This window comes from Dermacentor albipictus, chromosome 3, assembly GCF_038994185.2.
Source record: "Dermacentor albipictus isolate Rhodes 1998 colony chromosome 3, USDA_Dalb.pri_finalv2, whole genome shotgun sequence".
NCBI lineage: Eukaryota > Metazoa > Arthropoda > Arachnida > Ixodida > Ixodidae > Dermacentor > Dermacentor albipictus.
This window is the reverse complement of record NC_091823.1, coordinates 184693177-184764701: the sequence shown is the minus strand read 5'-3', so window position 1 is coordinate 184764701 and position 71525 is coordinate 184693177. Positions and strand designations below refer to the sequence as shown.

Here is a 71525-nt window from a genome sequence, read left to right as displayed (position 1 = left end):
CTCATACAGTTAGCCAATGTGACAGCACACCTGACACAACAAGCCATGTCGTACACTTACTATGTACATATTCACAGCCCAAGCAAGCTTGTGCTGAAAACTTGTTGCTGCTTGCACAGGTAAACATTTCACTTGACTGTTGTAATGATCTTGCTGGCTATGTGATAGAATAAACAGTTACTCCAGAATAAAACATAGTATCAGGCCATTTTGTAAACATGAGTTTGAAGTAAAACTGTGCCATGCATCGTCGAAAAAGGAAAGCAACATTACAGGGATGAGCAGTTATCGTGGGCTTGTCTCTGTAGCTTTTGTCTTGCTTTGTCCACATTATGCTGCACATCTTTAGTTGAAGCAGTTATTGGCTGACAGACGTCTTCCCATCATATTACTACGAGTTTTGATGAAAGCAGTCTTGGCCAGCCTCTCTACCCCTGGTTCTCTGGCTTAGGTGCCGGTGCCTCCAGTAGTTCAGATTTGAATGGGTGCGAATTCATTTTCCCTCTCAGTAAAATCATACCAACTTTCCCAGGTTACCGGGCTTCTACAATTCCTCCTAAGTTGGACTTGTTCAACAGCTTTACCGAGTACTTTAAGTAGGCAGTGTATACTATGTCGTAGGGCAAACAAAATTAGCATCAGCACTCTTGCTTTCAGGCTGCCATAGACTTCGAGTTGAAAGTGCACTCTAGATCAACATGTCCGACCTTGATCCCTTCAGCCTGTGTGCCAGCCTTCCCTATGAGCCACTACTTGTGCAGGTGAACATACCTTCTTTGTTCCATGCAAAACTTTTTGTTAACTGTTTTCAGGTAAAAGTAGTTCAAGCATAAATGGCTAACACATGCTTTTCATATCAGGGTGCCATGGATAATGGAGAAGATAAGAAAGTACAGGCTAGCGTCACTGTCCAAGATCCATCCGGCAGCTTCTCTGTTACATGTACATGTGTCTTAACTGCTGGTCTTCAATGGGAGTTGACACTAGGAGGTAAACGCACCTCGTCTGTAAAAGAAGACTGTGCAAACATACCCAGGACTTTCTATTTATGTCTGTGGTTTCAATGTTGTGATCAGAAGTCATGTATGAAGCGAACCCAGCTTACAGTATTCTAGCCACAATACAATGGTTTAGTAACATTGAAGTTGTTCTGTCATTTTTTCAGCTTGGTCAGAATCACAACAGAACTGAAGGCAGCAGAATTGTGCACCAAAGGCTCAAGTAATTTCTGATAAATTCAATGCTTAAGGTGACCATGAGCTTACAACCTAAGTTCCTAACGTCAACTTAACATGTCACAAGATGTTAGTGGAAATGAAAAGACCGCCATTTTTAGTGATAGAACCAAGCATGCTATTTGTACTTCAAGTAGGAAAGATAGTTTTGAATTGCCTCAAAAAGTTGCAAAAAACGATAAGTGGCACAAACTGGCCATTGTTACGTTTCGCCTACGACGCGCGCTGTAGCCGGCGCGGATTCAACGGACGCCGGGGCTTCGTTCAAAGCGGCGGACATTTTGGCCCGTTCGGAGGGGCCGCGACGCATCCCCGCCGAGCGCGTCCCGGCATGTTTCAGTGCCACGTGTCTTCGTGTGTGCGTGTGTGTGTGTGTGCCCATGCTTGTCAAAGCGCGGCAGCTGGGGAGAGGAGCTCCCCCAGTGTGAAGCGAGGAGGTCTGACCGGCGCCGGCCCGGCTGATGCGTCACCTCCTTGTCCCAACGTGTCTCTCAATCCGTCCGTCGCCGCTGTCACGTGGTGTCATCTCGTGACCTTCCTTCTTGCCCGCGACGCCAAGAGTATAAGAGCAGCTGCCCCCGGACGCCAGGAGAGAGGCTCCGATTTCTTCTGTTGAGTAACGTGCTCTCCCGTCTCTCTACTTCGGTCGACCTGACCGCCCGCTCTTTGCGATGCTAGAATAAACAAGTTGTTCTGTTAGCAGTCGACTCATGCTTTGCTGGGACCTTCGGATGCTTCCAGTGTGCCCCAGGCCGCCAGGCCAACGCTACCCTTGGGGCTTGCGACCCATTTGCAACAACGGGCGCCAACGGTCCGGTTGCAACAACGGATGTCAGCACTGAGGATCCAACAGCTGGTGGCATCGCTGAGATTCCAACAGCCGGTGCCATCGGCGGGTCCAAATACCATGGAAGCTTTTTACTTGAGATTTAGTCCATGAGGTCACTGTGTATGTCACCTGTTATGAAGAGCAGCATACTTATGGCTTAATATTGCAGCCTTTATATTACATATATGTTCCTGCTTTAATGTATGCATATTAGGAAGTAAATAAAAAGTTCATACTAACAAGCGGCGCTGCCTTCAGGGCAGCGAGTGGAAGGGCACAGTGCTGATGTTCCTCACTGCATGGTGGCGAACGTGAGTGTTTTTGTATGAGCAGGAGTTTGCAGCTGAATGCCCCGGGTACTGTGCCACAGAGCTAGAGTAATAGTTGCAGCACTAGAGTAATAGCACCAGGCACGTACCCAGGATTTCTTTCCGGGGGGGGGGGGCACCACCTCCATCAGCATCATCAGCATCATCACAATCATCATCATCATCCTGTTTTATGTCCACTGCAGGACGAAGGCCTCTCCCTGCGATCTCCAATTACCCTTGTCCTGCGCCAACCGATTCCAACTAGCGCCCGCGAATTTCCTAATTTCATCGCTCCACCTAGTGTTTTGTCGTCCTCGATTGCGTTTCCCTTCTCTTGGTACCCATTCTGTAACCCTAATGGTGCAACGGTTATCTAACCGGCGCATTAAATTACCTGCCCAGCTACATTTTTTCCTCTTGATGTCAATTAGAATATCGTCTATACCCGTTCACTCTCTGATCCAAACTACTCTCTTTCTCTCTTAACGTTATGCCTAGCAATCTTCGTTTGATCGCTCTTTGCGTGGTCCTTAACTTGCTCTCAAGTCTCTGCCCCATATGTACTGGCAAAATGCATTGGCACTGGACATATTGCACTGGCAAAATGCACTGATTGCACACCTTACTTTTCAATAATAATGGTAAGCTTCCAGTCAGGAGCTGGCAATGTCTGCCGTATGCGATCCAACCTATTTTTATTCTGTGAATTTCCTTCTCATGATCAGGGTTCCCTTTGATTAATTGACCTAGGTACTCCTTCACAGACTCTAGTGGCCGACTGGCCATCCTGATCTCTTGTTCTTTTGCCCGGCCATTTATCATTATCTTCATCTTCTGCGTAATAATATTCAACTCCACTCTTACACTCTCTCTCTGTTAAGGTCTCCAATCATTTGTTGTAACTCGTCTGCATTGTTGTTGAATAGAACAATGTCATCGGCAAACCGAAGGTTGCTGAGATATTTGCCGTCGATCTTAACTCCTAAGCCTACCCAGTTTAATAGCTTGAATTCTGCTAAGCACGCAGAAAATAGCTTAGGAGAAATTGTGTCTCCCTGTCTGACCCCTTCCTCTATAGGCATCTCCCTGCTTTTCTTGTGTAGAATTAAGGCAGGTGTAGAACCTCTGTAGATATTCTAACTCGAAAGACGAGTCAGTAAGACGAGAAATTATTTACAGATTATATTTACAACAACGGTTGCAGCGCTGACCGGTTAGATTCACAGCGCGAGCCCAGTTCGTTCTCCCTCCTCTTTTCTGGAGTGATGGCGCCTGCGCGCCTCGTTCAAACAAACAAATACCTCACGCATGTAGCAATATTTTCCAAGCTTTTTACGTAAGCGTTCTGCACTCCTTGATTACGTAGTGCCTCTACGATTGCTGGTATCTCTACTGAATCAAATGCCTTTGCGTAATCTATATAAGCCACATAGAGAGGCTTTTTGTACTCTGCAGATTTCGCGATAACCTGATTGATGACATGGATGTGATCCATGGTAAAGTATCTCTTCCTGAAGCCAGCCTTTTCCCTTGGTTGACAAAATCCAGTGTTAACCTTATTCTATTGGAGATTATTTTGGTAAATATTTTATATAATACTGGGAGCAAGCTAATGGTCCCATAATTGTTCAATTCTTTAACGTGTCCTTTTTGTGGATTAGTATAATGACTGCATTCTTCCAGTTATCTGGAACCTTTGCAGTCGATAGACACTTCGTATAAAGAGCCGCCAGTTTTCCAAGCACTCTGTCTCCTCCATCTTTGATTAAATCGACTGTTATTCCACCTTATCCTCCTGCTCTTCATCGTTGCATGTCTTGCAGGGCCCTTCTGACCTCATCGCTAGTTATAGGAGAGTTTCTGTATCCTGTTCATTACTGTTTCTAAGTGAACTATCGTGACTCCTCTGGGTACTGTATACAGGTCAGCTTAGAATTTTTCCGCTGCTTTTACTATATCTTTGAGATTGCTGATGATATTATCCTTCTTATCTTTTAGTGCATGCATCATGGTTTGTCCTATGCCAGGTTTCGTTTTTTACTGATTTCAGGCTGCGTTCATTTTTTACGGCTTCTTCAGTCTTTCTCATGTTATAGTTTCGAATATCAGTTATTTTCGCCTTGTTGATCAGTTTTGACAGTTACGCGAATTGCGTGACGCTGTGCGGCCGCCAGTCCCATACAACCGCGTAGAGCGCAGGACTCTGCGAACACCCACATAAGCACAGCAGAGAAGTGGCTACGTGAGGCGGTTCGACCGATAACTGTAGAAGCGTCATTCAAAACAAGTAATTGTTCTCCACTTCCGGCGGCGTTTTCTCTACTTCCTTTTTAAATAAAAAGATGTTGATCCATAAATATTCTCATAAACAACGCTTAGCTTTTTTATTATTCGCTTTTGCTTGCAGTTTGGTTGTTGCCTTGGCTCTCTCCCTTAGTAGATCGCTTAATTTCTCAACTCCTTGCGATTTTTGTTTCCAGTTGCCAATTTTGCACGAAAAGCGCTATACAGTAAGGGAAAAAACAGACGAGGTAACGGGCGACAGTCATCTTGCTTATGGGTTTAAGGTTATTGTAGGGTTTCATGATGGACGCTTTTTCACATTATTTTATTTCCCACCTTATCTAACCCATATCACGTGTATATGGTTCCGGGCATCTGCCAGCGTCGCGGCGAGCCGTAACTCAAGGAAACAATGAAGCAGAGGGCTAAGTTAAACGCAATTGGCATTTTCTCCGGCCGCAACTCGTTCCATGAGAGTACAGACCAGCTGAGTAACAGCCGCATCCCTCTCCTGGTCCCAGGATCAGCCTAAACAAAGAAGGTTGAACTAAAAAAAGCAACAGCTATGCGCGTGACGTTTGAATAGATGGTGACAACTGAACGCATCTCGAGTTAATCGCGCGGGTGCGGAATCTACGAGAAAACTTTCCTTCACCTTACAAGAGATGCCGATAACTACCGCCATCTAAAAGGAGTGAAAAAGGCAGCATAATGCTGACCGATGAACAGCTGCGAAATCTCAACATTGATCTGGCGGCGCTTTAGGAATCAGTGAGGAGTGGTGGCGTGGGTGGGGAGGGGGGGGGGGGGTATGCCACTTGATTTCGGGGAGGGGGGGGGGGGCCTGGGTACGTGCCTGAATAGCACTACTCGCATACTACTCAGGTTAGCTTGATTACATAAAAAAAGCTTTCAGTTGTACATGATGAAAGCAGTTGGATGGGAAACCACAAAAGGATGTACCTATTATTGTAGAAATATTTCAACACTTCTGAAAACATGAACAGCAAGAACATTGGCTCTACACAAAGATTACTTTCTTACAGCTATAAACACTATAAATAGGTAAGGGCCCATTTCCTCCCAGCACAATGCTCGCTAAGTAGACGGCAAGCAACGGCATGGCACCTTTTAAAAACAGATACATATCCAAACCCAATGGCCTACCACCGATACTACCCGGACCTTTACACAAATAGATGTAGATTCTGTCAAGAAAGGGCAGACCTACACCATATGGTTTAGGCTTACACTCAGATGACCACGCAGAATAATATACACAAGACCAGAAAGCAGTGGGAGATCGCATAGCTCAGTTGTGCACCAGAAGACCAACTTATTTATTTATTTATTTATTTATTTATTTATTTACAAATACTGCTATTTCATTTTAGAGACATAGCAGAGGTGGGTTACATAACTTATGAACATAACATGTCAACCAACGTGGTTAGCTAGGCAGTTCTTTCTGAAATTGATTAGTTGGCAATGAACGCAGAGAACAAGTTATTCCATACTTCAACAGTGTGTGGAAAAAAAGAAAACTTGTAGCAATCTATTTTTAGAACGAAGGGATCTATGTTTAATGGGTGAGTACGTCGGGTTACTCGCGCAGTAGGTGTGGTTAGCGAGATAGGCGCTTCAACGTTAGATGATACCTGAACGATTTTGTGCAGCAGGATTAGGCGGTCACACGTGCGACCGCAAACGGGATAGCCGAAAGTGGACGTGGAGGGGCCCGAACGGTGAGACTAGAAATGAAATAGACTTCATACTCTGCGCTAACCCTGGCATCATAAAAGATGTGGACGTGCTCGGCAAGGTGCGCTGCAGTGACCACAGGATGGTAAGAACTCGAATTAGCCTAGACCTGAGAAGGGAACGGAAGAAACTGGTACATAAGAAGCCGATCAATGAGTTAGCGGTAAGAGGGAAAATAGAGCAATTCCAGATCAAGCTACAGAACAGGTATTCGGCTTTAACTCAGGAAAAGGACCTTAGTGTTGAAGCAATGAACGACAATCTTGTGGACATCATTAAGGAGTGTGCAATGGAAGTCGGTGGTAACTCCGTTAGGCAGGATACCAGTAAACTATCGCAGGAGACGAAAGATCTGATCAAGAAACGCCAATGTATGAAAGCCTCTAACCCTACAGCTAGAATAGAACTGGCAGAACTTTCGAAGTTAATCAACAAGCGTAAGACAGCTGACATAAGGAAGTATAATATGGATAGAATTGAACATGCTCTCAGGAACGGAGGAAGCCTAAAAACAGTGAAGAAGAAACTAGGAATTGGCAAGAATCAGATGTATGCGTTAAGAAACAAAGCCGGCAATATCATTACTAATATGGATGAGATAGTACAAGTGGCTGAAGAGTTCTATAGAGATTTGTACAGTACCAGTGCCACCCACGACGATAATGGAAGAGAAAGTAGTCTAGAGGAATTCGAAATCCCACAGGTAACGCCGGAAGAAGTAAAGAAAGCCTTGGGAGATATGCAAAGGGGGAAGGCAGCTGGGGAGGATCAGGTAACAGCAGATTTGTTGAAGGATGGTGGGCAGATTGTTCTAGAGAAACTGGCCACCCTGTATACGCAATGCCTCATAACGTCGAGCGTACCGGAATCTTGGAAAAACGCTAACATAATCCTAATCCATAAGAAAGGGGACGCTAAAGACTTGAAAAATTATAGACCAATCAGCTTACTGTCCGTTGCCTACAAACTATTTACTAAGGTAATCGCAAATAGAATCAGGAACACCTTAGACTTCTGTCAAGCAAAGGACCAGGCAGGATTCCGTAAAGGCTACTCAACAATAGATCATATTCACACTATAAATCAGGTGATAGAGAAATGTGCGGAATATAACCAACCCTTATATATAGCTTTCATTGATTACGAGAAAGCATTTGATTCTGTCGAAACCTCAGCAGTCATGGAGGCATTGCGGAATCAGGGTTAGACGAGCCATATGTAAAAATACTGAAAAATATCTATAGCGGCTCCACAGCCACCGTAGTCCTCCATAAAGAAAGCAACAAAATCCCAATAAAGAAAGGCGTCAGGCAGGGAGATACTATCTCTCCAATGCTATTCACAGCGTGTTTACAGGAGGTATTCAGAGACCTGGATTGGGAAGAAATGGGGATAAAAGTTAATGGAGAATACCTTAGTAACTTGCGATTCGCTGATGATATTGCCTTGCTTAGTAACTCAGGGGACCAACTGCAATGCATGCTCACTGACCTGGAGAGGCAAAGTAGAAGAGTGGGTCTAAAAATTAATCTGCAGAAAACTAAAGTAATGTTTAACAGTCTCGGAAGAGAACAGCAATTTACAATAGGCGGCGAGGCACTGGAAGTCGTAAGGGAATACATCTACTTAGGGCAGGTAGTGACTGCGGATCCGGATCATGAGATGGAAATAATCAGAAGAATAAGAATGGGCTGGGGTGCGTTTGGCAGGCATTCTCAGATCATGAACAGCAGGTTGCCATTATCCCTCAAGAGAAAAGTGTATAATAGCTGTGTCTTACCAGTACTCACCTACGGGGCAGAAACCTGGAGGCTTACGAAAAGGGTTCTACTGAAATTGAGGACGACGCAACGAGCTATGGAAAGAAGAATGATAGGTGTAACGTTAAGAGATAAGAAAAGAGCAGATTGGGTGAGGGAACAAACGCGAGTTACTGACATCTTAGTTGAAATCAAGAAAAAGAAATGGGCATGGGCAGGACATGTAATGAGGAGGGAAGATAACCGATGGTCATTAAGGGTTACGGACTGGATTCCAAGGGTAGGGAAGCGTAGCAGGGGACGGCAGAAAGTTAGGTGGGCGGATGAGATTAAGAAGTTTGCAGGGACGGCATGGCCACAATTAGTACATGACCGGGGTTGTTGGAGAAATATGGGAGAGGCCTTTGCCCTGCAGTGGGCGTAACCAGGCTGATGATGATGATGACGTGCGACGAAACGACAATGGATCCAGTGATAAAGCGTGTGCACGGGATGACGGTGAAAACATACGCTCGTAACGGCCATAAATAAATCTAACAGCATTTTTCTGAATGGATTCTAATTTGGAAATATCCTGTATGCGATAAGGCGACCACACTACAGAAGCATACTCTAAAACAGGTCTAATGAGTGATTTATAGGCCGTAAGCTTGCACTCTCTAGTGTGGTGTTTTAAGTTCGTTTTAGGCACCCTAATTTTCGCATCGCTTTAGAGCAGACTATATTGATGTGATTATGCCAACTAAGGTTAGTTGTGACAGTAAGTCCAAGGTATTTGAACTCGTTAACTTCGTTAATACTGTGTCCTTGTGTGGTATACGTAAATTTTAGGGGCTGTTGTTATTAGTAAAAGACTTAAGTGAATCCAGCAGGCCGAAGATGCCGCCATGGTCCAGGATTCTCGAGGCCATCATCTAGGTAGAGAGGCCTAGGTCTGAAATGTGCTGTCCTAAAATAGTTTATTCTACCTCCTCCTTAGATCTAGGGCTGCACTTGTCTGCTTTCCACCAATGCCAGCGTATAAGTTCTATTATGCCCACCTATCACTATTTCTGGCAGGTTTCCAGATAAAAAAAATTTATATAAAGAATTTTCCACGGGATTTTCCACGTTACCTCTGTATGGTTGGATACACTGACCGGTAAGCTTTCCATTGCATTTTTAAAAAATGAGTTCCACATCAACTGGTTTTCAGTCCGTTTAACTAAATCTGTAGGTCGCTGTTCCCAATTATAGTTAGCAGGCATGAGTAAGTGTGGTTGGTATTCTGGCAAGATCATATAAACAACCTTACAAAACTGTTTTTAATACACGACTGCTTTCTGAGGTTTTACTGGCATTTCAATTTTCATTCTTTTCTTTTTCAAGAACTAAACTTAGAATGAAGTTTTCGTAGTACCATCATGCTTTTGAAGATTAATAATAGGTAAAATACTGTAAAGTACTGGTGTTTCCAGCAAACTTCCTAATTTTCAGCCACGGTGCTACCTTGAGGTGTGTGGCCTACATGATGACTAGTGTAGTGCGTTTATTGTGTTAGTGCGAGTAGTGTAACCTGTTATGATATGACATGCTAGTCTTGAGTATTTTCTTACAATGTGCCAGCACGGAACATGGGAATATTTACTGTGAGGCAATTCGCTACAAAGCTCGTCCTGGTCCAGGACTCGAACCCGGGATCACCGCCTTTCCGGGGCAGCCACTCTAACATCTGAGCTAACCAGGCAGCTAGCAGATGGCAGGGCAAAGTCAAATTGCCTTTGCATCGAGTTGTCGACAAATTCTACTTCGCCCTGCCATCTGCTAGCTGCCTGGTTAGCTCAGATGGTAGAGCGGCTGCTCCGGAAAGGCGGTGGTCCCGGGCCCGAGTCACGAACCAGGTCGAATTTTCTTCAACTACGAGGCTTTTCTTTGGAGGAACCCGTATGGGTTTCGTTTGTAGCAGTTACTGTGATTGGGTGGATGTGTCATTTTTCCCTTCATGAATTACTTCTCTCCACCTTGCGGGTTTTTGCAGAACTATTACGTTAGTTCAGTATAGTACACTAACACAAGACAGTGATGTGTATGAAAAAGAATAGTTTTATTTCAAATAATGCATACAAACTAGACGTGGTGTATTTATCCGCATGAACATGGAATATTAAAAGCTTAAACAGGCTGTGCTTTGATGTGGATAAAGTGTGTGATAGTACGGTGTTCTTTTAAGCAGGATTATGATATACTTGAAGGAAATTGTCATAACTGGAAAAGTTTGAAGTACCCATTAACATTATACCTGCCAACTCTCCCAATGTGCCTGGGGGACTCCTGAATTCCAACCAATTCTCCAGTTGTACAAACATGGCCATAAATTTCCCAAAAATCTGCCCCAACCCCAATGCAGAAAGGCGTATCATGCAGCACAGCCGGGTCATAATTGCCATTGTGCACTAGAAAGCTAGCTAGCTGAAGTGTCATATAAATTCAAGACATTTGTGTGTAGGCCTAAGTAGCCAAATTAGTTTCAGACGGAGACATTCATTGAAGAGCATGTGTGTGAGACAAAGGTGTAATAGGTGTTGCATAACAGCCGCGTCTTTTAGGTCAGCTTTGCAGCACTTGGTAGAATACACAAATGATGGTGAAGCATATAAAGAGTCGAAAGGGGCCACTGTAACGCGGTGTCTCCGGTCACAGTAGAAGCATTGAGACGGCTAATATCTGTACTGGCAGCCATTCAGTCTCGCATTGCTGTGAGCCAAAAAAAATATTCTTTTCATCATTTTATTGTCGTTGGCCCCCCTCCCCACCTTTGGTTGGCGAATTTCCTTTAATTAGGAAGGAACAGCGCCAACTAAGACTATCACAAGTGGGGAGGACGACACAGGACAAGCGCCAACTTCATCTATCTTTATTCACGGAAAAATCAGCAAATATAAGGAAAATCACAGACATGCGCACAGTGACCATAATGCATCATCTGCCAAACCGTTCTAGATAGCACATTTCGCTTTTGAAGAGGGTCACGGAAGTATCACTAACCCAGTTTTTTTTCCTCCTTTCTTTATATGGAATGCTTCCATAATCTCACGTGCCTTTGTTTCCCTGCTTCTGCCAAGAATCTTTATCTCTCCGAACCGTGGTTCACACTTCTTGCAGTACTGGCATTGTTTTAACAGCAAAAGCAATGCCCAATGGTAACAGCAAAAGCAATGCCCTTTCCGTGTTCTTTACGGCCAAAACGCACAAGCTGTCCCTGCCATTCAGAACAGTGGTCAGCGAAAATGAAACTTGGCAGATTATGTTAAGCAAGTTTCTTCAAAAGCACCTTACATCCCTTAAAATTCAAGATCCGTGCGCCACAAGAGAGTTCAAAAGATGTTGTTAGGTTTCTTGAGGAAGGTACTTCCATTGGTTATGTGTTTTCAGTAGATGTTGAAGACTTGTTCTACTCTGTACCCCACAATGCCTTATTTCGTTCTGTCAGAGATGCTATAGAATGTAACGGTGCAGTAGAGTTCCAAAACTCCTCTAGCGCGTCAATGGATAATTTTATGAAAATGCTAGAATTTTACCTTAATGTGACGTTTTTCTCTTTCGAGAACAAGTTTTATCGACAAAGAGAAGGGATTTGTATTGGATCCTGCGTAGCCCCGGTGCTTACTAACATTTTCTTAACCTGTATTGACAGCGCCTTGGAGCCAACTTTAACAGGAAAGGGTGTACTAAAAGTGTTCAGGTATGTTGACTATTTTTAATAGTTAACAGACTGAACGTGTTGACTTACACAGATGGTGTAAGCACTGTCCTAGACAGCTTTAAAGAGGAGCGACGGGTTGGTTTTCACGCATGAGCTATTCTTGCAGGGGCGATTGCAGTTTTTAGACATTAACATTACCTTGGCTGAAGATCATGTATGTTGGCAGTGCGCACCTCGAGCACAAAAGGAGCTTCTTCCTTATGTGTCGGCGCATTCAAAAACCGTAAAACGTTCCATTGCTAAACTTTGTCTTGAGTCTGCTCTCGTGAAATCGTGTCTGTTTCGTTATGTCTCGTATAGTGGACGATAGAACACTGGACTTTTGTTAACGGAGGTTAACTGGGTTTATTAAGCATGGAGTACACAGGAATGGGTGTGGTTACATGGAGGTACAGAGAGTAGAGTGTCTTGAGACGGGGAGGCGGCCGACCAGCAGGAGAGGAGCGGAAGAGCCAGACGCAACCTGGGGCGCGTTCTTGTACGCGTTCCAAAATAGAACGGACCGCCTCCGTTCGAAACGTCACGAAATAGGCGGTTCGCAGTGTTCGCGAGAACGAGAGGAAGCAAACAGCCAATGAGCGAAGTGGAAGCCTGCGTCACGCTTTTGACGTCTGCTTGGGGACCGTATAATATATTGAGAAGCGTTTGCAACATGTTGAGAAATATTTTGCTATTATGAGTGAGTAGCAAAATGTGTTGGTGTTGCTTTTCAAAGATTCAATTTGGAATGCAAAACGACTGAAACAAAATATTACGGTTAATGCCTTCAAATGGCGCTAGGTGGTGTCGCAGTTTTGCGAAACGTTTAGTGATGGCGCTAGCTACCACCCCGTTTCAAGCACACGGCGCGAATTTTGAAGCGGTTGGTTCAGTCGTTCAGTTGAAGCCATGGCGCTTAACGTTGAAGCACCGGCGAAGGGGCTGCGCGTGTCGGAGGCTCAGAAGGAGACGGTGGTCGCCTTCATGCAAGACCATCCCCAGCTGGCCATAAGATCCAGCGACCTGAAGCCACGCTTCACTGCTGGCGACCGCCGACGGCTGTGGCATGAGCTAGCCGACCAGCTCAACGCACACGGCCCCGTCGTTAAAACCACGGAGCAGTGCAAGAGTGGTGGCGGAAGCAGGTCTTCGAGGCCCGCCGCAACGCTGCCGCACTTGCCCAAGAACAAAGGTGAGTGACCGTCCAATGGCCTGGGCGATTTGTCCTTCGACATTGGCGTGTATTTTCAGAAGCACTGGAGGGGGGCGGCTACACGGCTTCTATGGCAGGATACTGCAGCTGACAGGGACGGTCCGCCGCCACGGCGTGACCGACCTCCCCTACCAAGAGGTAAGCACACTGCCGCCGTAATATCATGGGTTCCTGAATGGTGCCGATTTAGAGTTTGTCATTATCTGTAAGTGCTACCGTTAGCAGAACGCGACACCGTTGGTGAACAGGAAAATAGCGTAGGAGAGAATGGAAAAGCAGGTAGGTTAATGAACTAGAATCCCAGTTGGCTGCGTTTTCGGGAAAAGGGGGGTTAAGTGATTAACACAGAATTAAAATGACTTCACGGAAGTGCACGAGGACGGTAACACATGGGATCATTAAGCACTTAATAATTGCACAATATTTTCGCAAATTAGTACGAAAACTTGTAACATAGGCATTGTAACGAATAGCCACGCTTATGACATTTTCCAGCAGGCTGACGTCCCCGCCTACTCCATGGAAGTCGTCCTCGAAGACGAGGCTGCGGGCGTGAGCCCAGTGACACGTAAGCATCAGAGTAACGAGTGTTTTAATTATCGCCGTGTCTGTGCAGTTCGTAAACATTAATGTATTTACTCTACAGCGGCAGAGGATCCACCGCGCGGCGCGGCGCCTGCCGAAAGGGTGGCCGCTGCACCTGGTAAGTTATTGATCCTCAAGCTGTTAAATAAAATGAGCTCTTGTATTTTATTGAACTAGCCCAATAAGCCATCACGTGGCCATAGCCACTTTTATTCGTACCATAAAATGCAGTGCAACTGTAGAAAATGCTGTGTGCTTTCAGTGTTGCAGCACCCTGTTCGGCCACCACGTCGACAGCGACCGCGACGGGTGGACACCTTGACTACGATGTCTTCGCAGTGCGCCCGCAGCCTGGAACAGGGCGACGAGGTGCTGCAGGTTCGTAGGCCCTTTGGTGTCATTTTACATGAAGGACATAAATATTCTTTATGCTTTGTTATAAGTAAATCATGAATCTGAAAAACAAATCAGCTTGGGATGTAAACAAGAAATATGCGTTGTATAGAGGGCTCGGTAACGTGTCTTGCCACCGATCAACCGCCGGACAAAAGGTTGGTTAGCCCTGAAAAGGGCTGTTTGGTGGTGAGAGATGCATTAGAGTAGATGACGGAAGAGTAGTTCCAGCAGGTCTTTGTCTGTCCAAACGAAGAGGGCATAGCTTGTACGCGATGCTTGACACTGCCAAAGGATGCCATCAGGCCAGTGGCTCTTCAGCAGAGAGGGAATCGTTGTGCACGTTGCAATTCTTCACAACAGCAGCTTGCAGCCGTGAGCTGGTTGCGAGTAATTAGCAACTGATGCGAACAGTTCCACCATGATTATTCATTCCAGGTGCTGTGCAGAATTGAGGCCTCCACAACCCGCCTCGCTGTCGCGGCAGAGCGGACGGCAGCAGCCCAGGAGGGGATCCTGCAGGAGGTGCGCGCCATAGCGCAGAACATCGCTGAGCACCTGCAGCAACCGAGAAATTAATTTATTTTATCTTTTTTATATTTATTTATATATTTTTATCATTTTATTCATTTGTTTCACCAGTTCCGTTTGTTTTATTTATTGTTTGAGTTTCCTTTGAGCAATAGAGGAGGATTTTTTGGTTGAGAGGTGCAATGCGCGCACCCATTTTTGTTCTGTTGTTTGAGTTTCCTTTGAGCAATAGAGGAGGATTTTTTGGTTGAGAGGTGCAATGCGCGCACCCATTTTTGTTCTGTTGTTTGAGTTTCCTTTGAGTACTAGAGGAGGATTTTTTGGTTGAGAGGTGCAATGCGCGCACCCATTTTTGTTCTGTTGTTTGAGTTTCCTTTGAGTACTAGAGGAGGATTTTTTGGTTGAGAGGTGCAATGCGCGCACCCATTTTTGTTCTGTTGTTTGAGTTTCCTATGAGTAATAGGAGGATTTTTTGGTTGAGAGGTGCAATGCGCGCACCCATTTTTGTTCTGTTGTTTGAGTTTCCTATGAGTAATAGGAGGATTTTTTGGTTGAGAGGTGCAATGCGCGCACCCATTTTTGTTCTGTTGTTTGAGTTTCCTTTGAGTACTAGAGGAGGATTTTTTGGTTGAGAGGTGCAATGCGCGCACCCATTTTTGTTCTGTTGTTTGAGTTTCCTTTGAGTACTAGAGGAGGATTTTTTGGTTGAGAGGTGCAATGCGCGCACCCATTTTTGTTCTGTTGTTTGAGTTTCCTTTGAGTACTAGAGGAGGATTTTTTGGTTGAGAGGTGCAATGCGCGCACCCATTTTTGTTCTGTTGTTTGAGTTTCCTTTGAGTACTAGAGGAGGATTTTTTGGTTGAGAGGTGCAATGCGCGCACCCATTTTTGTTCTGTTGTTTGAGTTTCCTATGAGTAATAGGAGGATTTTTTGGTTGAGAGGTGCAATGCGCGCACCCATTTTTGTTCTGTTTTTTGAGTTTCCTTTGAGTACTAGAGGAGGATTTTTTGGTTGAGAGGTACAATGCGCGCACCCATTTTTGTTCTGTTGTTTGAGTTTCCTTTGAGTACTAGAGGAGGATTTTTTGGTTGAGAGGTGCAATGCGCGCACCCATTTTTGTTCTGTTGTTTGAGTTTCCTATGAGTAATAGGAGGATTTTTTGGTTGAGAGGTGCAATGCGCGCACCCATTTTTGTTCTGTTGTTTGAGTTTCCTTTGAGTACTAGAGGAGGATTTTTTGGTTGAGAGGTGCAATGCGCGCACCCATTTTTGTTCTGTTGTTTGAGTTTCCTTTGAGTACTAGAGGAGGATTTTTTGGTTGAGAGGTGCAATGCGCGCACCCATTTTTGTTCTGTTGTTTGAGTTTCCTTTGAGTACTAGAGGAGGATTTTTTGGTTGAGAGGTGCAATGCGCGCACCCATTTTTGTTCTGTTGTTTGAGTTTCCTATGAGTAATAGGAGGATTTTTTGGTTGAGAGGTGCAATGCGCGCACCCATTTTTGTTCTGTTGTTTGAGTTTCCTTTGAGTACTAGAGGAGGATTTTTTGGTTGAGAGGTGCAATGCGCGCACCCATTTTTGTTCTGTTGTTTGAGTTTCCTTTGAGTACTAGAGGAGGATTTTTTGGTTGAGAGGTGCAATGCGCGCACCCATTTTTGTTCTGTTGTTTGAGTTTCCTATGAGTAATAGGAGGATTTTTTGGTTGAGAGGTGCAATGCGCGCACCCATTTTTGTTCTGTTGTTTGAGTTTCCTTTGAGTACTAGAGGAGGATTTTTTGGTTGAGAGGTGCAATGCGCGCACCCATTTTTGTTCTGTTGTTTGAGTTTCCTATGAGTAATAGGAGGATTTTTTGGTTGAGAGGTGCAATGCGCGCACCCATTTTTGTTCTGTTGTTTGAGTTTCCTTTGAGTACTAGAGGAGGATTTTTTGGTGGAGAGGTGCAATGCGCGCACCCATTTTTGTTCTGTTGTTTGAGTTTCCTTTGAGTACTAGAGGAGGATTTTTTGGTTGAGAGGTGCAATGCGCGCACCCATTTTTGTTCTGTTGTTTGAGTTTCCTTTGAGTACTAGAGGAGGATTTTTTGGTTGAGAGGTGCAATGCGCGCACCCATTTTTGTTCTGTTGTTTGAGTTTCCTTTGAGTACTAGAGGAGGATTTTTTGGTTGAGAGGTGCAATGCGCGCACCCATTTTTGTTCTGTTGTTTGAGTTTCCTTTGAGTACTAGAGGAGGATTTTTTGGTTGAGAGGTGCAAAGCGCGCACCCATTTTTGTTCTGTTGTTTGAGTTTCCTTTGAGTACTAGAGGAGGATTTTTTGGTTGAGAGGTGCAATGCGCGCACCCATTTTTGTTCTGTTGTTTGAGTTTCCTTTGAGTACTAGAGGAGGATTTTTTGGTTGAGAGGTGCAATGCGCGCACCCATTTTTGTTCTGTTGTTTGAGTTTCCTTTGAGTACTAGAGGAGGATTTTTTGGTTGAGAGGTGCAATGCGCGCACCCATTTTTGTTCTGTTGTTTGAGTTTCCTATGAGTAAGAGGAGGATTTTTTGGTTGAGAGGTGCAATGCGCGCACCCATTTTTGTTCTGTTGTTTGAGTTTCCTTTGAGTACTAGAGGAGGATTTTTTGGTTGAGAGGTGCAATGCGCGCACCCATTTTTGTTCTGTTGTTTGAGTTTCCTTTGAGTACTAGAGGAGGATTTTTTGGTTGAGAGGTGCAATGCGCGCACCCATTTTTGTTCTGTTGTTTGAGTTTCCTTTGAGTACTAGAGGAGGATTTTTTGGTTGAGAGGTGCAATGCGCGCACCCATTTTTGTTCTGTTGTTTGAGTTTCCTATGAGTAATAGGAGGATTTTTTGGTTGAGAGGTGCAATGCGCGCACCCATTTTTGTTCTGTTGTTTGAGTTTCCTTTGAGTACTAGAGGAGGATTTTTTGGTTGAGAGGTGCAATGCGCGCACCCATTTTTGTTCTGTTGTTTGAGTTTCCTATGAGTAATAGGAGGATTTTTTGGTTGAGAGGTGCAATGCGCGCACCCATTTTTGTTCTGTTGTTTGAGTTTCCTTTGAGTACTAGAGGAGGATTTTTTGGTTGAGAGGTGTAATGCGCGCACCCATTTTAGTTCTGTTGTTTGAGTTTCCTATGAGTAATAGGAGGATTTTTTGGTTGAGAGGTGCAATGCGCGCACCCATTTTTGTTCTGTTGTTTGAGTTTCCTTTGAGTACTAGAGGAGGATTTTTTGGTTGAGAGGTGCAATGCGCGCACCCATTTTTGTTCTGTTGTTCGAGTTTCCTTTGAGTAATAGGAGGATTTTTTGGTTGAGAGGTGCAATGCGCGCACCCATTTTTGTTCTGTTGTTTTAGTTTCCTATGAGTAATAGGAGGATTTTTTGGTTGAGAGGTGCAATGCGCACACCCATTTTTGTTCTGTTGTTTGAGTTTCCTTTGAGTACTAGAGGAGGATTTTTTGGTTGAGAGGTGCAATGCGCGCACCCATTTTTGTTCTGTTGTTTGAGTTTCCTATGAGTAATAGGAGGATTTTTTGGTTGAGAGGTGCAATGCGCGCACCCATTTTTGTTCTGTTGTTTGAGTTTCCTTTGAGTACTAGAGGAGGATTTTTTGGTTGAGAGGTGCAATGCGCGCACCCATTTTTGTTCTGTTGTTTGAGTTTCCTATGAGTAATAGGAGGATTTTTTGGTTGAGAGGTGCAATGCGCGCACCCATTTTTGTTCTGTTGTTTGAGTTTCCTTTGAGTACTAGAGGAGGATTTTTTGGTTGAGAGGTGCAATGCGCGCACCCATTTTTGTTCTGTTGTTTGAGTTTCCTTTGAGTAATAGGAGGATTTTTTGGTTGAGAGGTGCAATGCGCGCACCCATTTTTGTTCTGTTGTTTGAGTTTCCTATGAGTAATAGGAGGATTTTTTGGTTGAGAGGTGCAATGCGCGCACCCATTTTTGTTCTGTTGTTTGAGTTTCCTTTGAGTAATAGGAGGATTTTTTGGTTGAGAGGTGCAATGCGCGCACCCATTTTTGTTCTGTTGTATTTGCCTCTTTCTATTTATGCTTATCCAGCTGCAATGCCAGCGTGCTTTTTTTATTTACACATTTCGAAGGCGCCTAGTCATTCACACTGGAATCGTTACAAATAGTTGTCGATTTCTGTGTATGGGTTTTGTACTGCGATATTTATATTGCTTCACTGTGTTGTAGCTTACTGCACTCATTATGAAGCGTTACCGCATAGTGTTTGCACTGTGATATTTTCATTTCGGCACAGTGAGGCTAAGGTGCAACGACTACAATGTCGTCTTTTTTTCAGAGCACCAAACTAGTCACTCTTTAAGTTGCATAGTTTCACAAATGAAAATGACCATCATCATTGCACCACACCAGTGATTGGTTTCCTCTAGTCTTCGTTCCAAGGGAGTCATTGCAAGAATAACGTTCACGTGTAACACTTTCTGGGTGCTGTGAGATTGTAGAGCCAATTATGATTCACCTGTTGTTTAGCATTGCACTACAATTGCTGCCGAGAAATGAATGCTTCTAGTCAGTGACTCATAACACTGACAAGGGAATGGACATACCTGGGATAGTCATACTTTCTTGCAAGGTCACGTAAATGTAACTGCAAGTTTTACATGCCGTGGTGAAAACGAATTGTGTGATGCTGATGTTGCAATGTTGTCACATGCTTTGCTGCCTGAAGCATGTTGTACTACAAGGTTTGTGATGTACTTGTCATCATAGTGTGATAAAGTTGACCTATCTATTTTTTGCGCTTTTACGTTAATTTACATCTACCCATTTGGACATGAGGTGACGAGTGTAATGCTGTCACTACACTCGGCGTTACATTTTGTTTGTGTTTGAATCCTCATGCATAACGCGTTACTTGCTTGCCTCGCCTGCGTATTCATGCTTGCACAGAAGTTTTGATACACCTAGCACAAGAGATGGCTAGCAAGCATATTTCCTCACTCCTACCAGCGTACATGTACCTGAGCGTCAAAATGCACAGGATGCGGCGGTTGCGTTCATTCTGATATGTTTTATGAACATTTTTCGCACCTTTTGCTGATGGTGACCATGAGTACAGAGTGCCAATCATATGTATTGCTTCATCATAGTCTGTCATGACTATGATGGGTCAAGGGATGTTTTTATTTCATATTTCATGTGATATTTAAAGAAAAGGCTGCACTTTCACGTTGCTACCGTGTTTCATGTTCCACTAGGAAAGAAGTACTTTGTGATGTGCATATTGCATAAGAGAATGCTAGCTTGGGAGCAGCAGCGAATGCAGTTCTTCACAGATGAAGGGGCATGAAGCATTGCCTTACGACTGCTTCGCGAGTACTACTGTTAATAAGTGGCAGCCTTGGAGACTTGCATAGTGACGAGGGTACAATTGTTTCCACGGCTGTGGCATTCTATTTAAAGGATTCTTTTTATAAGTGTACTTCATCATCATCCTGCTTACACCCACTGCAGGGCAAAGGCCTCTCCCATACTTCTCCAACTACCCCGGTCATGTAGTCCCTGCAAACTTCTTAATCTCATCCGCCCACTTAACTTTCTGCCACCCTCTGCTTTGCTTCCCTTCCCTTGGAATCCATTCCGTAACTCTTAATGACCATCGGTTATCTTCCCTCCTCATTACGTGTCCTGCCCATTTGTTTTTCTTGATTTCAACTAAGATATCATTAACTCGTGATTGTTCCCTCACCCAATCAGCTCTTTTCTTATCCCTTAACGTTACACCCATCATTCTTCTTTCCATAGCTCGTTGCGTCGTCCTCAATTTAAGTAGAACCCTTTTCGTAAGCCTCCAGGTTTCTCCCCCGTACGTGAGTACTGGTAAGACACAGCTGTTATAAACTTTTGTCTTAAGGGATAATGGCAACCTGCTGTTCATGATCTGAGAATGCCTGCCAAACGCGCCCCAGCCCATTCTAATTCTTCTGATTATTTCAGTATCGTGACCTGGATCCGTAGTCACTACCTGTCCTAAGTAGATGTATTGCCTTACCACTTCCAGTGCCTCACTACCAATCGTAAACTGCTGTTCTCTTCCGAAACTGTTAAACATTACTTTAGTTTTCTGGAGATTAATTTTTAGATCCACCTGTCTGCTTTGCCTCTCCAGGTCAGTGAGCATGCGTTGCAGCTGCTCCCCTGAGTTACTAAGCAAGGCAATATCATCATCGAATCGCAAGTTACTAAGGTATTCTCCATTAACTCTTATCCCCAATGCTTCCCAATCCAGGTCTCTGAATACCTCCTGTAAACACGCTGTGAATAGCATTGGAGATATCGTATCTCCCTGCCTGACACCTTTCTTTATTGGGATTTTGTTGCTTGCTTTATGGAGGACTACGGTGGCTGTGGAGCCGCTATAGATATCTTTCAGTATTTTTACATACGGCTCGTCTACACCCTGATTCCGCAATGCCTCCGTGACTGCTGAGGTTTCGACTGAATCAAACGCTTTCTCGTAAGCAATGAAAGCCATATATAAAGGTTGGTTATATTCCGCACATTTTTCTATCACCTGATTGATAGTGTGAATATGGTCTATTGTTGAGCAGCCTTTGCGGAATCCTGCTTGGTCCTTTGGTTGACGGAAGTTTAAAATGTTCCTGATTCTATTTGCAATTACCTTAGTAAATACTTTGTAGGCAACGGACAGTAAGTTGATCGGTCTATAATTTTTCACGTCTTTGGCGAAACGAAGTGTACTTCGTTTGTGTTTAAATTATCATAATCTGTCGGATGTGTAGATTGGGAACATTGACCATCCGTATGGAGGTGCACTTGTTGTGTATACAAATTTTTTAATGTATTTTCCGCTGTACAAACACAGCCCTGTGATAGCCTAAGGGCACTGCACTTTGTATAAATAAATTATGTATTATGAAAACTCACCATTCCTGTGTCCTTCAGAAAAGGTTGACAACGGCGCTGCGCTGCTCCCTTCCTCTGAGGAACACGTCGCGTGGTGCCAGCACCTGGATGTCTCCTGGCTCCTCTGGCTCCTCAGGTGGTGGCACTTCCCCACCATAATCGTCCAATGTCCAGTCGCCCGCGTCCAAGGCAATGTTATGGAGAGCAACGCATGCATAAATGATTCGCGCTGCTCTATCGGGGCTGTATAGCAGTGTCCGAAAGCGCTGCAAGCAGCGGAACTTGCTTTTCAACACCCCGATACATCTCTCCACAACATTGCGCATGGATGCGTGCTCCTGGTTGTAGTGGCCTTCAGAGGTGGTGCCGGCATGGCTGCCAGGTACTGGAACAAGCAGCCATGGCTCGAGAGGATATCCTGAGTCTCCTGTTACAGAAAGGGACAGTTGAGTGCTCTGCCCTAGTTAGGGGTACGCATTACGAATACTAACCAAGCAGATACTCGCCAGGCTGCAGTTGTGTGGCTAGGCGTGCACGCAGTGGATTATGCTGCCACACCCAAGAGTCATGGCATGAACCAGGGAACCGGGGGTCCACAACAAGGATGCGAAGTTCCGCGGTGCAAACCTGCAATGGGGAGCAATACAAAATACCGCTGCAGATATGCTCGAAATCCGTTTTGTCATTGATATGCACAAAAGAATACACGTACGCTGGTACAAGTAGCAGACTGTTTCAGCCATAGGCATGCACAGGGTCTTGCAATTGGGGGGGGGGGCAATGCGCCCCCCCTTGTGTGGACGCCTATGGTTCGCACTAATTATAGCTAAATGAAAACTCGAGGCCCGATATTGCGCAAGAACCCCCATACGAGCCAAAGACAGCCCATGCAATGGTTGTAAGTACTTGCGTGTTCAAAATGCTTCCATCGTGTCTTCCCTACAGTGTATCCATTTCTGCTACGACTGCTGCCCAACTAAAACAATTTTGGAACGGCAGACTGATTATGCACAACACATGGCACTCACCATTAATCCCGACATGTGGGATTTCAACGAGCTCGTAAACAGTTCCCCGCATGTCCTCTTTTAATCGTTACATTACTTGTTATGCCAGCTTGGGCATTAAACTGAACAAGTGCAACTATGGGCGAGTAAAAACGGCGACAACAGTTTGAAGTAAAACATTCCAACGGTACTTACGACCATGACGTTTAGGGCGTAATAACCCTTTCTCGACATGAAGCTCGCCGTGTCGGCCGGGCTCAGTCCCTCTGGCTTCATGATGGCGATCAACGTGCCGTCGACGCACGCTAGCACGCCTGGGATGGCGCCGCGTCGCGCGAACGCCGCCTTAGCCTCATCCTTGGCCACGGAGCAAGAAATATAGGAGTGGAAACTCCGCTGTTTGCGGCGACCAGAAAAGGTCACAAGCCCGCGGATATATTTTCATGCTGGCGGCACCTGGCGGCATGGGAAGAAATTACCGCTGTTTCGGTTGCCAGGGCAACCGGTCGAGTGTTGCTCCCGTTCCGCCGCGCGCGCCTGACTTCTACTGAGGGCACTCTCGCGCGCTTCTTTACCGCTTGTAGCCCGAAGAGCAACTGCTGCTACGCTTCAGCCATTTGAGCACAGTAAAAAATAAAACGCGTTTTCCATGACAGCTATAAGATGATACGTAGCTTCTGGTTGTAGCCAGGGCTATCTTGCTCCGTGGCGGGCGGTTTTCGTTTTTTTGCGCTTGCGAAACTGATGGCTATCTCGTTCCTAATCGCTCAAAGGGCGACCGCTTCTTTCTCGCTCTAGTGCTCACAGGGGTGCGCTTAGGAAGGATGCCGCCGTGCATGTGTTTCCGTTCCTTTTCTTTTTTATAAGACTCGCGAAAACTAGTTGCCCTAGCTGCTTGGCGATAAGAGGAAGATTAGCGGATGTTTGCCACACGTGTTGCTTTTTTTTGATGGGCACACAACAAAACAGTTTTCTTGAGTGCGCGCACCTACGCAGTTCGGTTACGGCGTGCCCGCTGAAGCAAACACCCGTGTCGTCTGCTTGTCGTCTGCTTTGAGCGGGTGCCGCCGGAGTGAGCGCCGGGCGCTGCTTTTTTTTTTCCGCTGCTGCTTCTACGACGCGCCGCATGGTGCCGCCACTGCATAGGGTGAGTTTCACCTCCTATATGTCTTACTCCGTGTCCTTGGCAGACGGTGCGAAGGGAAAGTCCACCAACTTTCTCCGGGCAGACACGCCCAGTCAAAAAAAATTAATGGGTCCAATTGGAGAAATACCACGGAAATGATGGCCTCCGTCACCTCGTGAATGGTGCTGCTCACGGCCGACTGTGCCATGCCTACGTGTTCCTCGCGACCAACGCTCCTCTGGAAGCTTCCGGTGGCGAAGAATCGCAGCGCGCACAACACCTTCCTTTCTGCGGAAAGGCCACTCGCTCGCTGGCATCCAATGATGGGGTCAAGCTCGTCGCACAAGCTACGCGCTGTTCGTTTGGACAGACGAAAATACTGCCGGAACTCTTCTTCCGTCAACTCTTCAAATGCATCGTCTACCTCGGGTCGTCGTCTCTGCGCGACTGCAGCAGCCGCACAGGCGACACGAAAAGGCACGCCAAAGAAAAACGCCATGTTCTCCAACTGTTGGGAGCGCGGAATCGGGTTGAACTGGATACATCATCATCATCATCATCATCATCATCATCATCAGCCTGGTTATGCCCACTGCAGGGCAAAGGCCTCTCCCATATTTCTCCAACGACCCCGGTCATGTACTAATTGTGGCCACGCCGTCCCTGCAAACTTCTTAATCTCATCCGCCCACCTAACTTTCTGCCGCCCCCTGCTGCGCTTCCCTTCCCTTGGAATCCAGTCCGTAACCCTTAATGACCATCGGTTATCTTCCCTCCTCATTACATGTCCTGCCCATGCCCATTTCTTTTTCTTGATTTCAACTAAGATGTCATTAACTCGCGTTTGTTCCCTTACCCAATCTGCTCTTTTCTTATCCCTTAACGTTACACCTATCATTCTTCTTTCCATAGCTCGTTGCGTCGTCCTCAATTTGAGTAGAACTCTTTTCGTAAGCCTCCAGGTTTCTGCCCCGTAGGTGAGTACTGGTAAGACACAGCTGTTATATACTTTTCTCTTGAGGGATAATGGCAACCTGCTGTTCATGATCTGAGAATGCCTGCCAAACGCACCCCATCCCATTCTTATTCTCCTAATTATTTCCGTCTCATGATCCGGATCCGCCGTAACTACCTGCCCCAAGTAGGTGTATTCCCTTACGACTTCCAGTGCCTCGCTGCCTATTGTAAATTGCTGTTGTTTTCCGAGACTGTTAAACATTACTTTAGTTTTCTGCAGATTAATTTTTAGACCCACTCTTCTGCTTTGCCTCTCCAGGTCAGTGAGCATGCATTGCAATTGGTCCCTTGAGTTACTAAGCAAGGCAATATCATCAGCGAATCGCAAGTTACTAAGGTACTCTCCATTAACTTTTATCCCCAATTCTTCCCAATCCAGGTCTCTGAATACCTCCTGTAAACATGCTGTGAATAGCATTGGAGAGATCGTATCTCCCTGCCTGACGCCTTTCTTTATTGGGATTTTGTTGCTTGCTTTATGGAGGACTATGGTGGCTGTGGAGCCGCTATAGATATCTTTCAGTATTTTTACATACGGCTCGTCTACACCCTGATTCCGTAATGCCTCCATGACTGCAGAGGTTTCGACAGAATCAAACGCTTTCTCGTAATCAATGAAAGCTATATATAAGGGTTGGTTATATTCCGCACATTTCTCTATTACCTGATTGATAGTGTGAATATGATCTATTGTTGAGTAGCCTTTACGGAATCCTGCCTGGTCCTTTGCTTGACAGAAGTCTAAGGTGTTCCTGATTCTATTTGCGATTACCTTAGTAAATAGTTTGTAGGCAACGGACAGTAAGCTGATCGGTCTATAATTTTTCAAGTCTTTGGCGTCTCCTTTCTTATGAATTAGGATTATGTTAGCGTTTTTCCAAGATTCCGGTACGCTCGAGGTCATGAGGCATTGCGTATACAGGGTGGACAGTTTCTCTAGAACAATCTGTCCACCGTCCTTCAACAAATCTGCTGTTACCTGATCCTCCCCAGCCGCCTTCCCCCTTTGCATATCCCCCAAGGCTTTCTTTACTTCTTCCGGCGTTACCTTTGGGACTTCGAATTCCTCTATACTATTTTCCCTTCCATTATTGTCGTGGTTGCCACTGGTACTGTATAAATCTCTATAGAACTCCTCAGCCACTTGAACTATCTCATCCATATTAGTAATGATATTGCCAGCTTTGTCTCTTAACGCATACATCTGATTCTTGCCGATTCCTAGTTTCTTCTTCACTGTTTTTAGGCTTCCTCCGTTCCTGAGAGCATGTTCAATTCTATCCATATTATACTTCCTTATGTCAGCTGTCTTACGCTTGTTGATTAACTTCGAAAGTTCTGCCAGTTCTATTCTAGCTGTAGGGTTAGAGGCTTTCATACATTGGCGTTTCTTGATCAGATCTTTCGTCTCCTGCGATAGTTTACTGGTATCCTGCCTAACGGAGTTACCACCGACTTCCATTGCACACTCCTTAATGATGTCCACAAGATTGTCGTTCATTGCTTCAACACTAAGGTCCTCTTCCTGAGTTAAAGCTGAATACCTGTTCTGTAGCTTGATCTGGAATTCTTCTATTTTCCCTCTTACCGCCAACTCATTAATCGGCTTCTTGTGTACTAGTTTCTTCCGTTCCCTCCTCAGGTCTAGGCTAATTCGAGTTCTTACCATCCTGTGGTCACTGCAGCGCACTTTGCCGAGCACGTCCACATCTTGTATGATGCCAGGGTTACCGCATAGTATGAAGTCTATTTCATTTCTAGTCTCGCCGTTCGGGCTCCTCCATGTCCACTTTCGGCTATTCCGTTTGCGGAAGAAGGTATTCATTATCCTCATATTATTCTGTTCCGCAAACTCTACTAATAACTCTCCCCTGCTATTCCTTGCGCCTATTCCATAATCCCCCACTGCCTTGTCTCCAGCCTGCTTCTTGCCTACCTGGGCATTAAAGTCGCCCATTAGTATAGTGTATTTAGTTTTCACTCTACCCATCGCCGATTCCACGTCTTCATAGAAGCTTTCGACTTCCTGGTCATCATGACTGGATGTAGGGGCGTAGACTTGTACAATCTTCATTTTGTACCTCTTATTAAGTTTCACAACAAGACTTGCCACCCTCTCGTTAATGCTATAGAATTCCTGTATGTTACCAGCTATATTCTTATTAATCAGGAATCCGACTCCTAGTTCTCTTCTCTCCGCTAAGCCCCTGTAGCACAGGACGTGCCCGCTTTTTAGCACTGTATATGCTTCTTTTGGCCTCCTAACTTCACTGAGCCCTATTATATCCCATTTAGTGCCCTCTAATTCCTCCAATAGGACTGCTAGACTCGCCTCACTAGATAGCGTTCTAGCGTTAAACGTTGCCAGGTTCATATTCCATTGGCGGCCTGTCCGGATATATGAACCTCCTATATGAACAACACAATCGAACTGGATACAAAAGATGCTAACTGTCCCAAGCATTTACGTTTTAATCCAATCCAAGCCGTTTGGTAGCCGTTCTAATCCGTTCTATCGCTCCGGACGGACTCTCCGTCCGTTCCGTGGCGTTCGTCCGTTAGCAGACGACACGGAATAATTATGAGCAGCAAAACGTCACGGCTCACGTGACAATTGACGTCATGGCATTCGTCACGGTTCAAATTGACCAATCGTGTGCGGCTCGATGGAACGGACCGCCTCCGTTCTGTTTTGGAACGCGTACAAGATCGCACCACTGATATGTCGTCTGCTCAGAGTTCATAGAGGAGGAGGGCTGCCGCGGCGGTAGGAGCGGAGGTTTCAGAAGGGGCGCGTGGCCAGCACGTGCGGGATGGTGGCGCCATCTCTTGAGCCTTCTTGTAACATCCTTCCTTTTTTGGTGATAACCTTTCAACCGACGACAAAATCCTCGAACCTCTTGGGAAGTCTTGTAATTCTTTGAGGTCTGATGGTGGTGCGGTTTGCCTGATTTGTCGCGCTGGTATCCTCTTCTGTTTGCGGTGTAGTGTCAGGCTGTTCTTGTTGGCTTTTGTCGGCAGTCGCGGAAGGTCTTGGTCTGATAAATACTCGGTTCCTTCGCAGCACGCTTTCACCAACTTGAACTTCATACGACCTTTCGTCTAGCTATTGTCCCTTTGACCCATGTCTAGCCTTTCAGTGGTCGAACTGTGACCCTTTGACCTTCGCTTAGGCTCGGCAAATCCTTGGCTTGTCTGTTGTAGTACAACGTTGCCTTTTGCCTTTTCGCCTTTCTTTTCTCGCTCACGTCGACTGTTTCAGGTTGCACCAGCTCCGATGGTGTTGGCAAAGTCGTTCTTGTGCGGCGACTCATGAGTAATTGCACTGGACTAGCGTCGAGTCCTTGCAGCGGAGTGTTTCTGTAATCAAGAAACTCCATTTCTGGATCTGAGTGGCTGTCTTCTGCTTTCTTGAGCAGCATTTTTGCCGTTTTTACGGCTGATTCAGCCAGTGGCGTAGCAACAGGGGGGGCTGGGGAGCCGTGGGCCCCGGGTGCAAGGGGCCAATGGGGGGGGGGTGTCATATACGTCTGAAGACACCCCTCTTTCCCAAGGCTACACCCAGGGGAGGGGGTGACAGAAGCCCTATGGGCCCCGGGTACCAGACGACCTAGCTACGCCACTCATAGAGTTACTATACTGACTCTAGAGGACAAGCTACCCATAGGGCCCATGCATTAAAATCGGGAACCTCAAGAGCGCAGCCATGTTGCTACGCGCCGCGGTTGCCAGCCCCTGAGACGCTTGCTGGACTTGGCGACAGTAATCAGTTTTAATCTGGCAACGGATAGCTTGCAGCGCAGAGAGAACGCGAGTGGGTGTGGTGGTGTGGTTGACGTTGGTCCTGCAACTGGCAGTTATGCAACCAAAGGATGATCCTGTTTAAAGTTCCGGCGGTATGTGGCTTTCAATGATCACGCACCAGTGAAAATACCGTATAGCTGTTAAGGCTTCCCTGTTCGCTGTCGCAAGCTTCACTCGACGGGGTTACGAGCTCGAAGCCGTGCACGGTCCGCAGATTCCGCGTTGGCGTTCCGTACCCGCGGGCGCGGTATATTGCAGAAGTCGCGGAGCGCTTTTTTCGTTACGGGTTCCTTTCCCCTCGTGACGACAGATCGGTTTCTTTACAAGTACTGACCCCGGGGCACACGTAACCGACAAACGGAGAGCACCTGCGATTAAAGCAGGCGACGCAGAATCACTAGGGCACCCCCAGGGGCAGTGGGGTGGATCGAAGCTGAAGCAGTGTGGTCCGCGGGTTGGGGCCACCGAGGCCTAAGCGTGCCAGGAAATCTTCGCATACATAATTGGCTGTATGCGCGGACAGCCGATCTCATAACCCCTTGGCACGCGCAGCGGTGTCTCGCAAGGTCGAAGTGCTTAAGTCAAAGACAGCTGCGCCCATTATCTTTTGTATCGGTGCAGTGAGCACAATGAACCAGCAGAAGGATGCTGGGAGTCGGGTGCAGTCGCGAATGCGAGTGATATGGCACATATAGCTCGCGTCAGCAGGCCGCGTATGTAGCTCATGCTGCTTGGTTATATAGCGACCCCGATATTGCTCAAATAATGCCAGTCAGATGTATGAACTGTACGCTTAATACGTCTTTTGCGGTACCTTAAACGAATGTGTCAAAAGGACGTTTTCGTTTGTTACGTTTGTTCATGACGCGTCTATGCGACCCCCCCCCCCTGTTTTTTTTAATATATATGTGCATATAATCCCTTCCCATGACGGATCGAACTGTTAAAATTGTCACCTTGTCAATAAAAAATAACTGCCATACACATTACCATAATGAACACAATTCCATGACGAGATCGACTTTTTTTTCCTGTGACACTGAGAAATGTAGGTAAAACATAATTTCTTTATTTCTCCGGAAAGCATTGGCCTTTTGTACACGTGGATATCACAAGCTTAATTCAGTGAGTAATGCAGCTGTTACAACATAAATTGCGACATTGAGGGCTATGCAAGAGATACATAATGAAAGGTGAAAAACACAGAGGGAAGCTCGAAAATATGCTCTGCGCTGCAAAGTATAACATATATTCTCTATATGTACCTTATATCTTAAGGAAAGCAATCTATCAATGTCTCATTTACCATCAAGATTATTATCAAGCTTATTATCAGCATATGTACAACAAGAATCTGTTAGCCAACCAAACATATGGTGCTTGCACTTCAGCTGGGCGCGTAGTATAGCACAACTGCAGAATAACTTGTATCGTACCATTTATGTTGTAGAACAATATCCAAATATACTACAGCAACACTACACATGATAATAATTTGAAATTGCTCAGTGTATGTTTGAAATAAATATACTAGATAAGAAGTAGAACAAATAAAAGAAGCAACATGCTTTATATAACATTATGCAAAAATGAATGACTAAGCATATGATAATGCCAAGTACTTCCTAGCCAACATCTCATTGAAAAAGTAAAGATATACGAAATACAGTATATTTATAATCAACGAGATTATTCGATGTAAAAAAGAACTGTTGCACACAATTGTTCTCATTCCATTCACCATAGTCTGTTTTGTGTTAACATTATGTAAACTTTTGCTTAGTTAAAAGATTTCTTTTACATAATATCTTTGTGACCATATTTGTTGAGTATAGCGGTTGAACCAATATGCACCAAGCTAAATGGGAGTGTATAATTTGTGTGACTGCAGTCAATACATCACCCAGACCAGCAATGCTATTTCAATGCTCAAGAATGCTTCATCAGAGGGCAGTTTGAATGGCATATATTAAACCACCTAGAAAAGCAAGTCGTATGCCTTGTACATAGAAACCATGGCAGAATATAAGGGCTAGGCACCAGTGGGCAAAAAGGAACGCATTGTCCTATTTCTTTTCATTCGGTAGCTTGCTGCACCACCTATCTCTTTGGTATGAGAGAACAGGGTCTTCCTGTTGCCTCTGCGGAGGGCGTATTTTATAGGAGTTCCCCAACTTGCAAAAAAAAAGTACATTTTGGCTGATGAGCAGGTGTGTATACATTACGTTCTGAGAGCGCAACAATAATGCCAGCTACTATTGGAATGGCATACTTTCTGTAATCATCACCATGGTTCTCACTGCACATCTGTTGGATTCACAGTTTTCTCATACCACACTGACAAAGTAATGTAGGAAACAGTTAGAGCACACTTTTTCTCAACAACGGGATTCGCATATGTCACTCTTCCCTCTATTAGCTTGCTGCTGAAAGAGGTCACACTTGCACAGCCTAATAAGCTAATAAGCATGAACCAGGCGAGAAGAAAAACGATTGACATATAAAACCACATATTTTTTATTGGTATATGGCTAGATGGTATCCATTGTCTCCTTCTGCATTCGCGACTTATGCACTGAAGTGCTTTCCATGTTACAGGACCAACAACCTCAACTTTCAGCATGGACGCTATGGATTTCTTAAAAGTTCTTCAATAATATTATCTGTTTAGGTTGCTGTTTTTCTTCCTCCACAAGGTTTAGTGCTTCCCTAAAAGTGCACAGACAACATAATTTTGTAGATGATAAGGGATATCGAAGCGAGTAGCCATCCTTTCTTTATTTGTAATCTAAGCTCTTTTTTCCCCATTCCGCTGAGACAAGCTGAATAAAAGCATAGTGGATGCAAATACTAAGAGCTTCGATCTTGCTCTAAAAATCACGTCGAAGGTGTGCTGGTCACTTGCATAAACCATATATAGTGTAAAAAATCAGGCACAATGAAATTATATAATACACATCAGTAAGTCTGAAAAATAGCATGCTCATTTTGTACTTTCTTATATTACAAGTGCAGTACTTTTCACAAGCAAATACAACTGCAGGTTCTTCTTTTCCCCTTCTCAAAGTGAAATTTATAGGTTCTAAGTTTTGAAGTCAATGCACATTATCTTAAAATTTTACACTGGTGCTTTCTCACACTTTCAATATATATAGATTTTATTCACAGGCACATTTACAGACATTCCTTCAAGTTGCTCCTTAATGTTTTTTCCCCATTTTTCTCAGTCTGACTTACTCGAAAAACCAGCAGCAACCATTAGATTGTCATATGCCAAGTGTTTCAATGAGGACTGTAATGCTTTAAAAAGGGGCAGTAGTGATAAAAAGTTACTTTTTAAATTACGCAAAAATTTGTGGCATCTTCAATTCTTATTTTCCTCTTGCTGGGTTATCTCTTGCATGAAATAATTATCATAAGGAGAGAGACGCAGGCTCCCTGCATTTGCAGTTGTCATAAGCTGAAATGGAGTTAAAGAATTGAGAAATAGTAGGCCCATTAGCCTACTTCCAGTATTATACAAAATATTCGCCAAGGAAATCTCCAATAGCATAAGGGCAACACTAGACTACAGTGAACCAAGGGAACAGGCTGGTTTCAGGAAGGGATATTCTACAATGGATCGCATCCATCTCATCAATGAGGTAATCGAGCAATCTGAAGAGTACAATCAGCCTCTCTATGTGGCTTTCATAGATCACGAAAAGGCATTTAATTCAGTAGAGATACCAGCAGTCATCAAGGCATTGCGTAATCAAGGAGTACAGGACGCTTACGTAAATATCTTAGAAAATGTCTACAGAGGGTTCACAAATAATACATAATTTGGCATGAATTTATGTCTACAAGTTGCAATTGTAACATATGAAGAAGAATATTCTTTAGAAAAGTATTGCAGATCCATAGCTACTGCACTTTAAAACGTGCAGAGCGAGACTTCAATTGCTGCACTACCTGCGCAGCTTCCAGAACTTTATCTGCTGTGTATAAAACGGATTATAGTTGCATTGAAGTTACTATTAGTAGTACCTGAGCATGGCATCTACTGGTGCTGGAACAGTATTTGCTTTGTGAGCAGTGCTCGCACATAAGTGCCCCTTGAGTGTTCTGTCACCCTTTTTGCCTGCTCTCTGAGGCGAAGTATGCAGTATGTCCTTAGCATCAGTTTAATCAATCCAATTACATGTTCAGGGTTGTCTCTGTAATGTTCAACGCTTGATAAGGTCCTTTCATGCATCTCACAAAACTGGCGGAATGATAGTAGGACCAGCCGCTGTATCGTCATTTTTCTAACATTGGCCAAATTATTACGAAAGACATGTTCTGCAGTGTGAAGGACATGGTGCACCAGAGCAGATGGCATGATCAATCCCCCATTATTTCTAATGAAAATCAGTACACTAGTGATGTTGTCCTTGACAAGTAAATCGGTGCAAGTAGAGCATGTTACACGTTTTGCCACTGCTCTGACAATGAAGCCTCCAACATACTGCACAACCTCACTACTGAAATTTGTAAGGCCATAGCTGAGGTTTCCATAGTCATGGTCAGCTACCTCAAGAATAATACATGCCTCTGGTGAAAGGGACTCGTCACTCTCCTCATCCCGGCTCCGCTGCATCCTCTGATGTGGCACTGTCATCAGGCCCTCAAGATCTGGAGCGACATTTCCCGTTTTCACTGGTGTTACATCAGCATGAATGAGGAGGCTGCGATAAGCATATCGAAACTGCATGGCAGAAGGATTGTTGTTCCACCCTCCTCAATGGCGCACACAACTGAAAAACATTTCCAGGTGATCTTGGCTCAGGCGGTATGTGCAAATGTAGCTGCAAGAAAGAGAATATCACAATTTTATTGCACATTGAAAGTAATTTAATTTCCATGGGTACCTAATTGTCACAGTTCACATACGTGACCTATGCTTTATAAGATGAATATAACCTGGAAATGATAACTTATGTTGCAGCAACAACAGGGGCTATATCTCACAGCTGTTCTATTGAATTGTTTTCTTATGCTGTTGTGCTAGGCAGCAGATGCCAGTGATGAAGGACTAGCTGTCGTGGGGGCAAGCATCTTTCCTTGCTGTTGTGTGAGAGGGCGTCAATGCAAGTGCTTGCCTGATTTTGGTTGTGTGAACTTGACTGATTAATTGCAATTAAAATTTTGTCCATAAAGTATTAATCTATTAATTAGAAGGTCATTTGATCAATCGTCCATCCCTAACAAATTGCTGTAACAGGTGCACCATATCAATCCTATGGTTGCAGGTGCGGCGTCACCAAGTGCAATGACTTGAGCAGCCAAATTTAGTTAACTGTGCTTTATTCTTGCTGCATATAGAGCGTACATTTGTGACATTTCATTTCCTAACATATGTCTGATTGTGCACTGACCATTTACTTCAGGGAAAAGTGGAAGTTGCAGACTTACCTACACAGTGCCGACTTGAAAAGCCTGTCTGCAAGTTCAGCTACACTCTTTAAGGTGAATGCCAAACTGATTATTGACATTCGTCTCCCAGATGTACAGGCTAGGTCTCCAGATGGTAGTCGCAAGGCCATCAGATGGGTGGAAAGATCTAGCATAGTTTTTTTCTGGTGGTGAATTGTCGTTGCTCGAAGTGGAGCTTTGAACCCCAATGCTCTTGGTCTCTAGGAGTTCAGGATGTCAAATAATCTAGAAAAGGCAAATTGTTAGTTGAATGTAGCATAGGCTTGCATTATGAATCAACGATCGACGTCAGCAACAAACTTTGATGTTCCCTCAGACCCCTTAAACTGCTGCAAGTTTAGTTGCCGTGCTAGCTCCAGGCTTCTGCTGACCGACCAACTGAATGTTTGTGCAGCCAGCCGGACTTTCATTATCTGCTGATAATATTCAATATGGGCCCTTCTGAGCTTGTTGGCTGCTCGAAGGCCTTCGGCTTCTTGAAGGTCTTGAAGGTTTTCAATGTAGCCCCATTCAATTTTCTGTAAAATAGAATTTATATATTAGACTTCACAATAGTTCACCAGATACATTATGCATACCCCGTATTTGGCGCTTTGCAGAACTTTCTTGTCTCCAAGAAGATTTCTGAGCAGTTTGAGGCCATGTGCTGCATCAAATACAATTGACACTTCTTTTGATGGCTCCACAGGGTGGGTGAAGGATGTCTTGAAGGAGTTGCTGCTGGTCTCATGGACACGGCAGCCCAGCAGTTTTGCCATTGCAACATTTGCAGCAAGGGCATCACAAACGATGGCAACTACATCGAGTGAACATTCGGTGAGCTGAACAATGGCCTCCATAATAATGTTCTTTAGCACTTCTCCACTGAATCCGTTATTAAGAAAGTAAGCAAATGGCATTTTCCACGGGGAAGCAACTCCCACTGCCATCAAAACAAGTGCGTCTCCAGCTAGGCTTGTGTCATCTGTATCAATCGGGGTCTGGGCATTGCCCAAGTCAACGTAGCCTATCAGCCGACCACTTGCAGTGTCAACATCACACTTCTTTCTTATGCTCATGCCATCTACCATCACACAGCAGAGTTTCTCCCTTCCACTCTTTTCTTCGAAGGATATCTTCAAGTGTTCAAGGGCTTCGTGGGTAAACCCTGGCCAAGCATCAACTACTTTCAGCCATGTGCGGATTGTCTGTTTGCTAGGCATGGAGAATATGCTTGACTTGAGACGTAATTGTAGGCACTGGGTGAATGGTAGTACAACTTTATTGCAAACTTGCGAAGTTTTTCACTGTAGCGCCTTCGACCTCGTGCTCGGCTGATGTTGGTGCTCCAATTTTTAATTAGTTCCTTCGGTAGCTCACCAAATGACTCCAGTACCAGCTCCCCATCAGGAGAGAGCAGCTGCTTTTCTTTCATCTCACTGATAAGTCCCTTAAGGGTTGCTATTTTCTCTCTTTCTTTTTAAGGTTATGTTTTGTTCTTATCAGCTTTCGTCGTGTTTCAGACAGTGTCTTGCTTGTGTCCAGAAGCTTTGTCCTTGGTGATTGCAAAGTTGAATACATGTGATCGTCACTCCTTTCGAGGTGCTGGGAAGGTGCTGCTGTCTGTAATGAAAGAGGTTTCACCAGTATAGATATACGTGCAACATTTGGAATGTTGGACATCTAACATTGTGTTTGCACTATACAGCTAATATTACAAGCTAAATTGCTGTTGCAAGGATAAATACTACATATCAGAGAATGTGTTGTAATGAGAGTACTGCATAAAGCTACAGTATTTTCAACGGAAGCCTACCTGCAGGTTCTGTGAAATTTTCACATACAGTTGCAGCATAATAGATTTAAAAAAGAAGCGAGCACTGTCAGCCCCAGTGCCATTGCTTCTTGCCTCTTACCTGCATGTGCCTGCGCGGCGTCCTTGTTGGGGGACGTTCCACAAGGGAGCGGCCGCGACGAGGTGTAGGAGTCATCTGAGAGAAAGAGCATCGCTTACATGGAGAAGTGGCTTTTTTCATTGCCTGTGGCTTACCTTCAAATGCCTCCTTGGCGACATGGGTGACAAGCCCGCTGCCAAGGCGCTTGCTTGAGGTGTGCTGGCAGCCTAAGCATAAGCAAAAGAAAGAAATTAGGTGAATATCAGCACCACTGCCATTGCTTCTTGCATCTTACCTGCATGTGCCTGCGTGGCGTTCTTGTTGATGGACTGTCCGCAAGGGAGCTGCCGCGACGAGGCGTAGGAGTCATCTGAGAGAAAGAACATCGCTTACATGGAGAAGTGGCTGTTTTCATTGCCTGTGGCTTACCTTCAAATGCCTCCTTGGCGACATGGGTGACAAGCCCGCTGCCAAGGCGCTTGCTTGAGGTGTGCTGGCAGCCTAAGCATAAGCAAAGAAAAGAAATTAGGTGAATGTCAGCACCACTGCCATTGCTTCTTGCATCTTACCTGCATGTGCCTGCGTGGCGTTCTTGTTGATGGACTGTCCGCAAGGGAGCTGCCGCGACGAGGCGTAGGAGTCATCTGAGAGAAAGAACATCGCTTACATGGAGAAGTGGCTGTTTTCATTGCCTGTGGCTTACCTTCAAATGCCTCCTTGGCGACATGGGTGACAAGCCCGCTGCCAAGGCGCTTGCTTGAGGTGTGCTGGCAGCCTAAGCATAAGCAAAAGAAAGAAATTAGGTGAATGTCAGCACCACTGCCATTGCTTCTTGCATCTTACCTGCATGTGCCTGCGTGGCGTTCTTGTTGATGGACTGTCCGCAAGGGAGCTGCCGCGACGAGGCGTAGGAGTCATCTGAGAGAAAGAACATCGCTTACATGGAGAAGTGGCTGTTTTCATTGCCTGTGGCTTACCTTCAAATGCCTCCTTGGCGACATGGGTGACAAGCCCGCTGCCAAGGCGCTTGCTTGAGGTGTGCTGGCAGCCTAAGCATAAGCAAAAGAAAGAAATTAGGTGAATGTCAGCACCACTGCCATTGCTTCTTGCCTCTTACCTGTATGTGCCTGCGCGGCGTCCTTGTTGGGGGACGTTCCACAAGGGAGCGGCCGCGACGAGGTGTAGGAGTCATCTGAGAGAAAGAGCATCGATTACATGGAGAAGTGGCTGTTTTCATTGTCTGTGGCTTACCTTCAAATGCCTCCTTGGCGACATGGGTGACAAGCCCGCTGCCAAGGCGCTTGCTTGAGGTGTGCTGGCAGCCTAAGCATAAGCAAAAGAAAGAAATTAGGTGAATGTCAGCACCACTGCCATTGCTTCTTGCATCTTACCTGCGTGTGCCTGCGTGGCGTTCTTGTTGATGGACTGTCCGCAAGGGAGCTGCCGCGACGAGGCGTAGGAGTCATCTGAGAGAAAGAACATCGCTTACATGGAGAAGTGGCTGTTTTCATTGCCTGTGGCTTACCCTCAAACGCTTCCTTGGTGATATGGGTGACAAGCCCGCTGCCAAAGAGCTTGCTTTAGGCGTGCTGGCTGCCTAAGCATAAGCAAAAGAAATCAATTGGGTGAATGTCAGCACCACTGCCATTGCTTCTGGCATCTTACCTGCATGTGCCTGCGCGGCGTCCTTGTTGGTGGACTGTCCACAAGGGAGCTGCCGCGACGAGGCGTAGGAGTCATCTGAGAGAAAGAGCATCGCTTACATGGAGAAGTGGCTGTTTTCATTGCCTGTGGCTTACCCTCAAACGCTTCCTTGGTGATATGGGTGACAAGCCCGCTGCCAAAGAGCTTGCTTTAGGCGTGCTGGCTGCCTAAGCATAAGCAAAAGAAATCAATTGGGTGAATGTCAGCACCACTGCCATTGCTTCTTGCATCTTACCTGCATGTGCCTGCGTGGCGTTCTTGTTGATGGACTGTCCGCAAGGGAGCTGCCGCGACGAGGCGTAGGAGTCATCTGAGAGAAAGAACATCGCTTACATGGAGAAGTGGCTGTTTTCATTGCCTGTGGCTTACCCTCAAACGCTTCCTTGGTGATATGGGTGACAAGCCCGCTGCCAAAGAGCTTGCTTTAGGCGTGCTAGCTGCCTAAGCATAAGCAAAAGAAATCAATTGGGTGAATGTCAGCACCACTGCCATTGCTTCTGGCATCTTACCTGCATGTGCCTGCGCGGCGTCCTTGTTGGTGGACTGTCCACAAGGGAGCTGCCGCGACGAGGCGTAGGAGTCATCTGAGAGAAAGAGCATCGCTTACATGGAGAAGTGGCTGTTTTCATTGCCTGTGGCTTACCCTCAAACGCTTCCTTGGTGATATGGGTGACAAGCCCGCTGCCAAAGAGCTTGCTTTAGGCGTGCTGGCTGCCTAAGCATAAGCAAAAGAAATCAATTGGGTGAATGTCAGCACCACTGCCATTGCTTCTTGCATCTTACCTGCATGTGCCTGCGTGGCGTTCTTGTTGATGGACTGTCCGCAAGGGAGCTGCCGCGACGAGGCGTAGGAGTCATCTGAGAGAAAGAACATCGCTTACATGGAGAAGTGGCTGTTTTCATTGCCTGTGGCTTACCCTCAAACGCTTCCTTGGTGATATGGGTGACAAGCCCGCTGCCAAAGAGCTTGCTTTAGGCGTGCTGGCTGCCTAAGCATAAGCAAAAGAAATCAATTGGGTGAATGTCAGCACCACTGCCATTGCTTCTGGCATCTTACCTGCATGTGCCTGCGCGGCGTCCTTGTTGGTGGACTGTCCACAAGGGAGCTGCCGCGACGAGGCGTAGGAGTCATCTGAGAGAAAGAGCATCGCTTACATGGAGAAGTGGCTGTTTTCATTGCCTGTGGCTTACCCTCAAATGCCTCCTTGGCGACATGGGTGACAAGCTCGCTGCCAAGGCGCTTGCTTGAGGCGTGCTGGCTGCCTAAGCACGAGCAAAAGAACGAAATTTGGTGAACGTCAGCACCACTGCCATTGCTTCTTGCATCTTACCTGCATGTGCCTGCGTGGCGTTCTTGCTGATGGACTGTCCGCAAGGGAGCTGCCGCGACGAGGCGTAGGAGTCATCTGAGAGAAAGAACATCGCTTACATGGAGAAGTGGCTGTTTTCATTGCCTGTGGCTTACCTTCAAATGCTTCCTTGGCGACATGGGTGACAAGCCCGCTGCCAAGGCGCTTGCTTGAGGTGTGCTGGCTGCCTAAGCACAAGCAAAAGAAAGAAATTAGGTGAATGTCAGCACCACTGCCATTGCTTCTTGCATCTTACCTGCATGTGCCTGCGCGGCGTCCTTGTTGGTGGACTTTCTACAAGGGAGCTGCCGCGACGAGGCGTAGGAGTCATCTGAGAGAAAGAACATCGCTTACATGGAGAAGTGGCTGTTTTCATTGCCTGTGGCTTACCCTCAAACGCTTCCTTGGTGATATGGGTGACAAGCCCGCTGCCAAGGCGCTTGCTTGAGGCGTGCTGGCTGCCTAAGCATAAGCAAAAGAAATAAATTGGGTGAATGTCAGCACCACTGCCATTGCTTCTAGCATCTTACCTGCATGTGCCTGCGCGGCGTCCTTGTTGGTGGACTGTCCGCAAGGGAGCTGCCGCGACGAGGCGTAGGAGTCATCTGAGAGAAAGAACATCGCTTACATGGAGAAGTGGCTGTTTTCATTGCCTGTGGCTTACCCTCAAACGCTTCCTTGGTGATATGGGTGACAAGCCCGCTGCCAAGGCGCTTGCTTGAGGCGTGCTGGCTGCCTAAGCATAAGCAAAAGAAAGAAATTAGGTGAATGTCAGCACCACTGCCATTGCTTCTTGCATCTTACCTGCATGTGCCTGCGCGGCGTCCTTGTTGGTGGACTTTCTACAAGGGAGCTGCCGCGACGAGGCGTAGGAGTCATCTGAGAGAAAGAACATCGCTTACATGGAGAAGTGGCTGTTTTCATTGCCTGTGGCTTACCCTCAAACGCTTCCTTGGTGATATGGGTGACAAGCCCGCTGCCAAGGCGCTTGCTTGAGGCGTGCTGGCTGCCTAAGCATAAGCAAAAGAAATAAATTGGGTGAATGTCAGCACCACTGCCATTGCTTCTAGCATCTTACCTGCATGTGCCTGCGCGGCGTCCTTGTTGGTGGACTGTCCGCAAGGGAGCTGCCGCGACGAGGCGTAGGAGTCATCTGAGAGAAAGAACATCGCTTACATGGAGAAGTGGCTGTTTTCATTGCCTGTGGCTTACCCTCAAACGCTTCCTTGGTGATATGGGTGACAAGCCCGCTGCCAAGGCGCTTGCTTGAGGTGTGCTGGCTGCCTAAGCACAAGCAAAAGAAAGAAATTAGGTGAATGTCAGCACCACTGCCATTGCTTCTTGCATCTTACCTGCATGTGCCTGCGCGGCGTCCTTGTTGGTGGACTTTCTACAAGGGAGCTGCCGCGACGAGGCGTAGGAGTCATCTGAGAGAAAGAACATCGCTTACATGGAGAAGTGGCGGTTTTCATTGCCTGTGGCTTACCCTCAAACGCTTCCTTGGTGATATGGGTGACAAGCCCGCTGCCAAGGCGCTTGCTTGAGGCGTGCTGGCTGCCTAAGCATAAGCAAAAGAAATAAATTGGGTGAATGTCAGCACCACTGCCATTGCTTCTAGCATCTTACCTGCATGTGCCTGCGCGGCGTCCTTGTTGGTGGACTGTCCGCAAGGGAGCTGCCGCGACGAGGCGTAGGAGTCATCTGAGAGAAAGAACATCGCTTACATGGAGAAGTGGCTGTTTTCATTGCCTGTGGCTTACCCTCAAACGCTTCCTTGGTGATATGGGTGACAAGCCCGCTGCCAAAGAGCTTGCTTTAGGCGTGCTGGCTGCCTAAGCACGAGCAAAAGAAAGAAATTTGGTGAACGTCAGCACCACTGCCATTGCTTCTGGCATCTTACCTGCATGTGCCTGCGCGGCGTCCTTGTTGATGGACTGTCCGCAAGGGAGCTGCCGCGACGAGGCGTAGGAGTCATCTGAGAGAAAGAACATCGCATACATGGAGAAGTGGCTGTTTTCATTGCCTGTGGCTTACCCTCAAACGCTTCCTTGGTGATATGGGTGACAAGCCCGCTGCCAAAGAGCTTGCTTGAGGCGTGCTGGCTGCCTAAGCATAAGCAAAAGAAATCAATTGGGTGAATGTCAGCACCACTGCCATTGCTTCTTGCATCTTACCTGCATGTGCCTGCGTGGCGTTCTTGCTGATGGACTGTCCGCAAGGGAGCTGCCGCGACGAGGCGTAGGAGTCATCTGAGAGAAAGAACATCGCATACATGGAGAAGTGGCTGTTTTCATTGCCTGTGGCTTACCCTCAAACGCTTCCTTGGTGATATGGGTGACAAGCCCGCTGCCAAAGAGCTTGCTTGAGGCGTGCTGGCTGCCTAAGCATAAGCAAAAGAAAGAAATTTGGTGAATGTCAGCACCACTGCCATTGCTTCTTGCATCTTACCTGCATGTGCCTGCGTGGCGTTCTTGCTGATGGACTGTCCGCAAGGGAGCTGCCGCGACGAGGCGTAGGAGTCATCTGAGAGAAAGAACATCGCATACATGGAGAAGTGGCTGTTTTCATTGCCTGTGGCTTACCCTCAAACGCTTCCTTGGTGATATGGGTGACAAGCCCGCTGCCAAAGAGCTTGCTTTAGGCGTGCTGGCTGCCTAAGCATAAGCAAAAGAAAGAAATTTGGTGAATGTCAGCACCACTGCCATTGCTTCTGGTATCTTACCTGCATGTGCCTGCGCGGCGTCCTTGTTGGTGGACTGTCCGCAAGGGAGCTGCCGCGACGAGGCGTAGGAGTCATCTGAGAGAAAGAACATCGCATACATGGAGAAGTGGCTGTTTTCATTGCCTGTGGCTTACCCTCAAACGCTTCCTTGGTGATATGGGTGACAAGCCCGCTGCCAAAGAGCTTGCTTGAGGCGTGCTGGCTGCCTAAGCATAAGCAAAAGAAATCAATTGGGTGAATGTCAGCACCACTGCCATTGCTTCTTGCATCTTACCTGCATGTGCCTGCGTGGCGTTCTTGCTGATGGACTGTCCGCAAGGGAGCTGCCGCGACGAGGCGTAGGAGTCATCTGAGAGAAAGAACATCGCATACATGGAGAAGTGGCTGTTTTCATTGCCTGTGGCTTACCCTCAAACGCTTCCTTGGTGATATGGGTGACAAGCCCGCTGCCAAAGAGCTTGCTTTAGGCGTGCTGGCTGCCTAAGCATAAGCAAAAGAAATCAATTGGGTGAATGTCAGCACCACTGCCATTGCTTCTGGCATCTTACCTGCATGTGCCTGCGCGGCGTCCTTGTTGGTGGACTTTCTACAAGGGAGCTGCCGCGGCGAGGTGTAGGAGTCATCTGAGAGAAAGAACATCGCATACATGGAGAAGTGGCTGTTTTCATTGCCTGTGGCTTACCCTCAAACGCTTCCTTGGTGATATGGGTGACAAGCCCGCTGCCAAAGAGCTTGCTTTAGGCGTGCTGGCTGCCTAAGCATAAGCAAAAGAAATCAATTGGGTGAATGTCAGCACCACTGCCATTGCTTCTTGCATCTTACCTGCATGTGCCTGCGCGGCGTCCTTGTTGGTGGACTTTCTACAAGGGAGCTGCCGCGGCGAGGTGTAGGAGTCATCTGAGAGAAAGCGCATCGCTTACATGGAGAAGTGACTGTTTTCATTGCCTGTGGCTTACCCTCAAATGCCTCCTTGGTGACACACCCGCAGCCAATGTGGTTGCTGGGGGCGTGCTGGCTGCCTAAGCATAAGCAAAAGAAAGAAATTGGGTGAATGTCAGCACCAGTGCAATTGCTTTTTGCCTCTTACCTGCATGTGCCTGCGCGGCGTCCTTGTTGGTGGACTTTCCGCAAGGGAGCTGTGGTGGCGAGGTGTAGGTATCGTCTAAGTGAGAAGAAAAGCGCATTAAAATAGGGAACTGTGGAAATAAATGCAGTTTTTATGTATGCTTGCACTGTTCTTGCCTAAAGGTTTTCAAGAATACACCAGCACTCTAACTGATTTTTGCTTTTTATCTGCAGGTGCTGCTGTGAGATCCTTGGTATGGCTGTGTGCAGCACTGTAACACTTGGTGGAAGCACTTGAAGTGGCAGCGAAAAATAGTAGCAGTTATCCTTGTCTGCATCACTATTCGTGCAAAGCCTCCCTCATCTATGTGGCACGTACCATAGCTTTAAATTGAATTCTTCCTTTATTGTTTCACAAGGTGTCTGATATGTACAGATGTGATCTATATCTTTATTCACCCTAGTGTAAAGTGAGCATCATTAAATTGTTCCTTTTTATGCGTGGCTTATTTTTGGTTTCTTTCTGAATTTATCACACAGCTCCCATAATGCTAAATTGACTCCATGTCACAACAGTCATCAACTTTCATTTCGCAAAAAAACAAATTTCCAGACCCATTGTGCACATTCCCATTACTCGCATAATCTCATTGTAATCTACCTAAATGACTTGCTTGACCTCCATTATAGAGTCTTGCATTTTAATTGAAATACCATTCTTTCTTTAAACAAAATCATTGGATACTTCTCGTAATTTCTGTACCATGCACCTCCAATACTGTGCATTCACTGTTCTTGCTTATTGTTTCTGACAACAAATGTCTTTAATTTAGAGCTTAAATTTTACCTTTGGTGCACACAGAAGGGCTTGTCATTGTATGTCAACCCCATAACAACAGGGAAATATATTTCACTCAACATTTGCAAAGATCTAACAGAAGATTGATTAATGCAGCGTGCAGTGCGATTAGACTGAATGAGCCACAAAATAATTCATCCCATTTGTTAAATTAAAGCAAATTTTAGTATGATGTAAAACACATACATTGACACATAATGTGGTGGGTCCACTTGATTTTACAGGAAAATAATTGGTGTGCGAGAAAAATCTTTTTTCATGCCCCTTGTAGACTGATCTAAGGGAAAGGAGCTGGATTTGCCTGAATGATCTATTTATTTTACCTGCGAGTCTACCCCTCCAAAGTTTGTGCCCCAGCTGCTTATTTAGTGGTACTTTAGTTTGTCAGTATTATGTATGTGCATGTTGTCTAAAAAATAAAATTTGAAGATGCTCGCAGTGATATATGATGTGCCAGTTTATGGATACACATGCAACAGACTCGGCATCAATTGCAAGTCAACGGTGCCACAGGCCCGGAGTCGATCAAGCAAATCGTTCGCAGCACACATTTGTGACAGAACAACATATGTCACATGAAATGTCATGCAAGAAAGAGTTGAAAATATTGCGCAGTTAATAAAACGCCTACGCCGTTAATACATGGGTTCATACACTCGATCTCATCGGTATTAGGTACTCGCCTGTTGATTGCTTCCTGGCACAGAAATACTCGGCACAGCATCAGGCTTCAACGTCTTTCTACTGTGGCCTTTATAGAAGCATGATGCTTCAAAGTGCAATGAACAGATTCGATGACTTCCTTTTAGATTAGCAAGTACAACTCCGGCTGCAGTGATCCACCTGTTCAGCAATCCCCTATTACTGAAAGGAAACCTGCAAATAAAAACGCCCCTCAGCACGTTCATTGTCTTTTCTTTGTACTTCGCAGACAAAGCGACAGGTAACAAGAAAAGTACTGTACTGCGATGTTTCTCAAATATAAACGATTACGATACATCACGACAGCTGTCTACTCCCGTGGTATTCAACAAGAAGATACACTCGTTTACTCACATGTGAAGAGAGATGCCAGAGCCTTTAAGGGCTTTGGTATTGCACAAAAGACACGAAGGTGCCATCGCGTCAACCGATGTTGCGCGATCGCACGTCAAACCTAAACTGTACCAAACGAAACTACCAGGCACACAAGAACACAAACAAAAGGAATTCGAAACCGAAACTCGCGTCATCCTTTATTGCATGAATGCGTACATCATCATTTACATAAGTCACGCACTTAGCAAGCGCTTTCTCTAAACTTAATATGAAAGCATCACCTTCATTATAAAATCACCTTCAGCATCAAATATGCGTTTTTAAATGACAAAGCATAAGGTAACCTGTACTTGTTTTCAGCCCTTTCAATAGCAACTGCGCTGGCCACATTGACCAGTAGCAACAGGGCGGCGCCCTAGAGGTTCCCACTTTTCCGGCCCAGCTTTTCCTCTAGAGTTGTTCTACTAACTCTATGACGCCACTGGATTCAGCCATTCCATTGGAACGCGGGTATCCTGGGCTTGACGTTTTATGTTCGAAGTTCCAGCTTTTCGAAAAGTTGTCGAATTCCTCGCTGGCCAATTGTGGTCCGTTGGTGCTTATCAGGATTCTCGGTATTCCGTGTCTTGCAAAGTGAGACTTTAGTTTGAGTATTACTTGAGTGGAGCTCATTGATTTCAGTTGGTCAACTTCCCAAAAGTTGCTGTAGTAATCCACTGTGATCAAGAAGTTATTACCGTTCAATTCGAAAATGTCGCATCCAACTCGCTCCCATGGATAGCTTGGTTCTGGGTGAGGAGAGAGAGTTTCTCGTTGCTGGGAGTGTGCGTGCTTTTGACAAACTTCGCACCCTGCGATGAGGTCTTAATTCTGCATTCATTCCTGGCCAAAAGACACATTCACGAGCGCACCTTACACAGCTCTCGATCCCAAGATGTGATGAGTGAAGCGTTGCCTTGATGTCACCTCTCAGAGAAATTGGTACGATTACTCGTAATCCCTTGAAAATTAGGTTGTCTTCAACTGTAAGCTCATCTCTGTATGTGAAGTACATGCGCGTGTCTTGGGTTAGTTGACGCTTATCTTGTGGCCAACCTGACAAGATGATTGCTTTCAACCTTTGCAATGATTCATCTCTCTCAGTCGCAGACCGAATCTTTTGCAGGGTTTCTTTTCTCACAGGAAGGTAGTGCAAGACGTTGATGTTTTCAAGTTCTTGTTCATTGCTTTCGTTGGGAAGGAACGCACGTGACATTGCATCAGCCAAAAGCAATTCTTTGCCTGGTCTGTGCTCGATGACAATGATATATCTTTGCGTCTGAAGAATCATGCCTTGCAGTCGTCTTGGAACTTGATCCAATCGTTTCTTCAGGATCGCTTGTAGTGGCTTGTGATCGCTGATGATTTTTGTTTCTCTTCCGAATGTGTACTGGTGGAACTTGTTTAGTGCGAAGACGATAGCCAACATTTCCTTTTCAATTTGTGCATAGCGGCTTTCTGTCGGTGTAAGTGCTCTGCTGGCGAACGAGATTGGCTGTCCGTCTTGAAGAGCTGCTCCGAGTCCAAGATCGCTTGCATCACACTGAATTTCCAACTGCTTTCGTGAGTCGAAGTAGGCCAGAATTGGAGCACTTGTCACAGCGTCTTTTGCCTTTTGAAATGCTTCTTGCGGTTTTCTCCTGTGCCATGGTGTATCCTTGACAGTGAGCTTCCTCAATGGCTCTAATACACGCGAGACTTTCGGCAAGAATCTGGAGAGATAGTTGATCATTCCGCAGAAGCGTTGTATTCCCTGGACGTCGACTGGCTTTGGCATTTGTTCAATTGCCTTGACTTTATTTGGATCAACTTTTAGTCCTTCTTTTGTCAGCAGGTGTCCCAGGAAGACAGTTGATGAGGCTCTGAGCTGAGTTGCTGAGTTTTTTCTTTGTTGAGACGAATTCCAATTTGTCGGCATCGCTGGAGTAGACTCTCTAATTTCTTGTCATGATCTTTGACAGCATCTTTTTCAGTTTCGCCCACTCCATAGACAAGAATGTCGTCTGCAACGCAGAGAACTCCGCAAAGTCCTTCAAGTGCCACTTGAAGTCTTTTCTGCAAAATTTCGCTGTTTACCGCAAGTCCAAAGGGGAGGCGGAGCCATCGATAACGACCTTTTGGTGTTTGAAATGTGGTCATAAAACTTGACTCATTATCGAGAGAACATTGCCAGTAGCCTTCCCGCAAGTCTAGTTTTGAGAAGATTTTTGCTTTGGCAAGACGGGTAGGACATCATCGAGGATGGGCAATGTGTGACGTTCTCGTTCGAGAGCCTCGTTCAGTGCTTGTGGGTCAATGCATATTTGCATTCCGCCATTTTTTTTGGTTGCGACAACCAATCTGCTCACCCACTGCGATGGCTCTGCTACACTTTTAATGACACCTCTTTTTTCCAGACTTGCCAATGTTTGTTCTAATTGCGGTTCAATGCTGATAGGCACTCTGCAACATGTTATCGCTTTCGGAAGCATATCTGGCTTGGTCACCAAGTGTACTTTTCCCGGGAGTGTTCCTAGAGCGTCACCAAAAACATCTGGGTATTTTTCCACTGTGTGATGAGTGAAATTTTGTTCTGGAATTTCGTCGATTCCAGCCACAAGGTTATAGTCTATGCTTATTAGACCCATTTTCTCAGCTGTCGATCTTCCGATGAGAGGAGTGAAGTCATCTTTAACCACTATGAATTCCACAGAATGTCTCTGTCCGTTTGCGGTTGTAACATCTAGTTGCGCCTTGCCTGAACAGTGAACTTTGCTTCCATTCCACGTTCGCAGTGTTGTTGTGCACGGTTGTATTTGCTGTTGCTTGACGTGTCTAGCCGGGATGACGTCAACAGCTTCACCGCTGCCCACTTGAAACTTTACTTGTGTTCCTTTCACTCTCAGAAATGTGTGAACTGAGCTTGCTTTGTGGCTTTGAACTGCCAGTATGTTTTCATCCTCGCAATCTACTGCCAGGCCAGCAATTACCTTGCTGCTTTTACAAACTGCCGCAAAGTTATTTCGCTTTTTGCACTTGCTGCATGTTTGGTTCCAAGCTGAGCATGTTTCTCTTTTGCGCTCGTGGCCACCACCGCAATACCTGCATTTTGGTACGTTAGCTTTTTGTGGTTTTCCTTTCACGCTTTTCGAGTTGGCATTGGTGCGATGGACGTATTTCTTCACTGCGTGCACTCTCTGGCTGCTTGATGGTGTACCGTCTTTATATGCCTTCATTTGAATTTTCGTGGCATCGTGTGCTCGACACACCTTTTCAACCTTCTCTAGGGTCGGATCGTCTAACTTGAGAATGTCTGCACGGGCCTTTTCGTCATAGATACCACAGACGATCTGGTCGCGGAACATTTTTTCTCTTTCGTTTCCGAATCCACAATCGCGCGCCTTGAGCTTCAAGTCTGTTACGAAGCTGTCGAACTGCTCTTCCTCCCGTTGCATGCGAGTTCGGAAGACGTATCGCGAGTACAGCTCGTTGTGCTTCGGTAAGAAATGCGCGTCGAGGAGGCTGATGACATATGCATAGTTCAATTCTGGGTTTGGCCTTTCCTCAGTCGATCCCCCGAAGTCCAAAGTGTTGTAGATATCAAGCAGTGAAGAACCACCGACGGTCAAAAGAAGTGCTACTTGCCGGTCAGATGGTGCTCTCGCTGTGTTAGTTGCTTTGAGATACAGCGTGAAGCTCTGCTTGAAGGCTCGCCATTGTTCCGCAGCGTTTTCTCTGGAGTCGAATTTCGCAGGTGCAGGAATCTTCTCCATTGCTGATGGGCTGACGTTAGAACTATAGTCGGATACAACTTTAGAAAAAAGGGGAGGCCCCACCCAGATGACCGAAGCGGCGAAGTCACCGGCCGTCCGGCGCATGACGTCGGTCCAGAGTGCGCGCCCATTGGTGAATGCTCGTGTGCACCCGCCTCGGAGGTGTAAACGTCCCCTTTTTTCTAAAGTTGTATCCGACTATAGTTCACTTCTGACACCATGTTTCGTTATGTCTCGTATAGTGGACGATAGAACACTGGACTTTTGTTAACGGAGGTTAACTGGATTTATTAAGCATGGAGTACACAGGAATGGGTGTGGTTACATGGAGGTACAGAGAGTAGAGTGTCTTGAGACGGGGCGGCGGCCGACCAGCAGGAGAGGTGCGGGAGAGCCAGACGCAACTTGATATGTCGTCTGCTCAGAGTTCATAGAGGAGGAGGGCTGCCGCGGCGGTGGGAGCGGAGGTTTCAGAAGGGGCGCGTGGCCAGCACGTGCTAGTGTTCCTGTATATGCTCCTGCAGGGAGCAGAGTTGCGCATAGGTCCGGCGTCGTGATCCAGCTCTGCAGCGAAGCCAGTCCTCGTGCGCGCAGGTGCCAAATGCCGCGCGGTGTTCCGCCTTTTTCTCTAGTGGTCGCGAGCTACAAGCGCCAATTGTTCGCAGGCGCTTAGCAAAGGGCACTTCTTAATACAGGCTTCGCTCGAACGAGTCATTCGTGCAGTCGGAGGGGGTGGGCTTCCAACCAACCGAAACTTTGTATGTACCTATGTAAACACGCATATACAAACACACACATGAACGTGCAAATAGGGGGTAGGACCGCCTTCGATTCCCCAAAATAAGATACTCCCGTGGCTCGAACAGCTCCAAAGTTCGCTCGCAAACGCGCAGTACGTTGCCACAAAACGCGGTGCAATGATTTTCAGCATGCATATGAAGTTGTCTTATCACTGTCAGAAAGCAAGAAATGTTTTAAAGAGTGTTTAAAACTTCACACATGTAAGGTGGACACTTAGCGCATTTTGGCTGCCGAAACTAGCCGATTAATGACCGTCGCCAAGAAAGCTTTCGTGCCTGCAGTTATGTCAGTGACCGTTAACAGAGCGTCATTTATCACTAACCATCGTTCACAACAGCTGCACGTTTTCGATACATGCGGTGCAGACACAGATTTAAGCGCATTTCAAATGTTCACATGCGCAAATTTTAAGCAAAGCTTACTTTTACGATTCATTCATACCGCAGACTAATCAGCTATACAGTAGCACCAAATCTGCAAGTAGAAAAAGATTCAAGATGCAAGAGCTTCTAGATCAAATTTATTTCATACAAGGGAATGCATGAACGGCTACTGACAGCAGGCCAAGTGTGCTGGTTCTTGGAACCTTGGGGGCAGAATTCAAAGAAACTGGAAAGGCAACAAGCTATTAAGAGTAACAACAGGTTACTTTTATTGCACTAATCACATCAAGATCGCAAACTTGCAGAGCAATTATTCACACAGTGCAGACTGTAACCTGACAACACATTTTTCTTTATATCTTACCACTCGGAGAAAAGCCAGTAGTTGAAGACACTCTATCAAATCAATGAAATCACTGAAGCAGTTTTTGGCCAAAAAGCCAGGCTACAAAGCCTTGTGACCTATCGCATCAGAGGCAAGGAAATTTTACGTCATTGAACAGTGCATTCACTCCACTCCCGCCAACAGGAAACAGCATTCACCAAAGCACAACGTAGATTTCTAGCGTGTTTAAATGAACGACAAGTTTTTGTTCTACTGGCCGATACATGATGCTCACAAGCTAGCAAACATACAATTGCGGTTTAGCTTCTATGGCAGCAATTAGTTAACAAAATGAATAAGCCTGTGCACTTCAAGACAATAAATTGACTAGAATCAATTTTACTGTTCTCAAAAATTCACACGGAGAAGGAATATATTACAATTATCACAGCTCGAGAGCTAAATATGCATATGCCAACTTAGCACCCGTTTTATCCTTGTTCCCTTGTGTGCTGTCTGGAAAGATGTCCTAGCTCTTCAGAAATTGCGGTTGACGAGAGAGGTACATATCATTCATTTCAATTTTAAACTCTAAAGGGTGCATTCAAAGTCAAGAAGCCCAGACTTGTTAGCCACAACACTCTCACTATAGTATCAGTGTGTCTCCAGCTAGTTTGCTTGGCTGAAGCATTTACTCCTATGGCTGACTTCCGTGCGGTTTGTGCAATGTGGTGCGCTGCACCCCGTCATACTGGAATACAAGTGCCAGTACGATGTGTTTCGCATCACTTCACCAAGTTCCTTGACTTCACATCGTCGAATACCGTACCTGAAACCCGCAGCTGCTCCTCTCAACGCACGATCCACGGTCCGCTGATTGCAATGGCGATGGCACTGACGGAAACGACTAATTCGCATGAGTCGGCGATGCGCCCGTAAAGTTGGCTTCGCAGCGACGCGGATCATTTGACGTCATTTTTCGCGCTCGACCAATAGCGGTGCGAGCGGCGCCGGAAAAGGTATGCGCAACTCTGCTCCCTGCGGGAGCATATACAGGAACACTAGCACGTGCGGGATCGTGGCGCCATCTCTTGAGCCTTCTTGTCACAGTGTCACCATGCAATGCGTGCGAGCTTTGACAAGCAAGTTGATAGGTTGTTTTCGGCGGGGTCCCCAAGCACGGTTATCACAGCAGCGGCTGAAGCGATCTTGCAAAAAATCAAAGGTGCCACGGTCACGAAAGCGTGCGCACAAGAAAAACTAGCTGCGAAGCCGGAAGTGGTTCCGTATGTACATAGGATAGCCCACAATATGAAAAAGGTGGCAAACAGACATGGCGTGCCAGTCGTGTTTTCGGCTCCTCGAAAACAAGCTCAGCTCTGCGCCCGCGTCGCGAGCCAGGGTACGAGGAGCAACTGCACCAAAAAACATAGAAAGCAGTTTGTAAAGTGCTGCACCGCTGTGGTATATGAAATACATGAATACTTTGTTTAGCGCACAACGACACACATAAGAAAGACGACAGGACAAGGGACAAAGCGCCTTGTCCTGTCGTCTTTCTTGTGTGTGTCGTTTTGCGCTAAACAAAGCATTCATGGATTCGCACCAACTAGCCCGCCAACGCATTATATGAAATACCTTTGACCTGCGGGAAAACCTGTGTGGGCCTAACGGGCAGATGCGTGAATGAGCGTGCAGCTGAGCATGTGTGGTCGCTGAAAGAAGGAGGTGCGCATCTTTCGCAACATTGCGCAACTTGCACTGCGTGTGACCGAGCGGCAGAACATTCGCCACGAAAACAATGCCAGTACTGCAAGAAGTGTGAACCACGGTTCGGAGAGATAAAGATTCTTGGCAGAAGCAGGGAAACAAAGGCACGTGAGGTTTTGGAAGCATTCCATATAAAGAAAGGAGGAAAAAACTGTGTTACTGATACTTCCGTGACCCTCTTCAAAAGCGAAATGTGCTATCTAGAACGTTCATGGTTCATTGCTTTATTCCTTCATTGCTTTACTATCTAGAACGGTTTGGCAGATCATGCATTATGGTCACTGTGCGCATGTCTGTGATTTTCTTTCTATTTGCTGATTTTTCCGTGAATAAAGATAGATGAAGTTGGCGCTTGTCCTGTGTCATTCTCCCCACTTGTGATCGTCTTAGCTGGCGCTGTTCCTTCCTAATTCAAGTATGCACCATCTAGCCCTAATGAATGCTGTCCTGAAGAGAATTTCCTTTCGAGGTCCCAAAGTTGGGAGGTTTGATTAACATATATGGGTATCGACAGGAAAGAGATAAGAATGTAGCCCAATATGTTCCCTGGCTTATTTATAGCTTTAACAGAAGTTTAAATTTGCACAGGTATGAAAGCATACTGACTGACAAGTTAGCATTTTTTTCACTTGGTTTTACATCGTAGGTCGACACCTCTGAGAAGGCTTCCTTGCAAGCTCGTGCAGCAAGACTTGCCTCTAAGCAGCAAAAGCGAGCAAAGGAGATGAAAAGCCTGCAGCAGTCAAGGTGGCATTTTCAAAAAGAGAATGCTAAACTGAAATCTGTTCTGAAAAGACAAAACACACAATATATTTTATTCAGAGAACAGGTTTCTGTGCTTGATATTCTTGGTGCTGCAAATCAGTTGTTTTTGCAACAACGAATGGGTAAGCAGACAAGAAAACAAACACCAACAGAGTGCTTGCTTAAGCCGAGATATTTTCCTCTCACTTTAAACTTCACTCTGAACAGGCATACAGGTACACGAGGAAAGTGTTTGATGCATGTTTGCCACATCCTTGAATTTAGGCAATTGGACCATAGTGTTAATAGAAAAGCAGGATTTTCCAAGGAGGGTGTAAGTGCACTTAAGTTGCTCAAAGAATAGCAAGCGAGACCATCAAAATATGTGGAGCCTTGTAGTTGACAAGATGTCCATTAAACAGCAGGTAGTGTGGCAAGAGGGACATTTTGAAAGCTATACGGACATGAGCATGAGCCGCTATCGTTGTGCTATAATTGTAGCCTGTTTTTGTGGGCACAGGTTCACCCAATAAAAGTTAGTTTTGTCTTTCACAGTAGTGCGTATTGCTACTGTGTTCTTCAACGTCACCACCACGTGACATCTGGTGGAGGTGCTTTACGTTCATGTACCGGACGCCCCCGACAAGCCGTAATTCAAGCCTGGACCGCAAAGAGAACACAAACGTAGTCCCGGGCCATCGAGCAAGCCGCCGTCTTCAACAGCTGCCCCCAGAGCACGGACTTCTACCTCAGAAGACCAAGAAGATTGTGGCCAAGGCAACCCCAATGGCAGCCCCAGCGTCCCCCATCGTGCTGCAGCAGCCCAGGGAACCACCGACGCTCCGCAGTTCCACATTTGAGGACCCGTAAAGCTGGCTGGAAACGTATGAGAGGGTCGCTACGTTTAACAGCTGGGCAAGCGACGACAAGCTGCGACATGTCTGTTTTGCATTGGAGGACGCCGCCAGGACGTGGTTCGAGAATGGAGAAGCCACCTTGACGACGTGGGACCTGTTCCGAAGCGGTTTCCTGCAAACATTTACAAGCGTCGTGCGAAAAGGGCGAGCCCAAGCTCTACTGGAGACCAGAGCGCAGCTACCGAATGAGACGATCGCCATCTTCACTGTGGAAATTACCCGTCTGTTCCGCCACGCCGACCCGGACACGTCAGAGGAGAAGAAAGTCCGCCTACTGATGCGTGGTGTAAAGGAGGAACATTTCGCCCGAATGGTAAAAAGCCCACCGAAGACCGTTGACGAGTTTCTTTGTGAGGCGACGAACATCGAGAAGACACTGGAATTGCGGAACCGGCAATTCGACCGACGCACCAAGCCAACAAGCTACGCCGGCGTTCAATCAGTGGCCACCGACGACCTGCGCGAGACCATCCGGGCAGTCGTACGAGAGGAGCTTCAGAAGATCTTCCTTTCATCGCAACCTCAAGTGGCCTCAATCGCCGAAGTTGTCAAAGAAGAAGTCCAGCGATCGCTCAGAGTTCTCGAGGTACAGTCACGATCATCGCAGCCCCAGCCAGAAGCGACGACCTACGCCGCCGTCGCCCGCCGTCAAGGTCCGCCTGCACGACAGCGCCAGGGCCCTGTAACGCCGCAATGCCGTCGACCACTGCCGCCGCCCCCCGCACGCCCACCCGTCGCCCAGCGCAGCTACCCGAGGAAGCAGACGTTTGCCGCGCTCCTGACCACCGCCCGCTCTGCTAGCACTGCGGGGAAGCCGGCCATGTGTACCGCTGATGCCCATACCGCGACTTGGGACTGAGAGGGTTCGCCGTCAACGCGCCGCGTCCGCAGCTTGGGGAGCGCCCACGTGACATCGCCGATTACCTAGCCGCCACTCAGTACAACTCTCGACGACCGTCCCGTTCGCCGTCACCAGGCCGCTACCTGTCGCCGCAGCGCCGTCCATACACTGGCCCAGCCCGGGGCGGGTCAACGAGCCCATATTTTTGCGTGTCTTGTATTCTGGTTTATTTCTGAATTTATCAAGCAGCAGTCTCATGATGCTAAAGTGACTTATGTAATGGCAGTCAGCTTTTGTTTTGCAGAAAAACAACGCATTTCCTGACCCATTGTTTGACACCCCCTCACTCGCATAATTTTGCAGAGTATTCTACCTATAATGACTTGCTTGACCTCCACTAAAGAGTCTTGCATATTCAAATACGACTCTTTCCTTAAAATCATTCGACACTTCTCTTAATTTCTGTACCTTGGGCTTCTGATAATCTGCATTCACCATTTTTGCTTGTTTCTGACTAGAAATTTCTTCTTTAGTTCAGAGCTTAAATTTTACCTTTGGAACACACGGAAGGGCTTGCCATTGCATATCTGCATAAAAGGGAAACATGTTTCATTAAAGGTTTGCAAAATCCAATTGAAGATTGATGAATGCAGCTTGCAGTGTGATATGATTGAATGAGCCATAAAAGTAACTCATCTCACTTGGTAAATTAAAGCATATATTAGTGTGATGTACAAGATACGTCACACTGAGGTGGTGGGTTCTCTTGCTTATACAGCAAAATAATCGGTGCGCGATAAAAAATTATTTTTGCATACCCCTTGTACACACTGATTTAAGGAAAATGAGCTGGAGCTGTCCACATGATCTACTTATTTTACCTATATATGTATACGAGTATGGTCAACAAAAATGTGTCCCAGCTGCTTAGTGGTATTTGAGATTGTCAGTATCGCATATGTGCTTGTTGTCTAAAATAATTGAATTTTGAAAGTGTTCGCAGGGATCTGATGTGCATATTTGCAGTTTATGGATACACGTAAAAGATTCAGCATCAAGTGCAAGTGAACGGTCCCACAGGCCCGGAGTGGATCATGCAAATAGATTCGCTGCACAAATTTGTGACCAGAAAAGATATTCCACATGAAATGGCATGCAAGGAAGTGTTGAAAATATTGCACAGTTAATAAAACGCCTACGCATATTAATATGTGGGTTGATGCACTCGTTATGCAAAACGGAGGTGAGGCGTGCAGACAGGACAAAAGAGTAGAGTATTTACAAGCAAACAATACCAGCGCCACCCACTTCTCTACTCTTGTGTCCTGTCTGCACGCCTCACCTCTGTTTTGCATAATGAATCCTTGCCAACTAGCTCAGCTTTCTGTCGTTCTAAGTCTCGATGCACTCGATTTCGTCAGCATTAGGCACTCGCCTCTTGATTTATTTATATGTTTATTTATTTATTTATTTATTTGTTTATTGTACATACTTTCAAGGCCGGCAGGCACAACAGAAAGGAGTGGTAGAGTACATTATTTGCAGAACGAGAGAAAAATAAAAAAAATAATGAAGGAACTATAAGGCACTTTGAACAGCAAGCTTGAAATTGGTGCTGTCACAAATGGTGACTAAGGAGGCGGGAAGGCGGTTCCATGCAGTGGCGGTTCTTGGTAAGAATGAAGAATGGTATAAATTAGTGCCGCAAGTTGGCACTTCAACTTTGTGTTGATGATCGATGCGAGATGAGATGTAACTGGGTCTGGTGAAGAGATTTTCTTTCAGGAAGGGATTGAGGTAGTATATTTTATGAAAAAGACAAAGGCGAGAATGCTTGCGATGTAGTGAAAGGTCAGGTAGATCTAATCTTTTTTTCATGGATGTTACGCTAGAATGACGTGAATAATTAGAGAAGATAAAGCGCGCTGCACGGTTCTGAATGCTTTAAAGTGAATTAATGAGATTGGAATGAGCAGGGTCCCATATGGCACACGCATATTCTAATTCTAGCATAATACGTCGTGGCACAGAAATACTCGGCATCAGGCTATTTTTCTGCTGTGGCCTTTGTAGAAGCATGATTGTTCAAAGTGCAACAATTAAGCAGATTCTTTGAGTTGCTTGTGGCTTCGCCAGTACAATTCCGGTGCGCTGGTCCGCCTGTCCAGCAATTTCCTACTGAAGGGAAACCTGCAAATAAAAACACCGCTCTGCATGTAGAAAAATGCTCTACTGTGACTCTTCTCAAACGATTGTGATGCACCGCAAGAGCTGCCTACTCGCGTGATATTCTCAACAAGGAGATACATTCGTTTACTTACATGTGAAGGTATATGCCAGAGCACTTCGGGGCTTCGGTGGCACATAATGCACGATTGTGCCATAGCGTCCGATGTCGACGCGCGATCGCATGTCAAACCTAAACTGTACGAAACTACTACGCATCCAAAAAACAGATTCGAAACCGAAATTCGCGTCATCCTTTATTGCATGAACGCATACATCGTGATTTACATAAGTCACGGACTTAGCGATCGCTTTCTGTAAACTTAATATTAATGCACCACCTTCATAAAGCCATCAGGTATGCGTTTTTAGATGACAAAGCATAAGGTGATCTGTACTTGTTTTTAGCTCTTTCAATAGTAATTGCGCTGGCCACATTGACCAGTAGCAACAAGGCGGCGCCCTAGAGGTTCGAGTGTGACTGTTTTCACAACAAATCCGTGCAGGGGCGGAGCCTCGCATCGATGACGTATCACCATTTTCTTTTCTTTTCTCCCTCTGTTTGGCGGCGCGGTCGGTGGGCGGCGCTTCAGTTCGGATCAGCTCACTCCATCGCGGCTAGATACTTTTCAGTTGTAAAACTCCGCCTGGGAGCGGCGCGAGAAGGTGACCCTCTGCCGTCTCCTCTCGCGAGGTGGCGCTGCCGCCATGGTTTCGGTTTGAAGTTTAGTGTTAGAAAATCAGGTGTTATGGTATTCAATGAAAACAGTGAACAGACAGTGGAGATACAGGGCCACGAAATACCTAGGGTAACAGAATATTAATACCTTGGTATATGGATAAACGAAGGCAATGGATATATGGAAACACAGGAAAAAACCATAACAGTAAAGGGGAAGAGAAATGCAGCCATAATGAAGCACAGAGCGCTATGGGGATACAATAGGTACGAGGTCCTCCGAGGTATGTGGAAAGGTGTAATGGTTCCAGGACTTACTTTTGGAAATGCGGTTGTTTGCTATAAATCAGGGGTACAATCAGGACTCGACGGGAACCAAAGGTCAGTGGGTCGCCTCGCATTGGGCGCTCACGGGCAGACTACAAATGAAGCTGTGCAGGGCGATATGGGCTGGACTAGTTTTGAAGTGAGGGAAGCTCGCAGTAAAATTGAGTATGAAGAACGGCTGAGGAATATGGAAGAAAGTAAATGGGCTGGGACAGTGTTCAGGTATCTGTACAGGAAAAACATTGATTCACAGTGGAGGAAAAGAACTAGGAAGCTTACCAGCAAGTATGCGGCCTGTAGGGTGGACAACACAACAAAGGTCAAGCGGAAAGTCAGAGAAGCTGAATTAATCTCATGGGTGACGGCAATGGAAAAGAAACCTGCCATGAGTAACTACTTAAGAGGAAAAAACGAAATCAGGAAAGAAACCATTTATGATAACTCAAAGGGAAGCTCATTACTTGTCGAAGGGAGATCAGGATGCCTTAGAACACGCACCTATAAAGCGAGATATAAGAAGGAAGAAGAAGCATGCGCTTGCTGTGGTAAAGCTAGGGAAACCACGGAGCATGTTTTATTAGAATGCGAAGACGTCTACCCAGCGGTCGATTTAGGCACCACTGGCCTCCTTGAAGCCCTTGGGTTCAGAGGGAGCAGTGGTAAAGCAAACATGTCCGCAATAGACATTAGTAAGAGGCCACTGGAGGATTGGTGGAAGAAAAATATGGAAACGACAAAAGACGGAGACGTACAAAAGCACAGTTCACAATAGGGGATCAGAAAATTTGGGCGTGGTAGTTCATAGTGTTTTTTGTCTTTTTTCATTATTTAACCTAGGTAGAATATTAGGCAGTATAGTAGCAAGAGCTTGGTGGCGCAACCCACCGCCCCGTTCCAAAGGGGACGCTCATAACATCCATCCATCCAGCCCGGTTGGCTGCTGAAGCTTCCCAAAGCAGCAGCGCGCCGCCGACTCAATGCCACAATTTTTTTTGTTTGCTGCACTTCGTGGCGCTAAATATTCAAAGAATAGCCTTTTTACATTGTGCACTCTGTAAAAAGCAGCTAATAGGCGAATGAAGAGGACAGTGAGGCTTCTCGTTAGTGGAATGTTTTATGTACACATGAAAAAAAGAATAGGACCAGTACAACGCCAGATTGATGAATCTAAGCATTATGCATCGATATTCACAAAAGACGCGCTTTCTTGGTTGCTACAGCTACCTTGTGACTGCTTTCTAGTCGACAGTTTGCATCCCTGGAGTAAAACTGCATCCGCATAACAATGAAGAAATTCAGTACTTCGCACGTTAACGCGAACATATGCGCTGCACAACCAAGAAGTGGGGGGGAGCTCCCCTCTAGATAATCTAAAGTCTTCTAAAAATTCTAAAAATTAATCTGCAGAAAACTAAAGTAATGCTTAACAGTCTCGGAAGAGAACAGCAATTTACAATAGGCAGCGAGGCACTGGAAGTCGTAAGGGAATACATCTACTTAGGGCAGGTATATGACGGCGGATCCGGATCATGAGGCGGAAATAATCAGAAGAATAAGAATGGGCTGGGGTGCATTTGGCAGGCATTCTCAGATCATGAACAGCAGGTTGCCAAACCTTCCAAGATATCTCTCCGCAAAGGCCTGCCTCCTCCAGGGAAGCCGACACACTTTTGTTAGCAGTCTTCATAAAGCCCAGCATCTTTGGCGTCGGGTGCTTTAAGGAACCTTGCTTGAGACTTCTGCACTCAACTGTCACAGCCAACTGCTGGGGTTTCAAAGCTTATGTCCATTGTGCATAGATCACATGGGGCGCCCTTTGTGACTTTACGAATAACATATCCACACAGATAATAAACAACATTGTCCCCTATGCACATTGCTCATTGCTATGCTTATTGCAAGCACATTCTGGTGAGCTGCTTCGCTCCAGGCAACTTATCAACGTCGCCTCAATGGCATTGCGAAGACTACTTTTTTTTACTTGCAGGCTTCTCTCGTCTGCTTGCATGTGTTGTTGATGCTGACGAGCACAGGTCCTGACACACCGACCACACTACCACGTAGCGCTGTTTTAACAGGTGTATACAGGCTTAGAAGGCGGAATATCTGCGTGAAGTTGGTTATAGTAGGATGGGACTCATCTCAACCGAAGGAACGCACTGGTCTAATGTATTGCTGAAAGAAACATGAGAGGGAATTTCCTAGCAAACAGTGCAATCTGAATGTAGTCACAACAAATGTGAACACTGTGCCTTACCTCCAGTGCATCTTGATGTAACTTGGCTGTCGAAACATAGAGCACACCTGGACGCGGCAGATCATCGACAATGTCTAAAGTCAACATCAGAGTTACACGCAGTGACTTTGTCGTTTGTTGTGTTGCAAAAAGCTTCAGGTTCTTTTGAATTGCATTCTGTTCTGTCAAGTTCAGCAGTTCCAAAAAATCTTTGATGACCTGACATGATTAGTGTAACAATTTTATATCCCTTAGGAAATGCGCACGAAGTTCAAAGGCGGTGGTCTGGTAAACTATTTTGACGTAGAATGCTCGCAAACATTTAATAACACAAAAAACAGGAGTGAGAACAGACAAAGTGATAGGAAGAGCGCTGCACCCTCCCTAGCTATCACTTTGTCTCTTTCTCGTGTTTTTTGTTGTTTCATTGCCGTTTCATTGTTCCATTGCAGGTATGTTTGCTCACAAGGCGAGCAGCATTTTCCTGGCACACAAATAAGAAACACGAGCAAAACGTGGCACGCTTCTGCACGCATCGGCGTCTCTGTCCACCCGCACAAACGTTGTTCGCACCACCCGCCTTCGGGCCGACAGTGTCGCGCGCGCCACCCCGCGGGCGCGACAGAAAGGGGCCAGGTGCCGCGGCGGAGTTTGACAACTGAAAGTAATCTAGTAACGATGAGCTCACTCCACCAACGTTACTAGAGTATCTAGTAGCGATGCACTCCACGTGAGCGAGAAGTTTCCGGCCCAGCTTTTCCTCTAGAGTTGTTCCACTAACTCAATACAGTGGGCGTCCTGCACTGGAGGATGGATGGATGGATGGATGGATGTTATGGGCGTCCCCTTTGGAACGGGGCGGTGGATTGCGCCACCAAGCTCTTGTTACTATGCTGCGTAATATCCTACCTAGGTTAACCAATGAAAAAGGAAAGAAAAAACACTATGAACTACCACGTCCAAATTTTCTGATCCACTATTGCGAACGGTGTTTTTGTACGTCTCCGTCTTTTGTCGTTTCCCTACTTTTCCTCCACCAATCCTCCAATCGCCTCTTACTAATGTCTATTGCGGACCTGTTTGCTCTACCACTGCTCCCGCTGAACCCAAGGGCTTCAAGGAGGCCAGTAGTGCCTAAATCGACCACTGGGTAGACGTCTTCACATTCTAATAAAATATGCTCCGTCGTTTCCCTAGCTTTACCGCAGCAAGCACATGCTTCTTCTTCCTTCTTATATCTCGCTTTATAGATGCGTGTTCTAAGGCATCCCGATCTCGCTTCGGTTTCTTCCTGATTCGTTCCTGTTCTTTCCTGATTTCGTTTTTTCCTCTTAAGTAGTTACTCATGGCAGGTTTCTTTCCATTGCCGCCACCCATGAGATTAATTCAGCCTCTCTGACTTTCCGCTTGACTTTCTTTGTTGCTGTGTTGCCCACCCCACAGGCCGCATACTTGCTGGTAAGCTTCCTAGTTCTTTTCCTCCACTGTGAATCAATGTTTTGCCTGTACAGATACCTGAACACTCTCCCAGCCCATTTACTTTCTTCCATATTCCTCAGTCGTTTCTTCATACTCAATTTTACTGCGAGCTTCCCTCACTTCAAAACTAGTCCAGCCCATATCGCCCTGCACAGCTTCATTTGTAGTCTGCCCGTGAGCGCCCAATGCGAGGCGACCCACTGACCTTTGGTTCCCGTCGAGCCCTGATTGTACCCCTGATTTAAAGCAAACAACCGCATTTCCAAAAGTAAGTCCTGGAACCATTACCCCTTTCCACATGCCTCGGAGGACCTCGTACCTATTGTATCCCCATAGCGCTCTGTGCTTCATTATGGCTGCATTTCTCTTCCCCTTGACTGTTATGTTTTTTTCCTGTTTTTCCATATATCCATTGCCTTCGTTTATCCATATACCAAGCTTTTTATATTCTGTTACCCGAGGTATTTCTTGGCCCTGTATCTCCACTGTCTGTTCACTGTTTTCATTGAATACCACAACACCTGATTTTCTAAACTGAATTTCAAACCTAAATTGCTGCCTTCCTGTCCACAGGTATTAGCCAGACGTTGCAAATAGCTTTGCTTGTTAGCGAGCAACACAATGTCGTCCGCATAAAATAAACCTGGGAGTTGCTGCTCTGTTACTGTACCTGCCTGTTTGTATGAGAGATTAAACCCGATATTACTTCCTTCTAGCGCCTTCTCCATCCTCACCATGTAGTACATGATAAACAGCAGCGGGGATAAAGGGCACCCTTGCCTCAGTCCCTTGTTGATTTGAACTTTCTCCGCGCTTCTCATCCCTTCCCATTCAACGCAAACGGTATTTGCTAGGTAAATCTCTCTCAAAAGCTGTAGACAATCGTTACCTAAGCCTTCCCCTTCCAGAATATCCCACAAAATGTTGCGGTCTACGTTGTCGTATGCTCCTGCAATGTCCAAAAAGGCCACATATACAACGGTCTGTTTTCTGCTTTTGATATTTCGATACACTGGGTAAGAACAAAGAAGTTATCATCCAAACGCCTACCTATTCCAAAGCCATTCTGAAGCTCTCCCAAAATGCCATTATTCTCTGCCCATGCTTGAAGCTTTAATTTGATTGCCTGCATATAGCCTGTATATTACCTATGTAATGGTCAACGGTCTATACGAGTGAATTCTGTCTTTCTCCCCCTTACCTTTATAAATTAAATTCATTCTACTTTGTCGCCAACTGTCTGGTATTCGTCTATCTTTTAAAGTTTTTGCACTGCTTTCACCAGAGCCTTACTTTTTGGTCCCAGTTCATTTATCAGCCTAACGGGAACCTCGTCTAGCCCTGTGGCTGTGCGCTTAGGAATTTTCTCTTGCGCTTTCTTCCAGTTTAAATTTGTCAGCACCAGCTCCTTTTCCACTTGGGTCTCTTTCATGCTCTTTTTTTCATCAAGTGCAACCTCGTAATTGCCTTGGAAGGATTCGGCTGTTGCTTTTCGGATGTAATATATTGCCGCTTCTCCTTCCAGTCTGTTTTCATCTTCGTCTAGGATATGTTGTTGTATTGTTGTTGACTTCCTGCCTAATAATTTTATGTGATTCCAAAATATTCTAGGTGCGGCCTTCTTTTTCTCACGTATTTCTAACAACTAACGTTCACTTTCACCTTTTAATTTTGCTTGCACCACTATTTTGGCAAAGACTGCTGCAACGCGGTGCTCCCCAGACGACCCCACACAGAATCGACTCCTGCAACGCACGGAAGTGACGTCACTAAATGTCAACGTCACATGCACGCGTATTTCCGTTTTTTCGAGGGCGCGCGGTTTGATTATTTGTTCGCACGTGACATTCAGTACGCATCCTGTCAGCCGCGCTTGCGGGTCGTGCTTTTCTGCTGCCGCTGGTGCTGGACCTAAGGCCTGGTTCTGCTGCATTCACGCAAGCCTTTGACATCATCCTTTTATATGCGCGAAAGCTGCTTTGCAGGGTTATTTTATATTTGCTAGCGTTATTTATATCTATTCTAATAAGTATTTTGATGGTATTTTGATTGTGTTAGTCGCGTATTTGCCGATCTTGCTGTCCTTGTTCGCGACCGCTTGCTTTGTTCAACCCTAGCGCGGATTTCCCGGATTCAACGTATATATAGTGCTGACTAGAAGGTAGCCTCCTTTCGTTTGTGAAAAAGCTCAGATTTATTTTCTCGCAGTCTTTTTTTTCTTCTAGGTGTCATTTTAGATTGCACTGCTTGCAACATGACACGTGTTTTGGTTGCCGGTGACTCGATGGTGAAATACGCGGACCAGTATTTCCCATCGCGTCGTAGTTTGTCAGTCAGTGTTGCCGCGCATAGAGGAGTAAGGATTCAGCATTTGCTGTCAATGATTGCTGACAAGCTAGCTGGTTTTGATGTTGTCATTGTGCACGTTGGCACTAACAACACTGTTGACAGTGTCAGCGTGTGCATGGACAAGTATCGCCAGCTCGCTCAGGGGATCATTGAGAGAAATCCCATGGTGCATGTAGCTTTTTCTGCCATTCTTCCTCGGGGGCACAATCAGTACAGCTCATGGGAAGCTCAGTCTTCATGGTTGCATGACCTGAATGGTAACTACAAAAAGATTAACAGTGCCCTGATGCAGTACTGCCACGAGTGCGGCTACACATTCCTGGGTGGTCTCGTGAACAACTGGCCCAGTTGCCTGAGCAGAGATGGTGTCCACCCGAGCCGCTTTGGTAACAAGGTGCTGGCAGACTTCCTGTACCAGGGGGCCTGCACCCTGTCCATCCATCTGGAGAGAAGCCGCATCCAGCAGTCCTACAAGGAGACCCAGGCACCTTCTTCATGGACCAGTTGGACTCGGCAGGACAGCATCCCTGCCATCTCCGAGGCTGACTTTCCCCCGCTTGGTTTGCATACTTTAATTTCTTCACATGCAGCAAGTGGACCTTCCACAGCACCAGCTCCTGTCTGGAAAGCCAACACTGCTCCCTTGCAGAGGCACGGCACCAACCAGGCTACCAGAACCCTTCAAGGTGCTGGATTTTCACTTGTTGGCGGTGTCCGTGTCCGCTGCAAGGGAAGCAAGGCTTGGTTCACCTGGGACAGCCTGCCTTCCCCCACTTTCCATGGCACAAGTGTACCAAGTGTACCAAGTAGGGGAAAAGCCGAGGGGAGGTCTGCTGAGCCAATGATCCCTGGTCGAGGTGCAAGCACCACTTGTGTCTAGAAAACTAGGAGAGCCACACAAAAGCATGAGAGTGCTCCTGTTGTGTGCTCACCTGTGGGGGAAGGAGAGGCCAGTGCTCAAGCAGCAGCTGTGCCAGAGGCTGTCCCCCTCTGTGGCGACGGGGAGTGGAAAGTGGTAGTATCGAGGAGGAGGCGGAAGGCTGCAGCACTGCACAAGCAAGAATGGAGCTGTGACCTGGCTGCAGACAGGAAAGGCAAAGTTCTTGCTGTGACAGCTGCCAAGTTCTTAAAGTTCGCTTCACCTTTGAAAGCAGTTGTAAGCCAGAAACAGACATGCATTGACAGTATAAAGTCTGAGTCTGCTCCTTCTGCTGTCTCTGGTAGCAAGCTTGAAGGACAAGCCAGTGCCCCTCATGACGCCATTTGTGATAGTTTTGGCAAGGTGCAGCATGTGGCTAGCAGGCAGAATAAAGACTGCTTGGTAGTTGCTATGGCTGTGTGCAGACCTGTCATAAATGGTGTTCCAAATGAGGTCATTGTCTGCAAATGCTGTAGGTCAGAAACAATGCAAGATGGAGGGCAGATGACGAGCAATCCTGGCACAGAGGCTCGTGACCTTGACAAAGCTGCGTGCATTGCTCCCACGCGACGTAGGTGTTGTGAGGCTGCTTTGACATCCAGCTGCAGGCCTGCCAGCTCTGATGCCCAGGCTGTTTGTGAAGGAGCTGGTGCTAACACAACCAGAGTTCCTAACACTGTCACTTTATTGCGTGGTGGAGGCAGCAAAGTTTATTTAAATGCAACATTTGATAATTTTTTTTATTTAGGCAAAGCTTTGATGAATGGTGCAGGGAGGGCAAGCACATAGTCACAATAAGTAGGTCTCATAGAAGTCCATTTGCAACAGAATTTAAAGAGTTTGAGTATATTAGGATTTCATATAGCTGTGTTCATAGTCGTGCTATAAAACCAAGAGGCACAGGAAAGCGACCCAAGCAAGCATACAATGGTACTGGTTGTGAAATGGCAGTTTCAGTAAGCCTGTGCAAATCGCCTACTCTTCACTACAAAATAACCAAGCTGCAAGCTAAGCATAATCACGCCACGAAGTATTATGACTTGTATCCTCAAAGCAGGCTTCTAAACGATGCAGAGAAGGTAGAATTCTTTGATTTTGCCAAATGTAATATTGGCCCAAAGTATTTTAAAAGTTTGGTCGAACAGAAAACGGGCAAGAAATTAACTACAAAAGATGTTAACAATTACAAGCAAAGGTTCTCTATTCCTATTCGCAATGAGCAGGCTCACGGAAAAATGGTCTTGGAAAAAATGGACACCTTGTTAGCAAATAATCCAAACAGCGTCATTCACTATGAAAAGAATCAAAGTAATAACCTGCAATTTGTGCTACTTCAGACAACGCACATGCGTGAGATTTTGGAAAAGTACCCAGAGATTTTATTTATTGATGGAACATATAAAGTAAACATTGAAGGCTATATCTTGTACTCTATATTGGTTGAAGATGGTGGAGTCCGCGGGAGACCTGTGTGTTATGCCTTTTTGCGGAATGAAACGACTGAAATTGTGCAGGCTATGTATGCCAAGTTTGCAGAGTTTAACCCGTTCATTGTATCTGCTTGCAGAGTAGTCATGATAGATAAAGACATGAACGAGCTGCGCATTTTGACTAAGATTCTTCCTAATTCTGAAATTTTGTTGTGTACATGGCATGTGCTGCAATGCTTTCAGCAAAAAGTCAATGAGAAAGCTAGACTGCAGCGTGATCAGTTACTCCCTCTGTTAAAAAAAATTGTTTATTCCTTCACTGTGCAGGACTACTTAGACAGGCTTGCTGAGCTGGAAGCTATGGCGTCTAAAGATTTTATTTCTTATTACATGCAGAACTGGCACTCCTGTAAAGAAATGTGGGTACATGCATATCGGCAGAAACTTCCTACATTTGGTAATAACACGAGTAATCGCATTGAGTGTCACAATCAAAAGATTAAAAGTTATATCACTTCAAGCATGCATTTGGTTCAAGCCATAGAAGCATTAGTAAGTTATATTGAGAAGGATTTCTTATCTCTAAAATTTTCCAAGTTTAAGGAAATGAAGCTGAACTTAAATGTAAATGATGTCAGTGAGCCATTTCAACAAGACTTTGCCCGTAATTGCACTTCTGAGGCCACAAGTAAAGTACTTGAGCAGTATAAACGGTTTAAAGAAGTAGGTTATTTGGTTACTTCCACTGCTAATTCTTATGTAGTGGCTTCAGCAAGTTCTGAGCACAGTGTTTCATTATGCCTGACGCGTTGCATGTGTGCTTTTTATAATCAGTACAGTTTGCCTTGTGCACACATTATAGCAGCTCGCCATTTTGCCCAGCAAGACCTTTTTGACAAAGCATGCATACCGGACAGGTGGTGTAAGGATCATTTCCTGAGTGACAGCTGCATGGTCTCTAGTGCCACACCAGTGGTGACAAGCAGCATTCAGCTGCTGCCATCTGTGAAGCTCGACACTGCTCAAGAAAAGTATTCTTACACCTACAAGAGGCTTTGTGAAATGTCCAAGACTGTGGCTAATGTATTATCTAATTGTGGTGAGAAGGAGCTAATGGAAAAACTTGCATCATGCGAGGAATTCTTCAGGAACCTAACCACCTTTCCTAGTAATCAAATTACAGTTAGCTTACAAGGTACACCAGCTCCATTACCCCAATCGACTGCTACAAGCAGTTGCAGGCATTCGAATAGTACAAAACTTGTTGTACCTTTGGTAAAAGCAAGAAGAGGACGGCCAAAGAAAGTCAAAGCTGTTAAGCGTAACTTTTTGCCATCGCAAAAGCAAATGGTAAGCCTTGCAATGGTGACAGCAGACATGTTAAATGTCTGCAAACGCTACTCTCTTTCAGATGCCGATTTAAATGCCTTAGTACAGGGCACCTCAATATCAGACAGCGTGATTAACGTAGCACAATACTTGATTCATGAAAAGTTTCCTCACTGGGATGGCTTTCAAGATGTGCTACTTGGCCATCGTTTACTATTTACTAAAGTAGAAAGCCTTTTTATTCAAATCTTCCATGTCCGAAATCCCGATCACTGGCTTACGGTAACCAATGTTGAGGCTGATGAAAACACAGTCTTTGTATATGACTCAATTGACCAAGGTACTCCTTCTGATGCCGTCAGGCAAATCTGTCACATGCTAAAATTGCAGTCACCAACGCTGACCATTTGCACTAAAGGGGCACAAAACCAGTGCAACACGCTTGACTGTGGCTTGTTTGCAATTGCAAATATGTATTATTTAGCATCAGATAGGAGACCAGAAAATTTAAACCTTAGTCAGAGTATGCTGCGCAGACATTTGCTGAAATGCATACAAAAAGGCAACATGGAAGATTTTCCACTCACAAGCTCCCCCACTACTCGTGTGCGGCCAAAAGATTGTATTTATGAGTTGCATTGTGTATGCAGGCAACCGCTGTATGGCAGAAAAGTACTGGACATTTCTTGTGCATACTGTTCAAAAACGTTTCGCAGGGAATGCCTTCGCCTTTTACCAGATAATATGGATAAAAAATAATTGTGTGCTCTAACTCATGTTTGGCTAGTGCCAAGGAAAAATTCCACACTTGTAGTACGTAGCATTTTTCTCTTTATACAGCTTTAGCCAAACCTGACTATAACAAACCAGCATAAAGTGAATTATCCTGTATATTGCACACACAAAACTTCCTGACTGATACTCATGCAAAACACTCACTTGTAACAGAAGCCTTTTTTTTCGTACTTTTTTTTAAATAGTGCCTAAATGTTAGAATACTTGGAAACATACCAGCAGTGTACTTCAAGCAAGCTCCTATCGAGTCTCTATTTTGAGTGACTGGCAAGCTGTTTAAGGCTAAACATTGCTGTCTACTATGCATGGTTTTGTTTACAAAAATGCAGGTAACTCTGACTTAATTTTTCCACTGAGGACAACAAATTCATATCGGACAAACACAATACAAAAGTTTGTTTCCTTTCGTTATAGGCGCATTTGGATTTAAAGAATTACCTGATATAATGAACCTATTTTTAGTGCATAGGCCAGTTTGTTATTATCGGGTTTCAGTGTATCTACAAGCTACCAGTAAACACTGACACAAACCGGTGATGTGAAACTTTTGTTGTTCCAGAGCCCCGTTAGCAATATGCCTGTATACTTTGATGCTGTTAAGAGGTTTATTTGTTCATTATCAATGCATTAACTTAGATCCATTAGCAGCTGTGCAACTGCTTTATGGTTACCTGCGGCATCGGGATTGCTTAGGCCCAACCACAAGGAACAAGTTTACAACATATTTTTGGCCGGCTATTTGATTTGACGTGGGCACAATTCAGCATCTAGAGCATCAACCCCAGCATCTCATCGTTCTTGACGATGGTAGCTGGCGTCAACAATCCGTCAGGAATGTGTTTCTTGTGGTTGAAGCTTTAATGAGGGCAGGTTCACTTTGTATTATTAAATTTGAAAACCTGATCAATCTGCTTCTAAGTAGTAGCAAGTATTTTGGATATTCAACTGTGTTACAAAATTTGCTTGCCATCGGTCTGGTACTGCTTTAGCAATCGAAATCTGTACTGACATTGCCCCATTACCTTCCCGTTGCCGCAAGTCTCGGCGGAGCCTGACCGCTACAGAGCGCGTTCTCGGGTGGCGGATAGAGAAAACTCTTGTCAGGAAGCTGCGCTAAGCCGCTTCATGCAAGACAGGCACTTGTGCCCGTGGACCAACAGGCTAAGAAAATCCTCAACAGCAGCTGTCAGGTTGTCACAGTGACATGTTCATCTGAGAGTGCAAGTTGCAGATTCTTTTTAATCCTTTGTACTTCACCTGCGTTTTTGTCCCTCTTGTACAGGTCCACTGATGTACCGGCTGCATGCATTCACACTACCATCAAGTCATCAGGAGCGTCTGTACCTCTATCTAAATATTACACTATTGTCTAAGGTGGAAAATCAGACTTGTATATTTTGCTGTAATGGTTCCGCCAATAAAAGATTGATTAAACATATTTATTTTCTTGCAAAGCTGGCATTGTGTATGTAACAGGCCAGTGTAGCATATAAGCTATAACTTTTTTTTTGCAGATGCATAACACTCACCTGCTATGAAACCAACTTGCACTGCATAGTTAATATGAAACACAGAAGATGATTGTGCACCATCTTGAGTGCCTTCGCATTTATTTAGTAGTATTTTGGACCAGCTATGCAGCACAACTTGGCTTCCATGTTGAACAACAAACTAGCCTACACACAAGTTTCTTTTTGCACTAACTACGTTAAGTATGTGCCAACTAATTCCTAGGCGAGTCTTTTTAAATACTGCTCCTTGATCAAGTGCTTGTCACTGTCAAAACTGAGGCAAGGTATAGCTTTGTCTACAATTTTTATTGGTTATGAACACAAATGAACAGAGACAGCGTTTAAAAAATTCATGCTAAAGGGCAGCACTCTATAACAACCCAACACTCAAGTCCAGATTACACTGTTTTGCAATAAACTCGAAAGGCACAACACACATTTACTGTTCGATTGTCTTTCACTGTTGCATGGGTGATCAAGTATTGGGCCCCTGCACCTAATCTGAGCATACTTTAAATGGTAACACAATTCAGTCATCCAAATTACATTTTTGCATGCACTATGCGTACATTTTTTTTCTAGAACATTTTCTGGGTATCCCATAGACATTCCGCTGCAAGACATGTGCATATTACATGGATGTTCAGTGAACGTCTAGAAAAGGGCATTTTAAATGTTACCTGAAAACAGCCTCAATATTAATTCAAAGTTATTCTTAGTTTGTTTGACTGAAAGAATACAGCACATTTTTATGGTGTACGACAGTGTAGCCCATCTAAATGTTACTTTCATGTAGCAGAGAAATCTGCGCTGATTAAAAGAGCTATGTAAAGGTAACCTGCTTCACTACATGAAATGGGTATGAAAAGGTGACATATCTGAGGGATAAAAATAATTTCAAGTTCACAATTGGTATAACTTGGTGTAGAGCACTCACCTAAATAAACCTTCCCATTCTTTGTTCACATACTGACTTCCACTACACTATAACACTGTTGAGCATGCAACAATTTTCAATTATATAAGTAGCAAAGTGAAAGCTCATTTGTATTAAACATCTAGAGGAAAAGCTACAAAAAAATGTGCTGTGGAGAAAACACGTAAACATGCACAACTCAAGCATTTCGTGATTAAGCGACTATATATTTATGGCTTTTTATTATTTCGCTGCAGGCTAAGCTAACCAATAAAAACTAAGGCTTACACAGCATGCTTTGCCACATTGAAATTCATATCACCCTGTTTGGATACTTCAGGTCACGTGTAGGTGTTCTAGGTACTCTAAGGCTTCCACCATAAAGTGAACCCGTATGGCTTAAAGTGCCTTTTCTCTGCACCAAGAAAGAAATGTAAATAATCATGTGAACGTTACTACACACTTCTTTCCTTGGCATTTCAGAGTTGGTAGAGCACACTTAACATACACGTAGCGCAAAAATTTATTCGTTGACTGCCCTACTAAACATCCTACCATGCTGCGGTGAAACTATGCACTTGACCCACCCCCTTTTCCCCGTGCCTAACCCCATAGGTCATGTGCAGAGTGTCACAGAATTCTGTTTCGAGGATTCTTTGCATGTGCTAATGTTTCTCCAGCCATTGAGCGTAAGCAAATTAAAAAAAGCTAGACTAAAACATAGCACTGCTAACTGTCTAAGTATGCAATAGGTTGTGATGATTGTGACATTTCTATGCATGTGTAATCTTGCACATACTCATTTATCAAAGTGACCTTCCTATAACTTGTACCTCCTCACAAACTTGTGATTACATGCACACTGTGACACAATCGTACACATTCAACCCACCTCCAAAGTGAGTGATGTACATCCATAAGGCTATAAAGGAGTGTGTGACTGTTGGTGGGATTGAATCCTTCTAGCAAACGGCCCAATGTTCTAGCCATCATCATCATCATCATCAGCCTGGTTACGCCCACTGCAGGGCAAAGGCCTCTCCCATACTTCTCCAACAACCCTGGTCATGTACTAATTGTGGCCATGTCGTCCCTGCAAACTTCTTAATCTCATCCGCCCGCCTGACTTTCTGCCGCCCCCTTATACGCTTCCCTTCCCTTGGAATCCAGTCCGTAGCCCTTAGTGACCATCGGTTATCTTCCCTCCTCATAACGTGTCCTGCC

General features: G+C 45.6%; 2 protein-coding genes and 1 long non-coding RNA gene across 4 annotated transcripts; 2 read left to right on the top strand and 1 right to left on the bottom strand.

The window, feature by feature from the left end:
• Nucleotides 1-21546: 21546 nt before the first annotated feature.
• LOC139057785 (putative nuclease HARBI1) lies at nt 21547-24143 on the bottom strand. Its single transcript, XM_070536542.1, has 3 exons — nt 23793-24143; nt 22003-22138; nt 21547-21938 (listed from the first exon to the last, which is right to left on the bottom strand). The coding sequence occupies exons 1-3, from the start codon at nt 24141-24143 to the stop codon at nt 21547-21549; spliced, it is 879 nt and encodes a 292-aa protein (XP_070392643.1).
• Nucleotides 24144-28473: 4330 nt separating this feature from the next.
• LOC135905205 (uncharacterized) lies at nt 28474-43090 on the top strand. 2 transcript variants are annotated; one of them, XR_010565350.2, is made up of 4 exons: nt 28498-28557; nt 33877-33955; nt 34611-34738; nt 42871-43090. It is a non-coding gene; the product is annotated as an uncharacterized lncRNA (long non-coding RNA). The 2 variants fall into 2 exon arrangements; XR_011512546.1 differs by lacking the exon at nt 33877-33955 and having other exon boundaries at nt 28474-28557.
• A 20583-nt stretch (nt 43091-63673) lies between these two features.
• Nucleotides 63674-64850, top strand: LOC139057047 (uncharacterized). Its single transcript, XM_070534848.1, has 2 exons — nt 63674-63961; nt 64797-64850. The coding sequence occupies exons 1-2, from the start codon at nt 63688-63690 to the stop codon at nt 64826-64828; spliced, it is 306 nt and encodes a 101-aa protein (XP_070390949.1). The 5' UTR covers nt 63674-63687; the 3' UTR covers nt 64829-64850.
• The last annotated feature ends 6675 nt before the right edge of the window (nt 64851-71525 follow it).

Coding starts and splice junctions, on each gene's coding strand:
- LOC139057785 (XM_070536542.1), bottom strand. CDS start 24,143: ATGGCGTTTTTCTTTGGCGTGCCTTTTCGTGTCGCCTGTGCGGCTGCT. Junction 22,139..23,792: donor CGGAGGCCATCATTTCCGTG/GTATTTCTCCAA, acceptor TCCCCATTGCAG/GTTTGCACCGCGGAACTTCG. Junction 21,939..22,002: donor GCCTGGCGAGTATCTGCTTG/GTTAGTATTCGT, acceptor TTTCTGTAACAG/GAGACTCAGGATATCCTCTC.
- LOC139057047 (XM_070534848.1), top strand. CDS start 63,688: ATGCAGTACTGCCACGAGTGCGGCTACACATTCCTGGGTGGTCTCGTG. Junction 63,962..64,796: donor GGCTGACTTTCCCCCGCTTG/GTTTGCATACTT, acceptor CAAATGCTGTAG/GTCAGAAACAATGCAAGATG.